Genomic DNA, 72,089 nt, shown 5'->3' with positions numbered 1-72,089 from the left:
CATGTGTTTTTGCGCTCTGCAAGTCCCTCCATCGACATTTCATGCTGGCCTAATATACAATCCACAATTGTATTTATAAAGCTTCTTTCGGGTTTTCAGTTTGCCCAGGTAGCGCACCCGTTTGCGCCGGTGTGCGCTTCTGTTAAACTTTATAAATCCGTGAAAAAAAAAAAAAGTTATATAACTTTGCGGTAACATTTCATGCCAATGGCCACTATGTTGGCCATTGGCATGCTTCTTTTCTTTAACAATGCACCCCTTGCCTTGGAGCTGACAGTTCCAGTTTTTTTAATTTGCAGAAATGTCGTGCTCAGTTGTCAGCTGAGTACATTTCTGCAGTTAACACGTCCGTTGGTTACTGCGGACTGGTTTGAAACCGTTGTGATCGCTCACGCTCATTTCCAGCAGTTTTGCTTCAGTAATATTACTGGCATTTTTTTACTTGGTTTTTGGTGTATCTATATATATATATATATATATATATATATATATATATATATATATATATATATATATAGGTCTACTTTATTTAATTGAAAGCTCATTTCACTGAATTTGAATTCACCCTGACCAAATCCCTGAAAGCTCAAATTACTGAAAACTCATTTCACTGAATCACATTTCACTGAAGTGAAGTACTGGCACTGTGTAAAGTACTGTAAGGCAAGTAAAAGGTATATGCCCTTTTCCCCAGTGTAGTGTGATCCTGGAGTTAGTATATATAGTTGGAGGGTGGGGGGAACACCCACCCACATACAGGGGGTGTGGATGGCATGCCCCCCCCCAACTAGTTTGGTTTTATATTATATTTTACCGAAAGCTTCAAAACAATACATTTTAAACAAATGACATGCATACTTACAACACCAATGACTAGCTTTCTCCAGAAGACATTATATACCTAAACTATGTGGGGGGGCTATGCCCCCACACCCCCTAATGCTCCTCACACACCCCATAACTATATATATTAACTTCAGGATTGCACTTTAGTGGGGAAAATGGCATATACCTTTTACAGTTCCCCTGTACTCTTCACTTATCAGACCAATGATCGAGTACAATGCCCCATTCGGGATGTATCTCACCCAACATCTGCAGCAATTGGAGAGACCCCAAAAGTTCCTCACCAAAAGGATAAAGGGACTCCAAAATCTGTCATATGCTGCCAGATTGAAGAAACTCCAGCTCTATTCAGTCGCATACCGTCTGCTCAGAGGTGACATGTGCCTGACATACAAGGCCATGTCCAACCCGAATTAATGGACATGCTCCACCTCAAAAATCCAAATCCACCAAAACCACTAGAGCAAGCGACTTAAACCTTAGCACGGATATAAATAGGACGTGCTGGAGGGATAGATTTATCACTCAGAGACTCCCTATGCTGTGGAATAAAATCCCGGTCCATGTGAGGCAGAGCACCACGCTGACTCTGTTCAAGAGAAATCTAGACCTGTGGATGGGAGATCGGAGGTTTACCCCGGGAATCATCTCTGTGTCACTGCTGGACAGAGGCACAACAAACTAATGGGCACAGTATTTTTTCATATAAGGGGTGGCGTAAGCCACAAAAATTTGGGCTAGGCTTATAAATGCCTTAGGGCAGATAGCCTAGTATAAACCTATGAACCTATGAACCTATGAACTTGCTTTACAGTACTCTACACAGTGCCAGTACTTCATTTCAGTGAAATGAGTTTTCAGTAATTTGAGCTTTCAGTGATTTGGTTGGGGCGAATTGAAATTCAGTAAAATGAGCTTTCAGTGAAACAACGTAGACCCATATATAGATATAGGTTCACTTCTAAATCCTAAAAGCCCAAAATCCCGAAACCCAAAATCCTAAGACCAAAATCTTGAAAGGCCAAAATACTGAAAACTCAAAATACTGAATCTCATAATACTGAAAACACACAGGATAGCAACACTTACTATATTCCAGCACATGTACATACAGAAACACATTATCCTTCAAATATAAGTAGGGAGGCAAGCCCCCCTGCACCCCACCATGTGGGGCTGCACCCCTCACACCCCCTGATACTTAAATATATCAACTCCGAGATTACACTTCACTACACTAAGTGCAATCTCTGAGCTGATATATTTAAGAAGCAGAGGGTGTGGGAGGTGCAGCCCCCAAAGAGGGGGTGCAAGGGGGGTTGCACGGGGGCTTGCCCCCCAGCTTATACTTGGAGAAGAGTAATATGGTTTGCCTTTTATTTGTTTCTGTATGTACTTGTACTGGAATATAGTAAGGGTTGGTATCCTGTGTGTTTTCAGTATTACAAGATTCAGTATTTTGAGTTTTCAGCATTTTGAACTTTTAGGATTTTGGGTTTCAGGATTTTGTGCTTTCTGGATTTAGAAGTGAACCTGTATATATATATATATATATATATATATATATATATATATATATATATATATATATATATATACATATATAGATAGATACATATATATATATATATATATAGAGAGAGAGAGAGATATGAAATATGAATGCATGTTGTAAATATAATAATTACACGTAATATGAAAAAATATCACATTATGCACACTACATTTTTCTATGTTCACAATTTAGCTGCTTTCTGTTTTAAGACAGACAACAAGGATACATAATCATTCAAAACTGGTAGAAATTTTGTTCATAATCTTTATTGCCAGAGGAGTTCCTTGTACTCAATTTTATTTTCCCAGGAGCCTCACATAGGGTTAGGTTTGACTTTTTCGAAGACAAGAAAGACACATTGACTGTCTAAAAATGCATTGTTCACATTGTTAGTCAAACTGTCAAAGCTGTGTTCATAAATGCGCTTCCTACACTCTGTTTTGGCCACATAAAATGCAGAACAGGTGGAACATCTGGCCAAATATATAACACTTCTGGTACCATAATTACCCAAAAAATGTTTAATAATTGACCTAAACTGATTGTTAACCTCCACTAGCCCTTCAATTCCTAGCTATTTTGTACATAAAGAGTGGTTCCTCCACAAGGATTTCAATAAACTCAAGGTTTGTTTAAACATAAACCAATTTTTCTTAATAGTTTTCTTGACCCATTTTGAACCCAAGTCATACTTCACTACAAGCTCCATCTGATGAAAATTTTCATTTTGCAATGTAAAACCAGTAGTCGCATTGGTGTCCTGTTCCCCAGCATATTCTCCTAAACCAATACCTAGGAGGGGTAAATATGTTTTACCCCAACCACATCATATTTCCCCACTAATTTTAACAATGAGTGAAGGCAGGTATACCCAGTGAATAAACATATCCTCCAAAACCTTCTTTTCAACACAGAAAGTCTCAAATTTTGAGCGCATCCCTGCCAATCTCATGAACTGACCTTTCAGTACACTACACTTTTGGGTATAGGGGCATTAGCTCATAAAGTGCAGATACAAGTTGGAAAAGTAGGTTTTCAATAAATATTTAAAATGAATTCACAACTGTCCTTGGTAATAGTAGTTAATGCTCTTATGGTCCATAAAATATGTAAATCGTAAAAACAGTGTAGTTATTTCTAAGTGATGTACAAATTGGGCCACATCACCCCCCTTGCCATCCTAGAAGTTAAATATATCATCCAAAAATGGTGGTATAATATACCAGATTTGTAAATGCCAGAGGAAAATACAAATTTTCTTTCCTTGATTTCTCCAAGTCTTTATGGTTTCTAATACCATGACAGGAATATACCCCATTCCTAAGTCAAAGTATGATTAAAGTTCATGAAATTAGTATTGCTTCAATCTTTGATGTTAACCAAAAGTACTCTTCGCTGCACCCACAATTCACCTAGTACTGACTCCTTCTGCAATTCATACTGAGTTACATGTATCAGTAACATATCTAAATAAGGCTGTAAATTCTGTTTTATGAGGCCCGTTGCTCTTACTTATTTTGTAACTGTTTGGGAATCCTTCTTCCACATTGCATTCATTTCTGCCTGCAAATCCTGGTATTTTATGACTTTGTCTGTCTGTACATAAAACACTAATCACTGGGCAAAACAATTTCAATGATCAATGCTACTTTTGTCTTCTTTTCATGTACTACTATATCTGGTTTCCTTGATCCCATGTAATATGATCTTTATCATTCTCGTTAATTGATGGCGCAGTGGTGCAGCGGTTTGCAGTGTCACTTCACAGTAAGAGGTTCACTAGTTCAATTCTCATTTGGGGTGCCTTTTGTGTGGAATCTGCATGTCCTCCCTGCATCCATGTGGGTTTTCTTCTGGTGCTCGGGTTCCCCCCCACATTACAAAAACATGTGACTGGAAAGTTTCACCCAGTGCATCTATTGAAAATTAGCTTGTTCCAAGTCAGACTATCCAGGTAAACAAATGTAAAATAAATAATGGTTTGAGGCTAATGTTTCTCAGCTACTTTAATATTTTAATGTTTGCACTATCCCCAGTGTAACAGTCTTGCTACATTATTATGCCTTTCTGCATACAGGCCTTCTACCATTAGTGCATCACACACAACAACAAGATGTGTAACTGTTTCCAATTCTGTTTTACAAAATCTGCCTTTGACTGCTTCTCTGACATGCTCAATGGACTTTGCAGAACAGTGTGTACATAGTTACCTATCCTGGATTGCCAGGATACTTTTTTTTATTTAAATGCATCTCCCCTTAACCATTCCTCCTTTAGATCCTGATTGACATGAGGTTGTTCCAGGAATTTTCTGTACTTGCAGCTATATTTATGCATTTTCCACATTTGTTACCTTCTCATCTGATCCTTCATTTTATATTCTGTCTTTTGTTTTTTGGCACATACTGTTGCTATCTGATTTTTATCTACTTCTAGTTTGATTTCTATTCCTGCATGACCCCAATATGCTTTTGCTAAACTAAGCAGGGAAGTCATCTTAGACTTGTTCTACTCATGTTTTAAAACTTTCACTATGTTTGCATATTGTGATGTCAACTGATATGTATGCAGTTCTACGATTGCAGATCTGTGCATGCAATCATTTCCGAGGAGGCCAATATCTCGTACAGAATGGGGAATATGTAATCTTGGTATATACTGATTTTCTAAATCCTTTAATAAGCATGAAGTGTTTTTCTTGTTTTCCTATACAACTGATACATTACCTTTTGGGGTCATTCAATCACCACAAAATTGTAAGTTAGAACAGGAAGAACAAATTGGTTTATACTTTGAACTTTGTTCCTAGATGTCAGGGCTGCTTTTTGTATTAATTTTAGTGTTCTAAAATATTCCTTACTAAGTTTTATTTTCAATTGTTCATTTTTATTGTTGATCCTTCATCAGCTCCGAAATATGTATACATTTCCTCCTGTTCAAGTTGTTTTATATCACATTCCTGTCCAAGACAGACATTTTCATGGTGCTACAGCTTTCCTGCTTTAAAGGTTGCTTTTGCACATTTATCAAGACCAAGACTTGCATCATCTGAAAAATGTTTGACCCTTGCAGTTGTGCTTTCAGTTTCTCATCTAAATAATTATATAGTTTTAAATAATTCATAAAAAGAAGATGAGAAGTCTTTATGCTTTGTTGTTTCCTGGGAGCCAAATTGTAGCCATGACTTAATCTGTTAATTAGACAGCTTAATGGGTTAAGGGCAAGACAAAAGAGCAGTAGTGACAAACAGTCACCCTGGAGTATCCCCCTTTAAAATGTTATCCCTGGGATCAAAATTTGCCCTTTATCATGGCTTAGCTGCAAAGCATTTTGCCACTGTTTCATGATCACTATAATGTAATTGATCAATGTATGGTATAATATATATTTGTAAGCATTCTTTTACCTATGAATGTGGGATGCTGTCGAATGCTTTGTTGTAGACTATCCATGCCATACTTAGATTATTCCTCTTTTTACAATTCTCCTTTATGACTATTTAACAATAAATTATCCTTTGCTCCATATGGCTTTCTTTTGTCACCCTTTTGTTTTATTGCCATGATTGAGTTTTATTCTAAATGACTATAAACTCTGTAGGAATCAATTCCACTGTATAGTTTATACGTCACTGGAAGGCATGTTACTGGTCTATAGTTTTTTAGGATATCTTGCAGGTTCACTCTTAAGAAGGAGTATTGTTTTTCCTATTATTAACCAGGTCAGTGTCTCTTTGTGGTGTGCATATAGATAGTTCCTTCTCATGGCTAAATCTTCATGTAAAGACATTAATACTTTTAGCCAGAAGTTAGGTGCTGCATCTTGACCTTGGGTTTTCCAATTAGGAGCTTTTCTAATTTTGTATCAATTTCTCTGGCTGTTGCATCATCTCATTTCATATCATGTATATTTGAACTTCTTATTCTTTGTTTTACTTCTTCTATCCATTCAGCATCTTTGTTATATTCCAGATAATCTTCATAGATATTTCTCCAAAATGTGTTTATTTCTTCTTTTTTTGTGTTGGTTCTATTCCTTTTGCATTGTTTCCTAGTTCTCTATAAAAGTGGTTTTGGGTCATCAATAAATGGTTTATTTTGTATTTTTCCTTTATATGTATCTGCATATCTTCTAAATTTTTTCTGCCTGTGCTGATATCTTTGTTTATTTTATGCATTAGTGCATGATATATCCTGGTCTGTTCTGATACTGTGCATTAGTTTTATCACATCTATCTTCCTGGGTTTTTTTGTTGATCTGTTCCCCCTTCTGTATTCTTCTAACAGTAATTATTGTCTTAATTGCTTTTTACTTTTCTCTATTCAATACTTCCACAATCACATTTGATTGCTCCCTATCCTTTCCCTTACCGCCCTGTGTTTTTGTGGTAATAAATATTGTTGCAATGAAAAATTCATGCAATGTTATATTGCATGATTTTTTATGAACAGTCTTGATTACTGTGTTCATTTGTATTATCAGACTTCTAACATTTTGGGTCTTTTTGACTTTCTGTATCTATTTCTTTCATTGATCTTAATATATCTATCCACCCTTTTAAAGGGGTGTCCAATTATGAAAATTAAATATTAAAATAAATTATAACAAATGACCTACAGCAGCCGGGCTTTCAGAGTGGTCCAGGAAGTTATCAAAGCAGGTATAAGCACTCTCAAATCACAAACGAAAATACTGATTCACCAGCCACAATAAGTTAATAAAATATTTAATAATGAGCAAAATTATTAAAAATATAAAACAGTAATTTCCAATAAACAAATAGAACTCAATCACCAGGAAAATGAAATCAATACTGAAGGATAGAAATCAAACATATAGAAAAAATGCCAAATAATTAGTTATAATTTTCATCACTGACTAAAGAGCACAGTCTCTGATCTAAAGTGAATTATTACAAAAGAGAAAAGTCAGGCTTACAGTGCTTAATAAGTCATTTTGGGTATTCACTGCACAGTACAACTGTGAACAGCTGACAACTGCAATGGGCAACTATAAATGACAACAACTGACTATTAACTGACAACAGCTGTGTTCAGCAGGCTCTTTTATATACTAGCTTAACAGTCACAACTATTCCAGTTCTAATTTTCATTTAATTTTTTGAAAATCAACCAACAGCTGTTTACTAAAGTTTCTTAATGTCTTTCTGTGTATGACTGTAACACAGAGCAACTGTCAACATTCCAATGACATCATCTGCAGATCATCTGATTCTGAGACAGTTTGTATTTAGAATCTTCTTCACAAATATGAGCAGTTAGAAATATAAAGGAACACTGTTCAAGTCTTTAAAGCATTCTCTACAAACAGATTCTAAATCAACATGTACAGACGTATTTACAGTTTCACAGCTTGGCTTGCTGGCATATAATACACAGGTTAATCTGAAATTATGTACAGAAACTCAGCCAGACATGCTAGCACAATCTGAGACCACCACTTAAACAGGAGTAATAGTTTACAATTTCCCCAAGAGCAGAATAGAAACACACTCTACAACCTGGGAATGGAGTGTATACTTCTGTCCACTCCAAATATAACTCCTTATTACACAGTTCAGAGCAATGTGCCCCAGTTTAAGACCTCTGATACACTCACACTTTTAAATCCCACAGATCCACACAATTCTGGGAAAGCCATATTCCCTTCAAATTTGTCCTGTGTCATCTGTTGTTCTTTCATATGGGAAATCAACACTGACTGTGTCAGAGTTGCCACAGTTTCCTGTTCCTTCCTTAGCTGTGCAACTCCAACTGAACTTTTGTACTGGTTTCCTACTGAAGGTTCCACATTATCATGCTGCAACTGATCAGATGCTAACGGCTCCACTGGCTTCTCCTTAATCTGGGGACTCATTGTTTTATCATGCTGTGGTGTTATCAGTGTTACATGTTCTACACTAAATCCTTAACTTGGCAGGTAATCCATAACTTCAGTATCTATTTCTTTAACTTCTCCTTTACTAATCCTCATTTATACTTTCCCCCTTTGCTTTCATATTTTGTGTATTGTAAAATTTTCCATATCAGGATGCCTTTGGCTGTCCTTCTGTACAAATATTTTTGGTGCTGCTTTTTTGTATCGATTAGTTTTGCTTTCTTCTTTGCATAAACATTGCACCATATCAGATCGCTCTTTCATTTCCATGTCCATAAATCTTCAGATGTCTCCTGCTCATCCTGTTTCCCTTTACTTTGGGGACTGATTGTACCATCATGCTATGACATAACCTGTGTCAGACTTTCTACACTAAATCCTTCACTTTGCAGGTATTCCATAACTTCAGCTTTTTTTAACTTCTGCTTCACTAATTGTCTTTCTGCATCCCCCCTTTGTGATCTTATTTTTTTGCATTGTGAAATTTTCCATATCTATGTGCCTTTGCCTGTATTTCTCTTTGAAAATGTTTGGAGCTACTTTTTGTATTGATTGAGTTGCCTTTCTCCTTTGCATACATATCATACCATATCAGGTATCTCTTTCTTTTCCATGCCCCTATTTCTTTTTCATACCTTTCAAAAATCCCTAGATGTTGTTCCTTGCATTTTTACACTTCCCTCAGTCACTTATTTTTCCAAACAGCCCAAGGTTTCTTGGTCTATATAATATTTTTCATGAATCTGTTGTATTAATGAACACAAATTTGCATTTGAAGTTTTTGACAGTTTTTCTTGTGCAAATATTTCTCTTTCCTCTAATTTCTCTCTTAAACCTTTTGTATATCTTCCATCCAGAAATTCTTGGATTGTTGCATAATAGTAGCAATACATAATTTTGTTCTTATTCTCAATAGTCCACTCTATAATCTTCAGTGCTCTTTTTTGGCCTATCAGTTTTTGTGATTTTTGTGGACTACTACTTCATTGCACAATGGGGTGCATCCTCACCTGAGCCTGACCTAACCCCATTGTAGGAATGTTTCCCTGTTTTGAAGATTCTATACTGTCATTTTTCCAGTCCAGGCAACAGTGCACCTACCATGACTTGGCACTTTTTTATCATGAGGCTTGTACACCCAGCTGCCTTTTTTGCTTTTTAACCTAATTCTGTCCATGAAATACGCTGTATAAAATAAATACTATATAAAATACAGTTTAGATATATCAATGTTGTCTTGGTGAGATTTAGTAAAAACAGGGTCCATCTCTTGAAGGTATTTACCAGTACTTGAGAATGAATTCAGTTCCAACAATATTACTCTCCTTTACTTGATGATTTTATCATCTCTACTTTCTTTCCCATGTAATTATCACTATGTTAGAAAAACTGGAGCACACTCAGCCTACACTTCAAGCCCTTTAACTTTAATACAAAGAACAACCTAGCTTGTATCCATACAGCTGAAGTACTAGGAACACTTATAAAACCAAAAAGAACCGTTTCATGTAGTGTTTGCTATAGCAATGGGAATTCCAAAAATTGGAAAGCTTCAAAGCTATAAAATCATCAGCAAATAACTTCAAGTACATAAACTCATAAAAAAAACAGCATTAATAAAATCTATTTAATAAATTGCTAAGAATAAAACACAGTAAACATTTGGGATTCTCGTTGCTGTAGCATACACTAAGTGAGATGGTTCTTTTCGTTTTACAACCTCTTTAACTTGCTTGAATATCTCTCCCTTGAAAAACAGAAAGTTGTTGTTTAAACCAACATCCATAAATTCCAGTACTAACCTCACATCAATAGGTGACAAAAAAAAATGTGAGCAGTGCTTCATAGTAAAACTGCAGGCCTACATGTTGGAGGAACCAAGAGTAAACCAATATCACGCAAGGTGGAACAAGTGCGCTTCTCCAACCATAGATAATCCAAATCCCACAAAACGAGCCAGCACAAAGGAAAGGCAAGCCAAAATATTTTATTGTGGCATCGTAAAACAAAAAAGTAACAACTGCAAACCAGTTTTGGCTATAAGTCAAGCCTTCATCAGTGCAAACAAAAAGTTTGAATGGTACATCCTGGTACTCCTTATATACTTGAGAGCTTAAAGGTGTATGCACCTAAATACCATATTTAAGTGCATATTCACCAAATAATGATGTTGAGAAAATATATAAAACATTTTTTAAAAATAATTTTGTGTATAAAAAGGAAGAGATAAGGACCATCTTGTTTTTTATCACTATAAAGCATAAAGCATAAATTCAATGACAAAAAACTAGTGAAGTCCAAAAATTCAGAAGACATAAAATAGAAAATTAGCAATGATGAACTAATTGTTTTCATTTAATCCAGGTTTGAATAAAGCACCTAACCAGGTGATCCATGAGGATTCCATATTATTTAATCTATCATGCCAGCCTGCTTTAGATATTCTTTGCATCTGGATTTTGTCAATGATGGTAAATTTAAATTGTGCTGTTTTATGAGTCATGGCATGTTTATATAAAGCATTAGTGATTTTCTGAGTTCTGATCGCACTAAGGTGTTCACTTATTCTATGTCTCAGTGGTCTGGAGGTTTGACCAACATAAAAAGAAAAACTTGTGCAGGTGGCTAAATATGCCACCCAATCAGTACTGCAGTTACCAAAAATTCATATCTGAAATAACCGAGATGTGTTGGAGCTGGTGAATTCCTTCGTCTTAGACATATATCTGCATGCACTGCAGTGACCACAAGGAAAACAGCCTATCAAAGGGTCACCAAATAGAGTGGTCTGTCTAGGTGTAGGTGGATTAAATCTCTTATAGTGTGTGAAGTAGGAGTTTATTGTTCGACCCCTTCGGTAAGAAAAATTATATTGTATGTTCATCTGCCCTTTCTCAAGTCAGGTGTGTATACCACATAAATCACCAAAGTTTCAAAAACCACTAGTCAGTAAGATAAGTAAGGCATTATTTATAGATGAAAAAATATTTATGCAATTATATAACAAAAACCATGGATCCATCAAATCTGTTGATCTAATGTCATAATCAAAGAATGCATGTTAGTCCCCGACCCATAGACTTTATATAAAAAGTAAATGAACATTTGACTAATGTCCATAGGAAAAAAATCCACATCCGTAGAAAGACAAAATACTGTATCCCACTCTGAATATGAAAAAGACCTTAGTGACAGATTGATCAATAGAGGATATAACAGATTTTGGATCAATCAAACCATTAATGAGGTCCAACATATGCCCCGATCACAATTTTTACAATACAAACATTCACAAGGGGTCTCCAATACTTCTATAACTCAACCCATTAGATTTGTGACTACATTTGGTAGTAATTCATCATCATTTAGAGATATTATAAATAACCACTGGGGAATTTTGCGGGCACATGAACATTTGAATGACATATTGCCAGAAAGATGTGCCTTTTCTTACCGAAGGGGTCGAACTATAAACTCCTACTTCACACACTATAAGAGATTTAATCCGCCTACACCTAGACAGACCACTCTATTTGGTGACCCTTTGATAGGCTGTTTCCCTGTGGTCATTACAGTGCATGCAGATATATGTCTAAGACAAAGGAATTCACCAGCTCCAACACATCTCGGTTATTTCAGATAAGAATTTTTGGTAACTGCAGTACCGATTGAGTGGTATATTTAGCCACCTGCACATGTTTTTCTTTTTATGTTGGTCAAACCTCCAGACCACTGAGACATAGAATAAGTGAACACCTTAGTGTGATCAGAACTCAGAAAATCGCTAATGCTTTATATAAACATACCATGACTCATAAAACAGCACAATTTAAATTTACCATCATTGACAAAATCCAGATGCAAAGATGAAAACAATTAGTTCATCATTGTTAGCTGCTAATTTTGTATTTTATGTCTTCTGAATTATTGGACTTCACTAGTTTTTTGTCATTGAATTTATGCTTTATGCTTTATATTTATAAAAACAAGATGGTCCTTATCTCTTCCTTTTTATACACAAAATTATTTTTAAAAAAAAATTTTTATATATTTTTTCAAAACCATTATTTGGCGAATATGCACTTAAATATGGTATTTAGGTGCATACACCTTTAAGCTCTCAAGTACATAAGGAGTACTAGGATGTACCATTCAAACTTTTTGTTTGCACTGATGAAGGCTTGACTTATAGCCAAAACTGGTTTGCAGTTATTACTTTTTTGTTTTATGATGCCACAATAAAATATTTTGGCTTGCCTTTCCTTTGTGCTGGCTCATTTTGTGGGATTTGGATTATCTATGGTTGGAGCCGCGCACTTGTTCCACCTTGCGTGATATTGGTTTACTCTTGGTTGCTCTCTCACATGCTGGGGTCGCCTGGGAGAGATGGCAGCATTTTCTGTGGCTTGAAGATCATCCTAGGTATTCAGACTGGAAATTTACTTCCATTTGGACCATTTTGTTCATCCTATGTTTTATTCATCTGAACTGGGACATTTTTGCGAGTTTCTTGGTCTGTGATTCACTCTAATCATGAGGAGCTAAACTGGGAACATATCGAAGTGCGTCATCCTTTTGTATTAAGCGATTTGCAGTTTGATGACTGAACTCTTTATATGCACGGTCTCTCATCATTTTTTCCATCAGGTATATTTATGGATGGTTTACATTTAGATGCAAACTTCTATTTAGCTGTTGACTGTGATCGTGAATATAACTGGATACATGAGCCGTGACGTTGTGAAGATTTCCTTCATTTCGCTTGTTCATACATCTAGCCTACGTTTTACCCTAGTGACATTTTTTGCCATTTGGATGATTGCTACCAACAGATATATTTCAATTTGTAAGGATATCACATCAATATTTGGTGGGACTTCTTGGTGTTGTTTGTGGCTTATGTGCTTTACGTATTGGATGTACGGACCTTGCAAAACAACATCTGATGTGCTTTTCTTATTGACTTACAATTAACAAATTCTGTTTGGCGGTGCTTTGTTTGAACATTTTTTTGAAACATTGCAGTCTATTTGCACTATAGCATTTACCATTTAATTGGAGATAACAGATACTGGCTCACCCTGGAATAATATTCTTTGGAACACCACTATTTTCTGATACAGTATTTTGTCTTTCTATGGATGTGGATTCTTTCCTATGGACATTAGTCGAATGTTACTTTACTTTTTATATAAAGTCTATGGGTCGGGGACTAACATGCATTCTTTGATTATGGCATTAGATTAACAGATCTGATGCATCCATGGTTTTTGTTATATAATTGCATAAATATTTTTCATCTATAGATAATGCCTTACTTATCTTACTGACTAGTGATTTTTGAAACTTTGGTGATTTATGTGGTATACACACCTGACTTGAGAAAGGGCAGATGAACATACAATATATTTTTTTATTATAATTCTTTATATTATGTTGGATGTTCTATTTTTGATGCATGTTTATACATTTTTTTGAATGAATCTTTACCCACATATATGTGGGAGAGTGTCATAGTAAAAAAAAATTTCTGGGTATAACCGGGCCCTGAAACTCCTTGGTATCGGTTGATATATAGTGAATACATCTCTAACACAACTGGTATCTTTTATGGTTTTCTTGTTTGGTGGAAGCAATAACTTATCGCTTCAACATATTGATTGAATAGCAGCTCCAAGCCAAATTTATATGTACAAATACAATATTGGTTGAGACGTAGGTCAGCCATAGTTAACTCAAGGAAAGCTAACAACAGATAACATTGGTTGAGACGTCAATCGGCCAATAAACTTGTCTATCTATGACATATTGACACTTTGGATATTGTGGGTCCAACAGATGGTTACAGCATAGTCAACAGCAGTTGAGATGAAGGTCGGCTGCCCCATAAATGATATAATTGAGATACAGTTATGCTTTTTCTTTTTTTGTACATAAACAACTTTTGAGACTGCTTTTGGGGTTTGGGTCTGTTTTTTGATGCATTTAAATCTAACAATATAATCATGGTTCAAACATAGACATCTAGTCCCCCTTTTTTGGGGCCTTTATTTGAATGTTTCGTGTTCATTTGCCCTCATCTCAAGTTTATTGATATATAGTTTACAGCAAGTTTTTGATTTTGTAACTCTTCATTGATTCATTATTGTTTATACATATAATTCTTTATATTGTTCTTTAAGTTTTATAGAAATTGCCATTATGACAGACAAAATGGATCTGAAAGGGATTTTACAAGGCTTATCGGCAGATAAGGATAATTTGGAAGCCTTTGGTTTAAATTTATCAGGTTCTGGGGACCCGAACACCACTAAAGGGGATACCAAACATGCTTGTGGCATATTGTTCCAGAAAATTACTAGAAATATGAGAACTTTAAGAGCTAATATATGGCACTTGAAGCTGTTTAAAGCATATAAGATAAAAAATATCACCCCTCGGGGACTAAGAATTCGTATTCAGCCTCTAGTATGCTTGATTGATGAACAACTGTCCAAAGATTGGGCACAAACCCAACATGATGCCTCCATGTTATTTGTGGGTATCCTTATTCTATACTATGAATGCATGATAGAATCACAGACCACAGAAGTTTACAATTTCTGCTTAGAGGCTCAGGCCTTTGAGCTGGAGGATTTCTATCATAATTATGTAACAGAATTGGTCAAAGATCTAGCCACTTTAGAAACACAATTAAAAAGAAAACACAAAAATGTCAATGTGATCTGACTGATTACGACAAAGGGAAACCCTTTGTCACTCAGAAAAATGTCAGATTTTTTGATCCAAATAGCTAAGTAAATAGGAAAAAGGGGCCTAGGTCAATATTGAAGAAAAACATTCAGTCCACTAGTAGCCTCACAGATGATGACACATCCTCTACCACAGAATATGACTGCCCTTCCAACCAGGGGTCTCCAGTGGTGGAACGGAAACCATCTACAGACCCTTTAGACCCAGAATATGCAGGGGGGGGGCAGGAAACACAGGAGGAGGCACATACAGTCTGCAACAGCTATTACAAAAGATAGTGAGTCAGTAACAAATGTACACAACATATCCTCTTTTGAATTGTCACCTGTGCACAATAAAATTTTAAATAAGAGTCTAAATTTTGTGCCGACATCTTTTATTCCCGAACACATACTTGTCAATTAACTTAATGATTTTTGCCGATTGATTAACCTGAAAATATTTTTTTGCAGATTCTGATAACTCTCAAAGATCCACTGGGTTCCAGTTTGGGAGATCAAATTTCCAACCACCAATGGATAAGCATGTGGCCATATTTAAAGAATGTGAGACTAAAGATTTGCATTTTTCCCTGGAATATCAACCTACTAGACATAACCTAACCCTACAAGAACAACAAGCGTTAAGGAAACTTAGTTTCAATCATAATATTGCTATTATACCAGCTGATAAGGGGGGAGGTATTGTAATTATGGATCGAGCAATGTATATATCTGAAGCTAATAAACAACTATCAGATGCTAGGTTTTACATACACATGGTGGTGGATCCGACTCCTAATTTCAAAACACACATTGATTCTTTCTTAGATATGGCCACAGAGGAAGGCATTATTGATCAACAAACATGCAAACAACTCAAAGTGTCTGATCCCATTCCACAATATCTATATTTGCTTCCCAAAATTCATAAACATCCGACTTGTCCACCAGGCAGACCAATTGTTTCAGGAAGAGGTTCTCTTACTGAACCTTTATCTGCATTTCTTACTTACTATCTTAAACCAGATCCAGGTTAAAAGATACTACGGAATTTCTAAATATCATTGAAGATACACAGCTGGAATCGGATTGGTGGTTATGCACTTTGGATGTTACCTCCTTATATATCAGCATACCCCATGATGCTGGTATCTCAGCTATTGCATTTTGGTTGGATCGATCCCAACTTTACACCACTGGATTCAACACTTTTCTAATAAAATTGACTCAATATGTGTTGACTAAGAACATCTTTTATTTTGAGGGGCAGGCATATTGGCAAGTGAGGGGCACAGCAATGGGAGCATCCTTTGCTCCAATATATGCGGACATTTTATGGGTTTTTTTGAACAACAATTCATATACAATTCTCATAACAACAATTTCATGGCAAAATTAGACATTTGGAGAAGATATCTAGATGATTGTTGGATGGTGTGGCGGGGTGACTCGGGTTTGGCCCATGAGTTTGTCAAATATCTAAATAATAACACATGGGGTATCCAGTTTACATTAACTATGCAATATCAAGAAATTATCTTTTTGGATGTACTGGTATCCCGACAAATGGATCATACTTTGGCCACCCGTGTCCACAGAAAATTTCCACAATACAACACACTTTTGCATGCATCCAGTCATCACCCCTGCCACATCATCAACAACATTCCCAAATCCCAGTTTATACGTATGAAACGTATTTGTTCTTCTCAAAAATCCCACTCTGAATGAGAACAAGACCTTAGTGACAGATTGATCAATAGAGGATATAACAGATTTCGGATCAATCAAACCATTAATGAGGTCCAACATATGCCCCGATCACAACTTTTACAATACAAACATTCACAAGGGGTCCCCAATACTTCTATAACTCAACCCATTAGATTTGTGACTACATTTGGTAGTAATTCATCATCATTTAGATATATAATAAATAAACATTGGGGAATTTTGCGGGCACATGAATATTTGAATGACATACTACCAGAAAGATGTGCCTTTTCTTACCGAAGGGGTCGAACAATAAACTCCTACTTCACACACTATAAGAGATTTAATCCACCTACACCTAGACAGACCACTCTAATTCGTGACCCTTTGATAGGCTGTTTTCCTTGTGGTCACTGCAGTGCATGCAGATATATGTCTAAGACGAAGGAATTCACCAGCTCCAACACATCTCGGTTATTTCAGATATGAATTTTTGGTAACTGCAGTACTGATTGGGTGGTATATTTAGCCACCTGCACATGTTTTTCTTTTTATGTTGGTCAAACCTCCAGACCACTGAGACATAGAATAAGTGAACACCTTAGTGTGATCAGAACTCAGAAAATCACTAATGCTTTATATAAACATACCATGACTCATAAAACAGCACACTTTAAATTTACCATCATTGACAAAATCCAGATGCAAAGAATATCTAAAGCAGGCTGGCATGATAGATTAAATAATATGGAATCCTCATGGATCACCAGGTTAGGTGCTTTATTCAAACCTGGATTAAATGAAAACAATTGGTTCATCATTGCTAGCTGCTGATTTTCTATTTTATGTCTTCTGAATTATTGGACTTCACTAGTTTTTTGTCATTGAATTTATGCTTTATGCTTTATATTTATAAAAACAAGATGGTCCTTATCTCTTCCTTTTTATACACAAAGTTATTTAAAAAAAAATTATATTTTCTCAACACCGTTATTTGGCGAATATGCACTTAAATATGGTATTTAGGTGCATACACCTTTAAGCTCTCAAGTATATAAGGAGTACCAGGATGTACCATTCAAACTTTTTGTTTGCACTGATGAAGGCTTGACTTATAGCCGAAACCGGTTTGCAGTTGTTACTTTTTTGTTTTATGATGCCACAATAAAATATTTTGGCTTGCCTTTCCTTTGGGCTGGCTCGTTTTGTGGGATTTGGACTACATGTTGGAGGATACATGAGAACAGGGTCACGTCATCAATAGTTAAAAAAAAAACACATCCCACATCCCCATAGAGTTCTTGATGTATCCTCCCAAAAAATCCCAGGAATCATATAGCATATTTGTGGCCTGGAAATTTAGGGGTTTTAAAATCTGTCAACGGCCACTACAACTGGATATGTTTTGAATCCCTGAGCTGCAACAATTGGCTGAAAAGAAGGATTTTTGATACTTTTGTGTATCGTAGGGATACCAAACACAGATGGGATAATATGTGTTGAATTCTTCAGAAAATTGAATGTTGCTGGTATAACTTGTCCTTGAGATAATGTATCAACTATTGTGGTATTAGAGTCATTACACTTACCAGTTTTTGACACAACCTGAGGATCCCATCCTAACCAGTGCATTTGTTGTTGGTTCTAAGTTGTTTTGCTATTTGATACTTCAGCAGTTCCTGGATGTTCTCTTGGCATTTATACATCTATTTCCCATTAGCACTTCAGGACCAAGCCAAGACTATGACTGCCTTTTAATGGGAGACATTTCCTTGAGATGCTTTTTACAATAAATTGCACCCATTTTGTAATTAGGGTCCCATCAGGTACATGGTGGGAGCAGTACAGCAATACAAAGAGTTTCCATTCCACTACCTGCCAGGTGCTGTAAGATGCACAGAGGTACATCACCTATTTACTTGTCCAGCATCATAGCAGTGCACGCAGTTCACATATCTGGCACACTAGCTGACTGTACCACCTTTTGTATTGTATTATGCCCAACTACCACCTTGTTGGCAAATTGATATATATATATATATATATATATATACACACACACACACATACACACACACATATGTGTGTGTGTGTGTGTGTGTGTGTGTGTGTGTGTGTGTGTGTGTATAGATATATATATATATATACATATTATCATTTAATCAGTTATTCAAAGTAAAATGTATTAAATAATATTAAACCACTTTTCCTTTATTTTGTCTAGTTCCTTTCTCTTTTTTGTTTTGTTTTGCAAGTGATGCAGAATATCAGCTGGAGCCATGGTTCATGACCAGTGAGAAAATCTAATAGAGCTGCAGAAAATAATTCTAATACATCCCTATCCCAAACTTATCACAGAGAGAGTATTTTGTATGCAAAAGCCCATTCCAGATGCCTGAATGAGTCTAGGGTTTCCCTTCAGAATGTCCAAGCTTCTGCATGCAGAATGTTTACTGCATGTTGCATTCTGCATAACATGATCATGCACCAGTCTGTTGGTGAAGTGACTTACAGTGTCAGTGCAGCTCCCAGTTCCAGTCACGGTATTGTTAATGATGGCCAGTCAGCAGCAATAGTAAGGGACCCCATGGGACAGTCCTGTGCATGGCATACTGCTGCACAGTAAAGAGGCGCAATGTAGTCTAGAAATGTGAATAAAAAAATCACATAGAGTATAACTGATGCATGCAGAGCTATGTGTGGGCTGTGCTGTGTGGTAGATGATCTAATGTTACTGTTCACCAGACATTTCCTCTTATCTTATTTATTTTTTTTTATTTCAGAACAGTTACTCATATTATTGTTTCTAAATGCTATTTCAGATTGCTCATTGACACAGGTTCAGTGATGTCATAATAATCACATGAGAAATATTTACATGTTTAACTGTTTGGAAGAAGAAATTTGACATACTGATTTTAGATAAGTACAGACATTGTCAATCTACCAAGATAGTAAATTTATTAAAAAGGGTTAATTCAGTAGCTGTTTGGATTTTGCCAAAATGTGTGTATTACAGTCTCTAAATCAACCTTTAACTCAAGTTCGTACCTTGCACTGGAATGGAAAATGCACCACATGATTTTTTTATTATGCAATGTTCCTTCAGTTTTAACTGTGTTATAGTAAAGCAATAACTGATGACGTGGTGTGGTATATTGAAGATGTAACCACGGTTGGTGTGGTTTAATCGCCCGAGTGATTAAACAAAGGCAACCGTGGGTAAATCTTCAATATGCCACAACTATGGAGTTGGTTATTGCTATTATACAATGACATTATTTAAGAAAAAAAACATTTACTTTTCTTAAATAATGTCTTTGTATAATGGCGGATTACTGTTCTTCTGCCAGTTGTGGTATACTGCTTCTTCATTTTGATGAACTGCGCATGCATATGGGACTTGCGTTCCCACACATACCCAGTACATCAATGCTTTGAAACAGAAGCAATGGAGAAAAGAAAGTCTCCATTGCTCCGTTTTCTCTTTTTTTTTAATTGTAAAAAAAAAGGTTTTGGGGCACTTTATACCAACAGAAAAAAGTCCGGGCGACCGGATCTTTTTCCATTGGTATATTGTGGGATTTACAACAGGCATGCTGGTTGGGCTGGGCCAATCAGCATGCACGTTTTTGAATAGTAATAGGGAGTCATTGTGTAACAGACATTATATGCTTTTCTGTCTTAAGGTACAGCACATCAGATTTATTCATTATGTCATACACACCAAGCTGTTTCCTCAGAAATGGAAATCATTATTTTTACAGTGTTAATGTGAAGTGGCAACAGTGCTAGTGCAGATGACAGGATACTCATGTATTTTTTCTGCTGTTTTTATTCCCTTAATAGTGGGTATTATTTGATTTCTGCTCTGTGTATTCGTCAGCTTTAACATAGCTCAATTAAAACACTTGATAATGGATGGGTACTTAATGGTGTTAAACATTGCAATTTGCATGTCTTGTCCTCTGACAATACTTCCAGACTATTTTCATTAGCTGTAAGCATTACCATTATTAAAATGAAATACATGCATATGCAAAGCCTGTTTATACTGAGTTACATTGTGCACACATGTATTCTACAGTTAAAGATTTTTACACATTACCTTTGAAGTTAAACATTGATATCAGTGTACTGAAAGACATGGTAGTCAAATGCAACATTTCTTATTTTCAGTACCTGAAATGTCTAGCCTGAGCCACAGAAGGTCAAGGTCTCCTAAAGATAGGGTAGGTGATGGGGCATGTGATGCCAAGGAGGGTCTGTGATGCCAGCAGGAGGATGACTTGCTGTCAGGACATGACCTAGTTACAGCAGGTGAAACTACAGACAATAATGTCATGGTGCTATAAGACTGAGACCTCGAATGATAGGTTCTGCTACATGCAGATGAACACTGACATGGTCTGTACGAGTTCTGTTGTCTTTGCTCCCCTCTGCTGTTTCTACTATCATCTTTAGAAGTACTTGTAGTGCAGTTTGATACACCCCCATGTGTCTGTGCACCCTGTCCTCTTCTCTTTCCAATACTGACTACTATTTGACTCTGGTAAGTCCTAGTACACAAATGGAGGCAGACATGAATGCACGGTGTGCCTCCATACTACAAAACAATGTGATCATGGCATTATCCCTACTCGCTACCATTTCCATGCAATGCTGAAAATCCACATGTACACCCCACAAGACACTGACCATTTCTGGCTGACTAACTCTGGCAATGCACTGAGCCTTAACAATGTCACAACATGTTTGCTGCTGAGCAGTAAGATGCTTTATGTGTTTCTTGAGGCAGCTTTGACACATGCGTGCACCTTGCACCCCTTCATAAAGCTGTCACAGTGGAAATTGTTACCTCTTAATTTCTGCCATCATCCAGAAGATGTTAATGTTGGTTTGGAGATACCGGTGTTTAGGTTCATGGAGTTTCTTCTTCTGCTACTGTGGTGTAATTTCACCATTTAATTTACTTTGTGATTCAGTGTCAGTTCCTGTAGAGTTATTAAAATATCTCTCAAACATCCAGATTTTTGCCTCATATTTTGGTCTGTCTGTCATGACATTTGTGTTTTTGTGGCAAATCACTGAGGACTGAAGTCACTAAATAATAGCATACATTTGAGTTTCAGATGTCATACCCTTCAGAAAATGCACACTATAGCAAAACCTATTATTCTAACAACTTCCTACATTTATAAAAGTAATATTTAAAACTTGTTCCTATTTTGGGGTTTTGTTCCCCCCCCCCCATTATTTTAGGCTTTGTCTATATTTCTTGCTCTAATAGTCTCAGAGGTATGGTTATTAACATATTGTGGGGTGTGTAAACTTGCCAATAAATTTGGGGATTGTGTGCCACTTTCTTCTGGATGTCTCATACGTAACTATATTATCATTACCATCAGCCATTCTGCTGCTGTCTTCTAAATTTACTGGTATAGTGGAGCTGCTCATTTCTGCTGCTGACCCTGTTTGATTGCTTTACTACTCAGATACTAGAATACACTACTGTATGGTTTGTTAATGAGAAGTGGAGGACACTTACCATGGACACGATGTTCATTGCTGTTATGTGCAGAAGTGGAGGGCTCATTTGTTAATAGTGAATTGTATGTGTTAGATGTAATCATTTCACTTGAACAGTCATTTCTATATGTAAATCTGTTATATAGTCATTGTAACCTTCCTGAACAGATACGTGTTAATGCTTCAGACACTGGTAACAGCCAATGTGAACACCACCATTGATTATGTCCATGTTACCCTCATCTGTTTGTTAGTCCCCCCCCCACATGGAGAGGAGATATTCCTTATTGGTGTTAAAGGAGTAGGAGTTTGATACCTCCCAAGTAGTGTTATAGGCAACTGCATTCCACCTTGCCTTTTCTCTGGTCATCTTATTGCACTCTTTTGATGTGTGGTACATTCTGCCAACAGCATTACTATCCATAACCACTTGGTTCCATACCTTTTTCCTCTCAGCATGTCTGGGTTACTGTTTTATAAAAAGTGTTTTATATATGCCCTAATGAATGCCATGAGGATGTGGTTCTCCTTGTGGTTAAAATTATCTTTTTTCTGTCTGGATCCATGCTTTTGTATCATTCATTTACCTAAACCAATGAGCAAGAATACTGAAACTTGATCCACTTATCAGTCAAATGTCACAGCAACGAAAGCATGTCTGCTGTCATCACATATGAATCAAAGATCTGAGTACAAAAACATTTATGGTGACAGAAAACCCATATTCATACACACACATACTGCAAGTCCAACTTCAAACAGTTACAATTGTGTTGTATTTACCTATACAACATCATCCACAAATGCGTATTGCAATAATTATCATTATCATTACACTGCCATCTTATGCCATTACAAACAAAGTTGAAATCCTTCCTACTGGTAACTTGTACAGCATAGTCTATAAATGAAAAAATATATTTCAAACGTTTACCTTACACATAGCCATCAGTAGTATTTATCCATACATTTCCAGTACTACTGTTATTAGTTCCAGTTTATACATGGCATTTATGTCATCACTGTTAACATGATTCAACTGCATCTGATATTCACATCTATGAAAAACACAATTCTCCTATATGTGCTATAAATTCAATATGCATTGCTTCCCAATAATTTTTAACTTTATTGGTATTTTTATCTTACAGTGTAAACTTCCTGCTTTCCAAAAAAAACACCTGACACCTAACTTGAGTAATCATAATCAAAAATGGTGGGATTAAATAGTGTAGTAAAAAACAAGAAGGTAGCAAACCCACTAAGTATTCCAGAAGTAAAATAATCCAGGTGCTCTAAGGGACCAAAATTCATATCCACAAAGTGTTTATTGTCTTACAGCTTAAAATAGTTTAAAAACAAACTGCTGTTGTAAAATATCAAACAGGTTTAGCGCTTTCATCTTTCAAGTAAATGACATCATGAGAAGCATTGCATTTAGAGCAGCTAGGCTTTTATATCCAAAACCACACCTTTAATTGGAAACAAGTCATGAAGCCAAGTCCTGCATTTAAAGCTACATACTCAGTTAGCATTCACCTTAATAAATATATGTAATACATGGTTACAAAATAATACATCATAAATAAAATAAGTAAAAATAATATACATATATACAAACTGTGCTTGCAGAACCCATACTACTAAAGCAACTTGCCAGAAATAGCAGTTCTGTTTCTAATGACCCTACATGATAGCTGGATTTGGTTCTGGAAATATCAAACCCCAGAAGGTGTGATCTTAACCCATTAAACCACAGCCCTGTGCTTGCGTTCTTCTCTTAGTTACTTGCTCTTTGAAGGGGATCTATATTATAACATCTAAGTTCTCTTAACATCGAATGTTATAATATCAAACCCGTAATGTCGAATGCTGAAAACAGCGAAGGTGCAGGACATCGAATTCTTTCCCAGGGAAAGAATTCGGTGGGCCGTTGCTGCGGCTTCATTGTTTTCATCGTTCGATATGTTGGAGTGTTATGGGTCGGGTTCAGATAAGTGTGAGATTGTGTGTAGGTTAGGGTTAGGGGCGGGTTAGGTGAGTTAGGGTTAGGGAGTGGGTCAGGTAAGTGTGCAGTTGTGTGAACATTAGTGTTAGGGCGCGGGTTCAGGTAAGTGTGTGATTGTGTGTAGGTTAGGGTTAGGGGTGGGTTAGATGAGTTAGGGTTAGGGCGCGGGTCTGGTAAGTGTACGATTGTGTGTAGGTTAGGATGCGGGTTAGGTGAGTCAGGGTTAGGGTGCAGGTGAGGTGAGTGTGCGATAGTGACGGACCTTAGGGTTAGGGTTGGGTTAAGGTAAGTGGATAGCTAGTACTGTTTGTAAAGTTTAATTTATGTGTAGGATTTTAAGTGTATGTGTGTGGATGGCTATTTTTTGTGTGTGTTTGTGCTGTGTGTTTGTTTCTCGGAATAGCGATTTTTTTCCCTGGGAAAAAAAATCGCTATTCTGACTGTTCGATGTTGTCACACTTCAGTGTTTAGGGTTCAATATAATAACATTTGATGTTAGAGAACTTCGATGTTATGATATAGACCCCTTTGAAGGATGGTATCACATGTGGAAGCACAAGGCTGAGCTCTAAGCTGCTTTGATAATGAGACTAAGAGCTACCTCTTGCAGGAGTCATAACTGGAAAAGATGAAAAGAGCAGTAATCAACATAGAGTGGAAAAAGATTGACATCTGGCAAGAGTTGGGTGAGTACCTGTCATCCCTCACAATCAGCCCTGTTTTTGCATAGGTGTGATGACATACAGCGGCTAAGGCCTGATAAGTTGGCTGAGTGGGTAAATCAGGTGATGTTGAAAAGGCAAGCTTTTTATAAGTAGTTTAACATTTTATTTTTAAATCCTACCAAAAATAGGTTTTAAAACATGTTAGATAAATACTGCATTAGTGCTGCTAAATGCAAGAAGAAATGTATAAGTAAGTGTAAATGTTTATCTATATGTAATCCAAAGGTATGACCAGGGATAAACATATAGGTACACAGAAATGCATCTCTTCACAAATATGGCATGTTTGTGTGCTGACATTTGATTTTTTTTATATACAAATGTGTTATGTATAAGTAATAAAATATGTGTAAGTGTGCATATATTAAAGTGAAAATGTGCACAATTAAGAACATATTTGCATTGATACATAATTTTTTATACTGCAAGTATTAGCTTTTTAATTATTTGTGGAATAGGCCAACAGCTTTAAAAATGCTGTGGTTTGTGTATGCCACAAATTATTTAATAATAGGATAATTGAAAAGATAGTGGTGCAGACTCAGTAAAGTCTACACAATACCATGCCAGTCTGTATTCAGTAAGCTGCTCTACATGCTGTGTAGAGTGGAGCAAACACAGTAAACACAGTGGCATACTAATTACAACATAAGCAGCTGAATTGTATACCAATCAACCAATCCAAAATGGAGGAGCTATTCAACAAGCTATAAAGCAATAGTATGCACTCAGTGCATGTTTTTGCCTTGAATTCCAAAACCTACTGGGATACAGCCTTGGAAACTACTCTACAAAGAAAGACTGTTAGGGGCTGCTGTTGCCTTTCTGCATGTGGATGTTGCAACAGGATCAAGTCAATGCTGCTGCTGCAAATAGACCTTGGTCAAGATGGAGAAGAGTGTTTAGACCCTATTTAACTTTTCATGGTCTGCATAAGGTGGAAATTGTAGAGCACTACAGGGTGGAGAGAGACACACTACAGGAACTCTGCAACCTCTGTCATCCTCAACTGAGGGCAAGGGCAAACCAAGAGGAACCAATACCTGCGGAACCTTCCAAAGACCAACAGGGGATATGATGGAGGTGTCACAGGTACCAGCATCCAGGATTCTCTAACAATTCCTGAATACTATGCTACAACATACCAGTGTCTACATGCATTTTCCTTGTACATTTGAGGACAGAGCAACAAACACGCAGGATTTCTACCCTGTAGCACACTTCCCTGAAGTCCTGAGTACCATAGATTTCATACACATTGAAATCAAAGCACCAATTGGGCAACAGGGAAAGAAGTACATAAACAGACAAGGCTACCACTCCTTATACAGCCAGATCATGTAGAATGCTAAGGAAATCATCCTGAATGTGTGTGCTGGCAACCCTAGCAGTTCTCAAAACTGCCATATCTGGCACAACTCTCAACTCTATCAGAGGTTTTCTCAGCTGGATATCGCACAAGGTCATTTACTGGGTGATTCGGGGGTATGCACTTGAACCGTGGCTGATGATGACCATCAGAAATGCACACCCACCCACCCACTGAAGAATGCTATAATGAGGCACATGGTCAGACAAGAAATATCACAGAGCATGTGTTTGGGTTGCTGAAGTTATGGTAATGGTGCATAGATTAATCAGGAGGAGCCCTGCAGTACAATCTATGTACTTGTGCTTAAATTTTCACTGTCCGTGCTATCCTTCACAATATTATCCTGATAAAACAGTTTCAGCAGTCACACCAAGGAGAAGGGGCACACATCCAAGCCACCATTGGCAAGGTCATCACAGCCACATACAGGTGAGGAGTCAGAGAGGGAACCAGCAGCAGCCGTGGGTGTAGGTAGTTGTAGGCGTGCAAAAGATGCAGTTGCCCTGGCCAAGAGGCAATGCATCACCCATGTGCTCAGCACCTAAAGGGGTACATCCATCATCTTATGCACATAAGTTCATAGGTTCATAGGTGTGTACAAGACTAATGGCCCTGGAGACTTTACAAGCCTAGCCCATAGAAATGCCCTGGCATCTTGCCAGATGATGTTAGCTCTCAGAGCCTCTATCAAGTAGAGCCACTGGAGTGATCCTGGGGTGAACTTTCTATTTCCCATCCAGTCATCAAGATTTCTCTTGAAGAGGGCCAGTGAGGTGCTCTGCTTGACATGTATGAGAAGTCTATTTCATAGCATAGGCAGTCTCTGGGTAATAAACCTGTCCCCCCAGCATGTTCTGTTGATTGTGGTAATGAGGTTGAGGTCTCTGGAGCATGTGGTGTGGAGGGATTGCAATTTCTTTAGATTTAGCATTTATAACAGAGCAGGGTCAGACATGGCCCTGTAAGTCAAGCAGAGATTGCCTCTTAGTAGACGATATGAGACAGAAAATAGCTGGATTTTTTTGAGTCTGTCCATGTAGGGCATGTGTTTAAGGCCCAGGATCCCCTTTGTGAGGTACTTTTGTGGCCTTTCCAGCTGTTGCAGGGCAATAGACTTGATGATTGGTCTAATGGGTGAGAAGTGAGATGATGACCTCTCTCTTCCTGGATGCAAAACCCCTGGTAATGAGATGTGCCACATAAAAGGACTTTCTGACCACTGTGGCAATGTGGTGGTTGAAGGAGAGGTTGCTTCAACCTGTATCCCCAGATCTCTTATAACACTTTCAGTGTTCAGTGGGCTCCCATCGATGTGGTTCATAGGTTCAGAGGTAGATACTAGGCTATTAGCCCTAGGGCCTACATAAGCCTAGCCAAAAAGGTACCCTGGCTTTCTCCACCCAAGAAAATGATTTTCCTGTGCCCCTATTGAGCAGAGCCACAAAAGTGATCCCTGGGGTGAATTTCCTATTTCCCATCCAATCATCAAGATTTTTCTTGAAGAGTGCTAATGAGCTCTGTTTGACATAGATAGGTAGTCTGTTCCACAGTATGGGAAGTCTCTGGGACAGGAATCTATCCCTCCAGCATGTTCTGTTTATTATGGTGACAAGGTTTAGGTCACTAAAGTGTGTAGCTCGGAGGGATTGGGATTTCTTTAAGTGGAGCATGTCCAACAGCTCTGGGTTTGACATAGCTTTGTATGTTAGGCAGAGATCGCCTCTGAGTAGGCAATATGCGACGGAGTAAAGCTGGAGTTTTTTGAGATGGTCTGTGTAGGGCATCTGTTTGAGGCCAGTAATCCTTTTTGTGAGGTATTTCTGTGGCCTTTCCAGTTTTTGTAGATGTCTTGTGAGGTACATACCAAAAGGGGCGTTGTACTCTATAATGGTTCTAATGAGTGATGAGTAGATGGGAAACAATGACCTCTTTTTTTCTGGATAAGAAACCTTTTGTGATGAGGTGAGCCACGTAGAAGGATTTCCTGACCACTGTGGTGATGTGATTATCAAAGGAGAGATTACTGTCCACCTGTGTCCCAAGGTCTCTTATCATACTTTCAGCATTAAGTAGACTTCGACTTATGTAGTAGTTCATGGGTACAGAGTTTTTACCAAAGGTGATGACAATACACTTTTTGGCATTGAGCTTCAGGCCATGGCTTTGACAACAGGCATCTGTCTCAGTGAGGCCCTTTTGTAGTATGTTCACATTGTTAGGAGTTTTGATTATGGCTCCTAGTTTGCAGTCATCTGCAAACTTTGTTAGCCAAAGACCTTCTTTGTTAGCCTGTACTTCAGAGAAGTAGATACCAAACAGGAGAGGACTCAAGACTGAATCCTGTGGTATTCCACTTGTCAATGGTCTGAAGTTGGGTTTGGAGTCTGCTACTTTCACAGTGTGGGTTCTGTCCGTGAGCCAGTTGGTAACACATCTTGTGACATAGGGACTTATACCTAGTTTAGTGAGCTTATCTATAATTCCAGAGTGGGGGATACTGTAGAAAGCCTTGGCGAGATCTAGATAAGCTGTGTGAACCACCTTACCCTCATCTATGGCTTTGGTGACTGCTTCAAAGAAGTCAATCAGGTTTAGGAGACATAATCTGCCTTTTACAAACCCAAACTGGGTAGGGTGTAGAGTTTGGAGATTACCAATGTCTTTGTTTATGAGTTCCATGATGATACAATTCATGGCCTTGCAGATCAGGCTCATCAGGCTAATGGGGCTGTAGTTCCCAGGGTTCATCATGGCTCCCCTTTTGTGGAGTGGGATAACTGTTACAGTGAGCCTTTCAGTGGGCACAAAGCCTGAGGTGAGGGTATGATTCAACATGGTACTTAGGTAGGGTGCCAGTTCATTCTGTAGTTCATGTAGAATGTAGCCTGGGATATTGTCAGGTCCCATGGATGCTGTGTTTTTGGCTTTGGAGAGTGTGTTTTTTACCTGTGCAGCCATGATTACAGGAACTTTGCATTCTTCCGGTATAGAGATGGGCCCTCTAGGGGATGAGAGGGGAGTAAAGTTAGCACTGAACCTATCTGCCAGGATGTTGGCAATATCAATTGGTTCTGTATATTTAGTGCCATTGTGCTGTAACTCAGAGCACTTCCCTAACCACACCCCCAATGCTAGACAACCAATCAACCACCTACATTGCTCTTATCAGTTTACAATTTTTGGAGCCTTTTTGTTAACCCAATCTGTTCAACAGCTAACTGTACCTCTCTCACCCCACCATGCAACTGGTTTTCAATTCTGCCAACTATCTTAATCTCCTCTTCCCTACACCCCTCACTATGTATAGCCACTGCTGGTCAACAAACCTTAACATTCTTCTCTTATCCACTGGGCTAACCTTTCTATTGATATCACATGACGTAACTTGTTATGAATCCCTAACCTTTGCTAAATGTCAACACCCCCTAAGACAAACACGCCCCCTCACTCCTATAACCTCTCTAACACACAGTAACATAACATCTTCTTCATCCTACCTTCTTCCACAGTTTCTTAAGTATCACAAATTGAGTAAAGCAGACCCTTCACTCTGTAAACTTAACAAACTATCATTTAACCCCCATAATTTTTTACTGCTACATGGTGACATCCATCCAAACCCTGGACCTAACTATACCACCCTTAATACTTCATCAGCAAATATTTCTACTCCCCTCTCACTCCCAAAAAGCCCAGACACTCTACTTATAGGTCACCTCAATATACGCAGTGTAAATAAAAAATAAACCAGCTACATGCCCTATTAGACACCTATTCCTTTGACATCTTATGCCTTAATGAAACTTGGCTTAAACCCACAACTAAAGACAATGACATTGTCCCACCAGGCTATAACATTCTCAGGCATGACCATCTAAATGAAAAGTGTAGTGGGGTAGCAATTCTGTTCAAATCTGAATTGAAGGTCACAGCACTAGATACCCATCCACCACCACCTAATAATACTGAAATTCTAACCTCTAAGCTCCAAATTAATACAAAAAGCTATATATATTGTTTGCTCATATATTCCCCCAGGTAATAACATCAGTACTCTTGAAAATACCCTTAGCTGGCTTTCCATGTCCCTACCACAAGAAACCATACTCCTTGGTGATTTCAATATTGATTGGAATGGATGTACCATTGCCAACCCAACTACTCATATAAACCTCTTTGGCTTCCAGCAAACCATTACCTTCCCTACCAGAACCCACAAACCTAACAAGAAACAAATCATATTAGATTGGATACTAGTTAAAAGTAACCCCCATGCCTATAAAACAGATATACTCCCAGATGACTGGATCTAGGATCCGCCACATAACACAAGCACTCAGGTCACTCCAAGGCAAGTACAAATATGACTCAGTCATTGTCCATGCTGGTGTGAATGACCTGAGACGTACCTCCCTGGACTACATGAAAAGAGACATAGAGGAGCTCTCTGAGCATGTAGCCAGGCTGGTATGACCCTGACCTTGAGTAGCATCTTACGCTCACCAAGAATGATGCCACAATATGAAGACAAGATGATCAATTTCAACAATTGGCTTAAGTATTGGTGTCATTCAAAGGGGATCTAATGCCTGTCAGCCTGGGATGACATGCTCGACAAGCCACAATGCTTCACTAGGGACGGCTTGCACCTATCACCCCTGGGCTTTCGGATATTGGCAAAGGCTCTTGCCACCCCCATAGTGCCTTTTTTAGGCAAGGCTCAAAAGACAAACCCACCTCCATAGGTATCACAAGGGATAAGAAACTAAGAGTAATGCTACTCAACGCCAGAAGTCTAAACCTCAAGATGCACGCACTCAAAACTCTCCTTAGCATGGTGAACATCAATATCTGTGCAGTAACAGGAACCTGGTTCAAGGCTCCCGAGAGCACCCCAGCACTACCAGGTTATACCTCATGCCATGCTTTTCAGCCCCAAAACTTGGACCGAACCACGAAAGGAGGGGGAGTATCAATATTTGTCAAAGATCCCCACACCTCCAGGTTGGTGGCACAGCACGAAGCATCAGAGACTATCCATGTGCAATTAACTGTGGGTAAAACTGCCTTCCCGTTTATAGCCTGCTACAGACCACCCTCCCAAACCCAGGAATCCCACTCGGCCTTCCTGAGAACACTGGAAAATATGAAGATCTCTCCAAACACCATTATATTGGGCAACTTCAACTACCCAAACATAGACTGGGAGCATTACTCTAGCTCCAACACCCTAGCCCAAAGGTTCCTAGAATGTATAAACTCAAATGCTATGGAACAACTTGTTACCACTCCCACAAGAGGGGAAAACATACTGGACCTGATCATCACCAACATGGGGACTCTATGCTCCAGACCAGAAGTGTATCCCTCACTGGTAAGATCAGACCATAAACTAATCTCACTGGATATTCACATCCTGACCCCACCCCCTGCCCAGAAAACCACAGTGAAAAACTTCTCTAAAGCAAATTTCACACTCCTCAAAACCAAGGTGGAATCCTTCAAAGCCCCCGGGCCTGTGGAAAATATGGCCCAGACTCCAGAATCCTTTATAAACGCATTCTATGAACACCTTCAGGAATGTATGGATCATGCAATCCCAAATAAAACCAAGACCCAATCCTCCAAAGGCAGGCATCCTGTCTGGTGGACCCCAGCCATAAACAAACTATACAATAGAAGGAGGAAGCTACTACATGATAGAGCAAAATCCCAAAAAGGGAAGGCATCTCTGATCAGTATTAGCAAAAAACTACGGGCACTCATGAAATCATCTAAGGCCAGCTTTGAGAGAAAAAATGCACAGGACACTAAGGATAATCACAAGGCTTTCTTTAGTTATATTAGGAACCTGGGTGGGAATTCCCAGATATGCTCAGAATTAGTCCAAAATGACAAAAAATACACTGAACCCACAGACATTGCCAACATCCTAGCTGACAGGTTCAGCGCAAACTTCTTCTCCCCCTCCCCACCAAATGGGCAAATATCTATCCCAGCAGAGTGCTGCCCCCCATGACATCTCAGATGGTCAGATAAGAGCCACCCTCTCCAAAGCAAAAAACACAGCATCAATGAGACCAGAGGTGTCCCTGGCTGCATCCTACATGAACTCCAAGAAGAGCTAAACCCAAATATAAAACTACTGTTCAATCTCAGCCTTACTACAGGATATGTACCCAAAGAGTGGCGTACAGCAACAGTGGTCCCACTCCACAAAGATGGTGCCTCAACGGATCCTGGAAACTATCGCCCCATAAGCCTGACTAGATTGGTCTGCAAAGCTATGGAAAGAATCATCATGGACCTTATAAATAAAGATATTGGGGACCTACAGACACTGAATCCTACCCAGTTTGGCTTTGTTAAGGGCAGATCCTGCCTCTTAAACCTGGTCGATTTCTTTGAAACAGTCACCAAGGCCATTGACAAGGGAAAGGTGGTCCACACAGCCAACCTGGACCTTGCAAAAGCCTTCAATACAATACCCCACTTGGGCATTATAGATAAGCTCACCAGCTTAAATATAAACTCCTATGTCACTAGATGGGTTGCAAACTGGCTCAAGGACAGCACCCACATGGTTAGAATTGCTGGAGCCATGTCAGACTCCAAACCAGTTACAAGTGGTATACCACAAGGCTCAGTCCTGGGACCTCTCTTGTTCGGTATATATTTCTCGGAGGTACAGGCCAACACGGAAGGACTGTGGCTGACCAAGTTCACAGATGACTGCAATCTGGGCACCATAATCGACTCTCCATCCAACAAGCATCCTACAAAAGGGCCTCATAGAAACAGACAACCGGTGCCAGAGCCATGGCCTCAAGCTAAATGCCAAAAAGTGTATAGTCATCCCCTTTGGCAAAAACAAAGTGCCCACAAATTACCACATAGGTGGTAATCCATTAAGTACAGAAGAAGTAATTAGGGACCTGGGGACCCAAGTTGATAGCAATCTCTCTTTTGACAACCACATGGCCAAAGTGGTTAGAAAAACATTTTATATAGCCCACCTAATCATGAAGGGATTCACATCTAGATCAGGGGAGGTCATTGTGCCTCTTTACTCATCCCTCATCAGGCCCATAATTGAGTACAATGCCTCTTTTGGGATGTACCTTTACCAGACACCTGCAGCAACTGGAAAGACCCCAAACGTACCTCACCAAGCAGATCAAAGGGCTCAAACAGATGCCATATGCTGCCCGGTTAAAGAAACTCCAGCTCTACTCAGTGGCATACCGCCTGCTCAGAGGCGATCTGTGCCTGACGTATAAAGCCATGTCCAACCTGGAATTAATGGACATGCTGCACCTCAGAAAATCCAAATCTCATCGAGCTATGCGCGCGAGAGACTTGAACCTCAGCACTGAAATAAATAGGACATGCTGGAGGGACAGATTCATAACCCAGAGGCTCCCTTCACTCTGGAATAAAATCCCAGTCCAGGTTAGGCACAGTCCCTCACTGACTCTCTTCAAGAGGAATCTTGATGAGTGGATGGGAGATCGTAGGTTTACCCCGGGTATCACTTCTGTGTCACTGTTAGACAGAGGCACAGTATACTAACCTCAAAAAGGGGCATAGCAAAATTCATTTAAAATGGGTGGCGAAAGCCAAACACACTCTGGCTAGGCTTATTAATGCCCTAGGGCAGATAGCCTAGTGTAAACCTATGAACCTATGACATAAGTGACCACTCTCCTACTATCATTACTAGGCAAAAGACCCACTTTCACAATCAAATAGCATTTACAACTACCAGAAACAAGGTAGACTTCAACCCATATAACTTCCAAGCTGAGGTCGAAGCCTGCAATTGGTCACCCCTAAAATACCTACCTCTTGACGATGCAGTTTCTTTCTTTAACAAAAAATATTTGCAAATCCTAGAGCACCATGCTCCCAGCTGCACTGTTAGAATTAAAAACAAACCAGTTCCCTGGCTCTCTAAAGACACCAGGCTTAACATTCGACTAAGAAATCTGGTCCAAATGGAGAAAAACTAAAAACCGAATTGACCACCTTAACTTTAGAAAACTTCGTAACACTACAAAAAAAAATCTATATTCCCTGAGAAAAAGAAGTACTACCTCAAATTCCAGCAGATCCAACAGCAAAACCCACAAAAGTTCTGGTCAGGAATTAATAAACTACTCCACCCAGGACAGTCCAAAACACCCACCCCTTCAAACTTAACTGAAATGTCTCTCAACCAAATTTTTCTCTGAAACAGTTCATTCACTAACAAATACCTTACCACCTGTTCCCACCACCAAACTATCCTCACTACGCAACTTGCCCCATACATTTAACCTCCAGCCTTTTCCAACATCTCTCATACACTCCCTATTTCTCAAACTTAAACCATGTACAACATCAGCTGACCTCCTCCCTGTTGAATACCTGCAAATTGCAGCTGGTGTACTCACCTACTCTATTTCTATCTTAATAAACAGAACCATTTTGGAATCCTATGTCCCATCCATCTGGAAATTCTCACGTATTATCCCTTTGCATAAGGGAGGTACCTCTAATGACTTATCAAACTTCCACCCAATAGCCCTTCTCTCTCCTCTAGCTAAAATTATGGAGAGATGTATCCACCATCAGTTACTGCATCATCTCCTCCAAAATGACCTACTAGTGGACTGCCAACATGGTTTTAGACCTTACCATAGTACTGCAACTGCTCTTCAATCCTTTACAGACTACATGAATAAAAATAGGAATACTAACCGGCTATCTTCTGCCCTTTTCATAGACCTCTCAAAGGCTTTTGATATGGTTACCCACCAACTATTTACAGGGATACTTAAATAATTTTCTCTTGATTCTAAATTAGTACAATGGTTCCAATCCTATCTGGAAAACAGAAAACAAGCAGTCCTGTGGGACAATAATCTATATTTAATTCCAGTCACCCTTGGAGTACCACAAGGATCAATTCTTGAACCACTCTTTTTTACTTTTTTCATTAATGATCCAAAAACTTCCCTTCCCCAAGCTACGTGCATACAATATGCTGATGATTCAACTCTATGTGCCGCATCTTCTCCAGCAGAACTACAACCCAATACACAAACAGTCTTTATCCAAGTAGAAAACTGGTTCCATCAAAGATGTCTCCTCCTTAACCCAAAAACATAAATAAATTATTACTTTTTACTCCTACACAGAAATCCTCCCATAAATCTCATAGTTACATCAAATAATGGCATAGGAATTGCTCCCGACACCACCACCAAACTCCTGGGTGTAACTATTGACAACAATCTCAACTTTAACACACACATAAATGCAACTATTAAATCAGTTAATAGAAAACTTGGATTCCTTTATAGAATCAAGCCCTTTCTCACAGCCTCAGCTAAGATTTCCATTGCTCAGACTCACCACATTTCCACCCTTCTTTACACCCCCTATCTATACTAACTTATCCAAAAGCAACCTGAATAAACTAGCAACCTCCTACAACAACATAGCCAAATTTACCACTGGTTCCCCCTTTCATACCCACCATTGCCATAATCATAAACATCTAGGATAGCTGGAAGTTCACAACCAAATACTTTTCCAGCAACTCATTTTTATCTACAAGATCGTACATCATCCTACTAATACTCCCATACTCTGTAACCTCTTTAACTCCTATAAAAATTTACCAACCCTAAGACCTGCAAAAAAGCTACAAATAGCCACCATAAAATCCAACAACAAATTAGGGGACTGCCTGTTCTCAAATGCTGTTGGCAATATTTGGAACAAACTTCCAAGAGAAATAACATCCCTGACTTCCACCAACCTTTTCAAGAAACAATTGAAAATCTTCATTAAAAACCAATGGCTCTGCCCTTGCTCTAATCCTGACTGATACTAATTCTCCTATTTGTCTAAATATTACTCAACTAAAAAAACTTTTTTTCTGATATTTTCTCTATGCTCAACACTGTCCTTAAATCAATTTTTTTTGTCTGACTGCTTATTGACTGCCCTGCTGTCTTGAGGAAACTCATGTACAGTAAATGTTTTTTTTTTTTTGTTATTTTCTTTCTTAATACAACTGTAATATAACAATCTGTCTTCTATGTGTAACCTATAACAGATTTTTTAAAATTTCTGCTAAGCTGTTGCTATACTTATATAAATTGTTTGTGTTTTCCCACTGTTTTTGTGGAGTCTATGTACGTATAAAATTTTTGCCTCGGAGCTTTTCTCCTCGGGCCTCTACTGAAAATGGACATATATCCAGTTAGACTAGCCCGGTCAACAAATGTAAAATAAAATAAATAAATAAATAAACCTGTGCTGCATTAATGCTGGGTGCCTGGCATTCTTCCGATATTGAGATCGGTCCTTTAATGGGGAGAGAGGGGTAAAATTGGCCCAGAATCTGTCGGCCAGTTTATTGGCAATGTCTGTTTGCTCAGTAAAGGAGGTACTATTGCACAGTAGCTCAGAGCAAATCTTGGTATTGCTCTGCAGATTCTTGATATAACTATAGAAGGCTTTGTGGTTGTTTTTAGTGTCTGCTGCAATTCTGCCTTCATAGCTGGCTTTAGATGTTTTGATAAGGGATCTCAACTTTTGGTTGTGGCTACTAAGGGAGGTTTTCCAGTCTTGGGACTTCATCTTTCCATGCAACAGTTTCTTCCTTCTGTTGTAGAGTTTATTAATGGCAGGGAGCCACCAGATTGGCTTTCTTTTTTTGGAGGAGAGCGTCTTGGTTCTGTTGGGTATGGCTAATTCCATGCATTGATGTACGTATTCGTACAGTGCATAGGTGTATGATTCAGCAGTCCTGCACTTATTTCCCATTGGCATGAGTGCCATGAAGTTAGTCACCTCTGTTTTTAGGAGCCCAGAGTCTGCTTTGGGGAAGTTTTTCATGGTAGTTAATTTTACGGGAGGTGTGGGCAAGATGTGGATTTCCATGGTGATTAGTTTGTGGTCAGATCTAACCAGGGAGAAACTGACTATTGGTGTAGAGCAATGGACGCCCATGTTAGTAATAACCAGGTCAAGAACATTGCTTCCTCTGGTGGGGGTAAGAATGACCTGGTCCAGGGCATTGGACTTAATGAATTCCAGGAAATGTTGGGAAAATGTATTGGTGCATGAGTAGTTTTCCCAGTTAATGGAGGGGTAGTTGAAGTCACCTAATATAAGGGTGTTGGGTTGGACCCTGATATTTTCTAGGGTGATTAGGAACATGGAGTGAGAGTCTTGGGACATGGTTGGGGACCTCAGGCTACAACCTGAATCACTGTTTTACCCAATTTTAGTTGTACCTAAAGTATCTCAGATCCGTTATGTTGGGCTACTAGTATGGAGGTTTGCATATCCTTTATGAATATGGAGACACCACCACCTTTGAAACTTCAGTAAAATGTCTGGGGCCTAAAGGTGTGGAAAGAGATATAGCCTGGTAATGCAGGGGTGATTTCTGCAGATTTAAACCAGGTCTCCATTACAGCACAAATGTCGATGTTCTCCATTTTGAGGAGTTTTGTGGGGAAGTGCATCATGAGATTTAGACTTCTAATATTCAGCAGCATGACCCTCAGATTGCATTTATTTATAGCTGTTATGGTGGTAATTTTGGTCTTTGGAACACCACTTAAAAAAGGCACTATAGGGGTGGTGCAAGCCTTAGCCAGTATCTGGAAACCCAAGGGTGACAGATGCAGGGCATCTCTAGCAAAGCATCGAGGTCTGTTCATCATGTCATCCCAAGCAAACAGATACTGGATCCCCTTAGAATGACAGCAGAAACTCAGCTAATTATTAAAGTCAATCATTTTCTGTTCGTACTGCGGTATCATCCTGGGTGATATTAGGATGCTGCTCAGGGCTAGGGTCATACCTGCCTGGGCTACATAATCCGAGAGCTCCTCCATAGCAATGTTCATAACCTTTACCTATCAATGTAATGGCTGTGTCCTGCTAGCATCACACAGAGTCAGTCCTAACTTAAAACACTTGCAACTGCTGGACTATCAAGCTAAGTTAAACCTGGAATAGGAAAATAAATAGCTAAGAACACAAACGAGTGGTGTGTATTTGCATATTATTACTTGCTAAAGTATCTAAGTAGAAGGTGGGTGAGTTTTACAGCAATTACATCAATATGTGATGGCTCTGACTTATGTCAATAAATGTGTTGTCTATCAACTGATAGGTCTCATGCACCAAAGATACACACAATACTGAAACCTGTAATTAAGCAGTACAAGTTTTAAAAGTGTCACAAACACATATATATTAAGCACTCAGTCAGCTATGCACCTTGCACTTCCAATGAAATACTTCTGCATCCCTGAATCCAAAAGATAGAATTAAGGATATGGCATAGTTATTGTCATTTGAACAGGGTGTTGTTTGGGTGTACAGGAGGCCAAGGCTGGCACAAAAGGTAATAAGTGCATTGTGAGTAAGAATGACAGGGAGACAGAAATTTAGATAAATTATCAAATGGCCAGTGAGTCAGAATGAGCTGTAAGCCTCACAAATTACCCATGTAACTCTCATGTGTGTGTGTGTTTGTATGGGCTCTCAAGATGAATCATTTGTGTAAGTGTCTGAAAGAACACAGCAAAGCTCTGTGCTAGCTCTGTATCCTAGTATATTGGACAGGTGCAGGTGTGAGCGGTGCATGGTAGAGGTAAGAGTTCGCTTTTGTGGCTGCTAACCATGAGAACTGGCTCTGTCAAGAGTTGCACTGGCACATTTATGTCCATTGTCAGATGAACTGCTGCTACCTGAACACAAGTGATGTCTGCTGGATGAGCTGTCCTCATGAGTATGCCCAGGACTATGACTCCATGGACTACCACATCTTAGTGTGGACACTTCAATCACTGATAGAGCAGTGGAAGTAGTGCCACTACTGGAGTGTGATTGGGCATGGCCATGTTGGTTAACATAAGATGATGATGCTGACATATGTCCACATGGAGACTGTCCTTCTCCCAGCAAATGTTCTGTCACAGACACTGCCCTTTCCATTATGTCATTCACCCAGTCCTTTGAATCGGACACTAGGCAGAGACAGTCACGTATGTCAACCTATGCCACATATACAAACCCAAACATGTCCTCAGGGGCCCTAGTGGATTGTGCCTCTACATCCAGAATAGCCCTAAACATATGTAAAGACACCTCAGGATCAGGTGGGTGGTGGACAGCAGGCCTCCCCAAGCACCCCTAAAAAGCCTCCTGTGCAGCGCCTTGCCCACACTTTGGCTATGGCCAGAGGCAACTAGCACTGAAGCTGCACTAAACACACTACCCCGATCAAGTGAGTCATCCTCCACCTGTCCAGTATCTGAGGGCTCAGTGGAATAGGTATGCATAGGCATACTGACTGTGTCTGAGGGGAAATACAGGGGATGGCTGAATGTCAACCTCAGTGTCAGATTAACCTCTGTACCCCCTGACTGTGACTCTGTTTGGCCACCATTATCATCAGAGTCTACCAGTTCTCTGACATCAGGTGGCAAGAGTCCTACACTTCCACTGTCAGGATCACCTGTGATAAGGAGGAGGGCACACTAGAAATGGTGTGGGGATTATGATAAGGGTGAGGTTTCAGAAGGCAGTGAGGGATGTCTTCAGCATTAGTGGTGGACTCATTGCAATTATATTCCATTGTAAGTGTAGAACACTATTCATAAATTCAGATTATGCCCAACAGCAGGATTGTGAAGAAAAGAGTACATTCAGACAGCAGTTGCAGGACCTACTAGATAAATCAAGACAGCAGGAAGTTGGTGTTTATAATGGGGGACTTGAATGCATATATTGGGACAGACAAAACAGGATATGAGGACTGCTTAGGTCCACATGGGTGAGGTAACAGGAATAAAGATGGAGAGGCCACTCTGGACATTTGTCTGGCAAACAGCTTGATGCCGGCAAACAGATGATTCAGAAAGAGACATACTCACAAGGTCACATACAAGAGTGGTCAACATGCAAACCAGGTATACTTCCTCTTAGTAGGGAAAGGGCACTGGGGAAGAATCAGTGATTGCAAAGTCATCCCAAGTAAAACAGTCATTCCATAGCATAAACCACGCATGCAGGTAGTGATCAGATAAGGCTCTGTAGTCAACTGGGACTACGCTGAAGATCTGAAGTTGACTGGAGAAACAACACAGCAGTTCAAGGAATTACTCAGGAATCATGCACCTCAGGAAGAAAAGGAAATAGGTGGAGTTGAGGAAGAATAGCAGCACCTCAAAAGAAAATGTGTGAGGACTATAGAACAGATATGCTTCCAAGCCAGGTATGGAAATAAGGTACGTAAGAAAACCTGGTGGCAGAATGCAGATGTCAAGGAAGTCATCAAAAGAAAGAAGGGGTGCAAGAAAAAAAGAAAGATAAAAGAAGAGGGACCAGTCTACAAAGGAATACTGGTGGCTAACAGAGTCTAAGATGAAGTTGAAATAGCAGAGAACAAAGCATCAGAGACACTCTACCAGTTTCCATAAAGGGACTCAATAGAATGTCTCAAAGAAACTATATCAGCTGGCAAGGTTAGACAGAAAGATGAAGATGATAGTCAGACAGCCTTCATAGCGGATGCCAGAAACAACCTGCTGTCCAGCCCACAGGACATCAAAGGTAGATGGAAGGAGTACTTCCAACAGCTTTTGAATGCAAAAACAACCCAACAAAAGCTGTACTGCACCAGACATGGCCTACAATGAAAAAAGAGGAGGAACCTACACTAAGAATTAAGAATAGCACTGAGGAAAATTTAATTCAAAGAAAACAGCAGGCTCAAATGAGGTCACAGTAAATATGATCAAGTTGTTGGGTGTGAAGGGGAGAAATGGCTACTGAGGTTACTCATAGAAATGTGGATATAAAGGAATATCCCAGATGATTGCAAAATTAGCATACTAGTGGCTGTGTATAAGAATATATAGGACATTTACAACTGTGGGCAGTACAGAGGTATCAAACTATTGTCACACTGCATAAAAGTTCTGGAGAGAGTGATTGATAAGTGAATATATAGAGTGGTAGGAAGTGAGATAGGAGATGAGCAGTTTGGATTTAGATAAGGATACCGTAGTCTTGACCCAATGTTTGCAGTGAGACAGATAGTTGAAAAGATGCTAGAGATGAAAAAAGAGTTCTGCTGGGCATTCCTAGACTTGGAGAAAGTACATGACAAAGTCCCAAGAAAATTGATGTGAGCTGTCCTCCTGCAGTCGCAGAAACATTGTTAGAATTGGTGCAGGCTATGGACAATGACCCAAGGACTCAAGTATGAAAAGTGTTCGGTCTCACAGAGGCATCCCTGGTGGGAGTCAGCATGCATCAGGGTTCTGCTCTGAGCCATCTGCTGCTCATACTGATGATGGACTACATTAGCAAATAGGTAGGAGGAAACAGATTAACAAAGTTACTGTATGCAGATTATGTGGAATTACAGGCAGACTTTTAGAAAGAACTTCAGCAAAGGATAGAATGGAATGAAAAATTGAAGGCACATGTAGACTTAATATATTTCATTTAACTAAACTTATAAATGTATTTCTAAATTCCTGCAAGAAAATGTCGTTAAATTATAAGCAATAGAACTGGTAACTTTACGACTATATAAGTTGTTGTTGTGTCTTTCGGCTTTTCCCGGTTAGGGGTCGCCACAGCGGAACTCCGGTGCGCTAATGATTGGCAGTAGATTTTTACATGCTGAGTTGCCAGCCCTGGCGCACAACCTACAACGAAGGTACGCCCATTCACGCATGTCTCCACCCAGAAGATGGTCTAGCTGAGAATCGAACAGGACAACGTCTTACTGTGAGGCGACAATGCTACCGCATCACCACCACCGCAAGAAGTTTATTTTGTTTAACTTTGCTTAGTATGTGCATTGTTAGGTTATCTTGATTCATGCTTGTCTTGCTTCCTACCTGCTCCGTGAAGTCAAGGCCAATGTCAATGGCTTCTGGCTGACTAGATTTGTAAATTACTGCAAATTGAGAGCTGTTATTGAATCACCCACTGACATAAATGTTGTCCAGGAAGGGTTGACACAGATAAACAACAGCTGCTAGAGCCATGGATTAAAACTAAATTCCAAGAAATGCATAGTAGTAACCTTTGGGAAGTTACTCACCCCTGGTAACTATCATATTGACAACACACCCCTGAAAGTTGACCCAGCAGTGAGGAAATCATTCTATGCTGTGAAATTTATAAATAAAGGTATGGCATCTGGGTCCAAAGAGGTCATTGTTCCACTATATTCAGCATTCAGAGACCTATCAATGAGTACAATGCCCCCTTTGGTATGTACCGAACTAGGCACATCCAACAAGTAGAAAGTCCACACAGGTTCCTCACTAAAAGAATACAGGGTATAAGCAACATGTCATATGCAGACCACGTCAAGGCCCTAATCCTGTATTCTGTTTTCTACAGGCTGTTGAGGGGAGATCTATACCTTGCATACAAATCATTGTCAGACCCCACTCTGATGGACCTCCTGCATATTGACAAAACAAACAGCACCAGAATTATCTATTCTAAACACTTAATCTTTGCCTGTGAAATGAATAGGACTTGTTGGAGAGATACTATGTATCCCACAGACTACCCCTTCTCTGGAACAGGCTCCCTATCCATGTGAAGTAGAATTCCTCCCTAACCCAATTAAAATTTAACTTGGATAATTGGATGGGAACAGGAAATTCATCCCTGGTTTGGCACCTATGTCTCTAATAGACACAGGCAGGCTGTAAATGGTTCATCTCCCAGGCCCCTGCTTATAAATGTTTCACCTTCCTAGCCCCTGCTTACACTTGTCAAGGGTACCTGAACTTGTCAGAGATTTAGGATGCATAGCTAGGCTTAAAATACCTTTGCGGTGATTAGTCTAGTAAACATCTATGAACCTATGAATCTATGAAGAAAATCTAGGTTAAAGTTCATTGCTGATGCCTGTGAAAACAGGAAGGAACTTTCTTTTCTTCCTTTTTTCAAGTATGAAAAATTTATTCAAATAACATATTTTTTAAATATTTATTTAAAAGTGAAGGATTTGTTAAAAAAGCTATAGTAATGCTTTATATTGAGCTATTGCTGGCATAATTTGTTTACATTTTGCAGAATGTTAATAGCTTATGTTGCAGTATTATTAAATACAACTTTACATATTAATGGAAAGAAGTAAAGTTAGATATCTGTAAGTGATTAGAAGATTTTAAAAGAATTAAGAAGAATGAGAAACTTACAGAGGAAATTAGTCGCTGTGTACTATTACATTCTATAATCAATTTCTAATGTTAGGATATGAAGCTTAGATCAGAACAGCAGTTTGCAATGGTTGAAAACACAATTCAAATTAAACAAGTAGGATTTTGTATATATAGTAAAATTGCTTGTAATACTAGAAGTATTAACAATTATGAATAATATGCAAATGCACAAGTAATGAAATATCTACTATGTAAAATTAATAAAACAGCACTATCAGTAACCTAAGAAATATATGCACATACTATAATCTGTAGTAGAGAGCTGATGACTGAATAGCTCCTTGAAGGGAGATTTTTGGAATACAAGTTACATAAAATAAGGTACAATATTAGATGTTAAATTAGACAGAAAAATATATTTAAATAACCCTGCTTATAAAATACATGCATTGCATAAACCTGCATATGGCAGAAATATGAATGTACAAGATCTCGTATGATTTACACAGAAAACCATATTAAAATATTTGAAAATACCCTGAAAGCTGAAATTCAAAGTTTGGTCATGTGACCTTTGAAGCTTCTTGTGTACTGTATGTTATTAGATTCACTGAGACTACTTGAAATTATTAATTTCATAGGTAAGCGATGAAATTTGGATGTTATATTGCTGAATCAGTACATAACATTTTTATAGAAAATAAAGTAGATTTTTCAATATGTTTGAACCCATGAAGGGAGGGGTCTATATTAGAATATCAAAATGTCATTATTTCGAATGTTCTAACATCAAACCCTATTCAGCAAATGCTGAAACATCGAACATTCAGAACAGCGAATTTTTTCCTAGGAAAAAAATTTGCTGTTCCAAAACACGTACACACAACACAAGCACACCAAACAAACAACAATCCACAAACATACACCCAAATTCTTGCAACTAACCCTACGCTAAACTGTACAAACCACTAACTATCCACTTACCTTAACCCAAACCCTACCCCTATGATCCGTCACTATTGCACACTCACCTCACCAGCGCCCTAACCCTAATTCAAATAACCCACCCTAACCCTCATGTCCACACAGTCGCACACATACTTCCCGCGGGCCCTAACCCTTACTCACCTAACCCATGCCCAATCGTACACTTGCCTGAACCTGACCTGTAACTTTCCACCACAGCACTGAAAATAGCGAAACCACAGTAACGGACAACCAAATTATTTCCCTAAGAAAAAATTTGGTTATCTGTCATTTCGCTATTTTCAGCATTTGCAGAATAGGGTTCAATGTTAGAACATTCAAAATAATGACATTTCGACATTCTAATAGAGACCAGAGGGGAGCATGAGATTTGAATTAAGTACTTTGTCACTTTTGAATATAATATAGACTGCAAATGTTTTTTTTTTACTTCATAGAAATAGCATGCCACTTCCTTTGATCTCAGTAATGCATATATTTTCATGAATTTGTTTAAAAAGTAAAGGATTTTTAGGTATTTTGATGCTTAACATATTAAGAGTATTACACAATTTTAAAATATAGGCACTTGTAGTTTTAAAACTAAGTCAGAGTTTTTGTTAGATCTATAATATATATATATATATATATATATATATATATATATATATATATATATATATATATATATATATTAACATGATAAATATATATCTGCATTGATTTTCCTTTTATATAATAGTAAAATATGATAAGATCTGTAAGTTTACAGATTTCTTTATCTCTTCAGATCCCACTCTGTTCTACTTATTTAGTTAGAGATTTAGTTACAATAAAGTTGACTGAGTGAATCATTTAGGAATGTTTAATGAATAATTTATACTACTATTGCATGAATAGGTATATTATGAACTTTTTGTTGGATTATTTAATGTTTGTGATTAATAGAAGAGTATTATTAAACTTTTATGTTGTAGTTGGTGCAATAGTTTTAAATGGCAAAATATAAACTAAATGTATAGTCCCTTGTTGTTTTCAACTTATATATAATATTATATTATTTGTAAGTCACTGTAGTTTTTGGCTAGTTTTTGATGGGGTTTTAGGTAATGGAAATGGAAAAAAAAATGTTAATTTTGTTCTTATGGGATCCAAGAAAGCTGAGGTTTGCTTATAGAAATCATATAAGATTGTAGGAGAATGGCGGTATTAGCTTCCCAGATGTAGAATTTTCTCCTATTGCTGCAAAGTTTTACTCTATTATACTCTGGGTAGAATCAGCTTACACTAGCCAATGGAAAACCATCCAGGAGCAGATTATACTAAATTCTTATGTTTATCAAGCATGATAAATTGGAAATACGTAACAATCCTTTCATCTGGTTAATAAAATTTATCTTAGAAGGAAATTAATTTCAATCTTTAGACTCTGCATATATGAAATCAATTCTTAAAACAATTAAGAAATATTTTTTTAAAATACCGTTAATATCAAAATGGAAATTTTTTTTCCTATTGCATACGCCTCTAAATTTAAGAAAATTCAAAACAATGAACGTATGTTTTTGTGGGACTATGGTGTGATAATTGTCCTTTAAAGATAAATAATACAAATGAATGTTCCCCTTCCTGTGTGTGAAAAAGTCAAACAAAAAAAAAAATATTTTAGAATCTTTTGGCAGTTGCTAGAAAATGTATTACTAAAAATTGGAAATCAAACTCAAGTCCTATGTTCAAAAATCTATACATTTAACAGCAATACTATGTAAAACTGAAAAAGAAGTGATCAGAATCAGATCTGTAAATCATATTAAGACTGTTAGTGGTTGGGATAGTTTTGAAATGTTGCTATTAAACTATCAAGACTCTGAATGTGGTACTTGTATAAGATTACCTTGATGATTCAACATATTGCTAACATTGTATAACAGCACGTAATGTTGAATTTCTTCTTTTCTGTGTATATATTATAAATATGTTAAATTAATACAAATGTTCTTAAAAAAAGAGTGCAATGTGTTGTAACACACTTGCAGCTGCTGTATGGAGAGTGGCTGCCACAAAAGCTTGGTGTGAAGCTAGTAGATGCATCATACTTCTTTTGGACATTTTTTTTCTTTTTGAAAAATATGAAATATACATAAATTGTAGCTAACCATCACTCTTCTGAGGTGACTCCTGACCTCTGTTAATACTCTAATGCAGTATTATAGCTTAATAGCACTACAGAATACTTAGCAATGTCAGAAATGTGTTTAGCAAGTCTATCTTTCCCCAGTTTCAAAGCATAATTGCATTGCTCCATGCAGTACAAAGCAATAATAATTACTTTATTTATTGTATGTTTTAGATGTGTGGTTGTGAGCAATTCAGATAATAATAATAATAATAATAATAATAATAATAATAATAATAATAATAATGGCCAAAACCAAGAGCTGTAAAATATTAGCTGAGACTGGGAGTGAGAAAAAGAAATTTATGAAATCCAGCAACAGAAAAATGAGCACTGAGACACAAGTCTCTTATCTGGTTAGTAATATGTCCATGTGAACTGCCTAATTTTCTCTCAGTCAAAAACAAATATCCCAAACGTCTAAAGATCATAAAGTGCTGCATGCCACTAAGCACTATACTCTACAGGAATTATAACCATAGTTGTCATCCTCCTAGCTCAAGATTCAGGGAAAAAGCCAACATTAATGTAGACGAAGGCCCAATGATATCCACAGGTAGTTGATAAAATAACAGGTTTTGAATTAGCATACATTTTCTGAAGAATATGATGTCTGAAACTCAAGAGTGTGATATCACTTAGTGTCCATAATACTCATTAATTTACAAGAAAAAAACCCACACATTTTATTAGGAACTGTCCAGACCAAAATATAGTGCAAAATCAGGGACATTCTGTGAAAAAAGAGACAGTTGAAAAGTAAGACTGTCATCTCTTCTAGGTTTACTTGTACTGCATCACCACCAACTTGCCCACCCTATACAAGGCACACAATTATACCACCAAAAACACCCCCCCTCAAAAAAAAACTATGCTTAAAAAAGGAAAGGGAAAGTCCCAGCAGTAACACCAAAACAAAACACCAGGATTTAGTTCAAATAATAAATAATGTTTTGTCTTATAACATTACTTCATGCCTCTGTTTACTTTCTTTTCCTAGATCTTCTGCTCTGTGCCCAAAATGCAAATAAGAAAACTAGCTGAAGTCAACATCGAGGAAGATTATCACTACACCTCATCCAATGGTTGGTTTTGTCTGCGCAGAGGGGTATATTGTCTTAACTGAGCTTCGATATTCAGTTTCTAAGTAAATGTAGTATATAGTAAATGATATTAAAGATTGTCTTGTGGCAGTAGTTACTACTTTCCTCTTGACTTGTGAGCTACTTTACTTGCTTTTTATCACTTACTGTGTTGTGCAATTCCAGAAAAAAAAAAAAAAAAAGAATGAAACTCCATGTCCTGATGCTTTGTGTTGTTTAGAGTGTTTTCTGCACCAAGAAGAGTCAGTTTGTTGGAGGGTTGCTTAAACAGAAAGGAGACAGGTGTGTGTATGCATTGTCTGGGTAGTGTCTGTATTGAAGTCAGGAAATGCCAAGTCTGTGTGTGTGTGTGTGTGTGTGTGTGTGTGTGTGTGTGTGTGTGTGTGTGTGTGTGTGTGTGTGTGTGTGTAGGTACTGTGCCTTTGTTAATGCAATGCATTAATTGCTAGGGTGAATACTGGTGCAATCAAGTCAGCCAGTACAGTTTTTGATTCAGTGCAATGGTGATTAAGTCACTAATGACGTTTCTTATTGTGGTTTTACCATATCTATGAGTCACAATTTTGCTCCATCCTGTCTTCATTGGGAAACCAGCAGAGCCAGAGAGAAATTTTCTGAATACTAGGGAATACCATTTTACATGCCCTCGAGATCATCAATGATTTACCCTTGTAATGTAAGTTTAACTGGTAATTTGTCCTTGATGAACATGGAGACTAAACTTGTCAACTGTGTTGTCTTTTCTTTAAGATTCTAAAAACATGTCTTAGGGCAGTTTTTAGCATGTAAAGTAATGTTATCATTATTTAATTTGTATAGTGGTAGACAAACTAGCATAACTTGGATAGACTTAAATATCCAAGTAACTGATATTTTGTCAACAAAATGCATAAATAAATGTAATATTTTCATATAAAAAATTAATATAGTCTATGAAAACAGATATCCTAAAGGAACAACAAAGCATATATATAATACTATATTACCCAATAAAGAGTTATCTAAAGAAATAAGATTTTTATTTATAAAGCACTGCAAAATTACTTGCATAGCTAGGTGTACTATAGATAGATGATATTAATTCTAACTTAACAATGCAAGACATTATTAATAAATAATTTTAGTTAAAATACTATCTATAAGCTCAACACACATAAATATAAAACTAACATGATAATGGGAATGTTTATTTTTGTAAGATATTGAGATGCATTATTAGTGCATATCCAGAACCAATGGCACATCTTCTAGTTCTGCTGTGACTGGTTTCAACACTGTTTGCAATGTGGGCAATTGTGTGGCCTCATGTAACCTTCTGGGTAAAGAAATTACTGAACCCTATAATTCTAGGGACCCACAACACCTTTTCTTGTGAGTTTCTACTCCTGTATACTCACTAATGAGCCAACGTCCAATCACCAAGACATGTATCATTATGCTACTCCCATTTTAAGGGTTTGTTGCCATATGTATCTTAGTTTGCCCCATACTACCCTCAGGATGGGCATGGTCATCCTCCCCTGCCAGCCTCATCAGGCTTCCAAGCCTCTAATCAATCTTTGATCATCTGAGTTATATTAGTATTTTAGCCCACTTTGCCTTCAGAGCTGACTGTTTCACATCAGATTCATTTGAAATGCTACTAGTTAAAGAATCACTGTCAGGTGTGAACAGTTTAGAATACTGTTTCCATTTCAATGCAGTTTCTTACATGATGTCCTGTGTAAAACTATAAATTGTAAATGTTTGCAAAGTTTTATTTTGACATACAAAAAAATTAGATGTTTTTGCCTAGCTCTCCTTTACCTGTGATATTCTTATACAACATTGTTGTTGTCTTTCGGCTTTTCCCGGTTAGGGGTCGCCACAGCGGAACTCCGGTCCACTAATGATTGGCAGTAGATTTTCACGAATTCTGAGGTTCCAGCTCGACGTTCAACCTTCAACGAAGGCTCGCCCATTTATGCATGCCTTTTGAATGCCCACCCAATCGTGGGGAGGACATGCAGACTCCACACAGAAGGCACTCCCGTACTCCAGCCGAGAATCAAATGTGAGAACCTCTTGCTGTGAGGCAACAACGCCTTCACTGCACCACCATGGATCTGATATTCTTATACAATGATTGAGTAAATTCGTCTTCTGCAAAGCAACTTACTAGTATTCTGTGTTACCAATACATTATATTCCACCTGCGGACATTCACTGAATCCTGGTCTGCTTTGATATTATTATCTTTAACATCTTGGTGTTGATTTAGTTATCCATATGACCTGGGTCCCAGTTATATGACAGAGATTATCATGACATACTGCCCTGGATGGTTTTAAGGCCTGCTACATATTAGTTGTTTGTGGGTTCTACACATATGTTTGGAAAACGTTTGCTATTGCTGCTTTGCATGTTGGATTCCACACTTGTGGAACATGCTTCAGCAATAGCTGAGGGAGTATCACACAGTGCTTTGCTTCCACAGGTATTTGAATATTTTTCTGTTTGTCTTGCTTTTCATGACATGGGCTTTAATCATTTCTGAATGTTCTTTTCTTTTGTTGGTTCTAGTTGACTCACTTTATCTCATTTTATTTTGCAAATTTCTTTGATACTCATGTTCTATTTATATTCATAGGTTGCTACCAGACTAACGACCACTAGGACCCTTACAGGCCTAGCCACTAACCCTAAACTATTTATGTCCTGAATATCATGGGTGTCTATATGGGGAGGGGGGGGCATGTTAATAATGAAGTAACTAAGGACTTATTGGGTGGTGTTAGTTAGGATAATAATTTTCTTATTGATGGCCTCTGTCCATAAGGGACATGGGGGCTAGACTGGTGGTAAAGTTATGATTTCCCATCCAGTTGTTAAGATTTTGTTTAGATAGGGTCAGAGAAAATCTGCCATTTACATGGATGGGGGCCTACTCAATAGTGGGGGGACCCTTTGGGACACATATCTGCCTCTCCAGCATGCTCTATGTCACAAGCAAAGATCAGATCCTTGGGATTTAGTGTTTCTGATGGTGTTTCATTTACACATGTGCAACAGATCCATTAGGTCTGGGTCTGATGAAGCCCTGTAAGCAAGGCAAGCATACCCTCTCAGCAGTCTGTAGTCTCAGTAGCCTACGGGAGACTGAATACAGAAACAGAGCCTTTATACAATCAGTGTTAAACAAGGTATTAATTCCATGAATTCTCTTGGTGAGAAACCGTTGTAGGCATCCCATCTGTTACAAGAACATGGTTAAATGCATGCCAAAAGAGTGTGGTACTATATCTTGATTGGACCTAAATGCCATACCCTTACCTATAAGCTGGGTGAAATTAAATTATTTTCTTATTATCTTAGCTACATGTTTATCAAGGCCAGATTGCTGTCTAGATATGTTCTCAGATGTCTTACTACTGGGTCGAGTCTTAGGTTTTTTTATCGATGGGAGTAATTAACTTGAGGTTAATATTTTCTCAAAGGACATTATAATGCATTTTTTGGCATTGAGTTTTAGGCCATGGAATTACGGCACCAGTTATTTGTCTATGTTAAACCTACTTGCAAGATGTTGGTATCTTGTGGGGTGGAGCTATACTACCTCATAGGTCATGTTTTAGACTGTTCATGAGGTAACCAGAGATGCAATGAAAAAAAAATACATAATTTAAAAGGGGAATAAAATAGGTTTGAATGCTGTGCTCTTTTCATTAGAAACTCTCAACAAAAAGAACTTCAATGCCCAGACATTTATCTGACTCTTATAACTCTGTGATTGGTCACCACTCAAAACTCTTCCTCTTGACACTGACGTACAATACAAAAAAATCTTCTCAAGCAAAGATACAAAGCCTGGGCAATTTGTCATTCCACTAAAAATCAAAGTAACCTACACCTTGTAACAAAGCCAAGATCCAAGTCAAACTTGACAAAAAACACTATTACTCTGTATTAAAGCAAAAGCAACACAATAATCACCAAACATTCTGTACTGCTATAAACAAACTCCTTCACCCTGGACACTCATCAACCCCTACCCCATCCTACTCTAACAACAGTGAGGGTATTGCAACACAGTTCAACACTTCCTTTAAAAGTTCTATTCAATCACTTTCCAGGTCTAACCTTAATACACCTCCATGCATCACAAATATTTACAACGATACCAGCAACTAGTTCTCCTTTAATCCTATTTAAACTCACACCATAACAAAAAAACAAAAAAAAAATAAATAAAACTACTCTACAAACTTAAACCTACCACCCTGGCTGCAGACAACCTCCCTACTGAATTCCTAAAATTAGCAGCCAGTGCTACTGACTATCCTGTCAGTATTCTGATAAACTGCTCTATCTCACGACATTAAACTCCATCAAGCTGGAAAATATCTTACCATCTGCACAAAGGTAACAACTCTACTGAGTTCTGTAATGACAGACCCATTGCTATCTTACCACCCCTTTCCAAAATATTAGAAAAATGTATCCACACACAACATTTAAACCACCTATTATCCAAAAGCCTCCTGTCTAACACTCACCACAGTACTACAACTGCCCTTCTATGTTTTACTAACACCATAATATTATGCACATGTTGTTACTCAATTCTATTTATATGTAAAGTGTGTCTGGTCATTATGTTATTATTTTATTCTATTTTTGCTTTTATTTTTATTATGTTATTTTATTATTATTGTTCTCTGCATGTAGGTTTTTGCACTATGAATGAAGCATCACAATTTCATTCAGCTACACTGTGGTGTAGTTCTGAATGACAATAAAGTTTTCTTTGACTATAAACCAACACAAAAATAATGGGAAGCTGGTATCTCCATCTTTTTGGATGTATCCATATCTTTTGATACTGTTTCTCATCAGAAACTTCTTGATGAACTTCCCTCCCTAAACCTCAGCCACTCTTCTCTAACATTGTTCCACAGTTACTTATATGGTTTTTGCCAACCAACTCCCTGCATCTACTTCCTCTAGCCTCCGTCATTCAATATGCAGATAACTTCACTCTCATCTGTGCTGCTCCTCCTCTAAAACAACTTGTCACCATTACACAACAGTCTTTCCTATCAGTTGAAGCATGGCTATCTGATTCACAGCTGATTTTGAAGCCTTCCAAAACTAAGCTGATGAACTTTCACCGCAGCGAACCCTTTCCAAATCCATTCCTGAAACAACACCATAATATCAGCCGGAACTCAAACTAAACTATTAGGTGCACTAATACACAATAATTTGAAATTCCGCATACACTTATCTCAGTCCATCAAGAAGACACATATGAAACTTGGCTCATTATATAGAAACAAACTTTACCTGACTAATAACTCAAGACAAGCAATAGCCAGAACTCATCTTCTCTCCACCCTACTGTGCGCCTCTCCTATTTTCACTAATATTAATAAAACTAATCTAACCAAGCTTGAAACCTGCTATAATAAAATAGAGAAATTTGCTATTAACTATCCATACAGGTCTCACCACTGCTCCACAATACATTGCCTAAACTGGCTAGACCTACCTCATTACTTAACTTATATTCAACTCACCCTCATACATAGACTGGTAAATCAACCTGAAAAAAAAAACATGCTCTACAACCAATGTTACTAACACTCATCTGCTTCTATTCTCCAATAAATCTTTATTGCGAGTATCCAAATCCAGAAACAAAGCTGTGGTCTCTCTTTTCTCTAACTACATCTCCAAAATATGGAATACTATCCCTCAGAGCATAATAACCACTGCTGACCCATTCCACTTCAAAAATCAACTAAGGGTCTTCCTCAGCTCTCTGCATGTTCTGGACCTGGATAATTCCTTTCCCATCTGGATTACTTCATTCAGCTTACTCTTCTACCATTCCATGTCTGCCATATGGAAGCCACTTACTTACCTCTTTCCTTTACTTCCTCTTTTGCAACAATACATCCCTCTAACTTCTCATATTTTTACCTCACATTTCACCCGTGCACTACTTCTCTCCTGTTTTACATCCTTATTCCCCTGCTCTCCTGTCTATTCACTACTCTCCTCCCTTTTACTCCCTACTATCCTCTCTTCTGCTCTACTCTCCAGTCCTAGTTCCCCTCTATGCTACTTACTGTAATTTACGTACTATTCACTTAGGTGACCTGCCTCTCCTCTGCTTGATATAATTGTACATAACCCGCACACTGCTTAATTATTGTAGCATACTTATTTGACAATCAAAGCTACTTTATTTTCTAAATATTGTAATCTATTTAAATCAATGTATCTTACTTTTACTTCAAATATTTTATTCCATGCTACTTGACGTACTTTGTGGACTGCATAATTCTTATAATGTATATAACTTGTGTTTTTTTTTTTTTTCACAAAACATTTTTAATTTTCTCTGGAGCTTTTCTCCCTCAGCCTCTGCTGAAAATGATTTTTCACCTAGTTGGACTATCCAGTAAACAAATGTTAAATAATAATAATAATAGAATAATAATAATAATAATTTGCATTAGTCTATTCTGCTAACTGTTAAGATAAGCAACAAGGATTTTAAAACATGTATTGAGCAGAAAACAAACCTCTTATTACCATGGCATGGAAAACCGAATTATTAAGGATATTATGACAGCACATGGACAAATATGTTGTGTGTGTATGCATGTGTGTGTGTGTGTGTGTGTGTGTGTGTGTGTGTGTGTGTGTGTGTGTGTGTGTGTGTGTGTGTGTGTGTGTGTGTGTGTGTGTGTGTGTGTGTGTGTGTGTGTGCATATTTGAGTGAGTGTGTGTGGTTCCATGCATGTCAATGAAAGGGGGAGGGAGATGCCTGTGCTAGCATGTGTGTGTGTTAGTGCGTGTGTGTGTGTGTGTGTGTGTGTGTGTGTGTGTGTGTGTGTGTGTGTGTGTATGTGTGCGTGCGTATGTGTATGTGTCAGTGAAAGGGGGGAGGAGAATGTCTGTAATAGCATGATGCATTGGCCATGACTGTTAACCACTAGTAATTGGTATTGATCTGTAAATGAGGTTTGGCAACAAACCAAGTTGTCCTGGGACATCTTCAAGAGGGGTAGATTGATATTAGTGGGAGTTAAGTGAGTTGGGGAGATGAAAGGGCTATAAGGAGGGAGGAATGATTGGGAAGAAATGAGGTAAGGGTGGGGAAGGGCTTAGGGGGTTTAGACAAGTATAGTTGGGTAAGTAATCACATTTTGGTGTAAACTTGTTAATGCAAGTGGAATGTCCGTGACGACCTGGGGTAGTCTGGTATAAAAAGGCATTTGGTGCAGGGTAAATAATTTATTTGGTTATTTATGTATTTATTTATTTATTTTGGCTAGCTGTGGTTGTGGACGTGTGGTTATTTTATGTCATTGCTTTCTGTTAATATAAGGGTGAGGTTTTCTAGGGATTAATTAAAAAAAAAAATCTGGAAAATCTGTGAAACACCCTTACCATAATGACCCTTTTGTTCTGCTGTTCGTGTCAGGTTTGGGGAATTTGCGAGCCCATGGATCATTTTCTTTCTTGAGGCCATGTGTTGGCTCAGCCCTGAGCATTTTGCTAGTTTCTTGATGGCGGGCTGGATAGTGAAACATACTGTGCATTTGGAATGGGTTTCTTGGGACTGGGGTGGTGGACTCCTGTTGGGGGTTGCATCGGGGCTGTGCCTTTTTGTCGGTGATCGCTTCCAGGGTGGTTGTTATGGTGGGGTGAAATGGCTTGCATCCGGGCTTGTTCTCTTGCTTGATCCATGTCCCATCCTTGGGGCGATTGAGTTGCTCGGATGAAAGTTTGACTTAAAATAAAAAAAAAAAAATTAAATAAAACAACAAAGGATCCTAATAAATGACTTGAGTTGTTTTTGTGGGCTAGGTTAGAGATGAAGTAGCAGTATGAGTTAGGCTTTGGGAGCTGCACATGAATATTAGCAGTTTAAGAGCATATTCTCATCCACAGAGGAAGAGAGAGCTAGAAGGTCCTAGGCACAAGAATGCAGACAGTCAGGATGTAATGGGAGATGAGATGTTTGACAAACTACACTCTGTTAAGTTTGTCAGTGCAGTATTGGTTTGAACTTCACATAATAGTCAGAATTTCTTAACTTGAGGTTGAGAGGTAGGTGCTGCTGTGGTGGGCTCTCATCTCTTTAAGTGGGAGCGGCTCCTCAAACATTTTGTGGTTTCCTGACAAATCACTGGCATTGCTCTGAGTATTAAAGTCACTAAGTAACGGCTTCTTGTGGAAACCGTTTAGCTGGGCTGAACATGGTTATTAGCGTGCTTTTCCCTGGCATGTTTTCCCTTGAGACTCTGGCAGGGGATAATGAAATTTACCATTGTCCATAGGTTCTGCATGGCATTAATGTTCATGTAGGGGATATGGGGTGTTGGCACGTATCTCCCTGGGGACGAGTGTTTTGGTATGCGTGGAGTTGGGGAAAGCAAGCCTGGCATTTGTCAGATGTGGTGAGTCTGTGTTAGGTTTGACATGTTCACAACATGTTATGTGGGGTTTTCAGGCTGGTAGAGGAATGTAAATAAAAAAAAAAAATAGGCAGCATGGCTGTGGCCATGTAGATGCCGCAATGGGGGTTATAGCATGACTGTTCAGCCTAGTATGGGCTTTTGATCCAGCGGTTTCAGAGCATACAGATTTGCTGGTATATTCAGTAGTGTTGCTGTTTTCTGGCATTGTCGGCATGACCAAAGGATACAGCAATTGTCACATAGTGCAATACAGTAGAGTCTCTGATTTAGGCTTAAAAAAACACTTTGGGTAGGTTTACGTGAACCAGTTTAGTTATGCTAGCACCTGGATAAACCATAGTCGGTTATGTTTTTGACCATATGACCTGCATAGGTGGGGGCAGGGGCTGTCTGGTTAGATTAATTACCTACTTGTAAAGCCGGCATAGTAGACCCCTTTTTTGAGCACAGTGGCTTATGGGGGGAGGGATTGCAGTTTTGAAGGCTGTTCTGTTGGTGTGGGGGGATCGATTGCCTAGTAAACCAAGCCTTTTCTTGTGTCTTTGATTGTGGGGAAGTGTGATATTTTGAGGGATTTTCTTCCTATTCGGCTCTTTTGTGGTGGTGTTATTTCTTCTCCCTTAGCAAGTTTAGTGGGCTCTGAGGCATGGTTGCTTTCCATGCACACGTTGTGGTGCTTGGACCTGTTCAAGCATACCTCACAGCTGTATAAATTTCTTAGAATGTTCAGATTTTCCCTCAAAGTTCAGGCATTGAAGTTTTGGACTTCATGACTTTCAGATAATTCAAGCTGGTAAGAAACATATGTTATCGGTTTTTGAGTTTGTGAGTGTAATATTTATATATGTTCCTAGTTTTGAGCCTCCTTTATTGATAGATTTGTTTAGATTTCTTGGTGGTGTTTGTGGACTGTTGGAGGCCAGTGGATATCGGTTGCTTGCTACATAGGCAGGTGGTACGTGGGGTATCTTGGCAAATGGTATTGGTGCAACATGAATAATTTACACTGATTTACAGTAAGGTACACTGCACCATGCATAGTTTGACTCATACTTGTTCGTAGGTTCATAGGTAGGTACTAGGCTATTGGCCCGAGGGCCTATATAAGACTAGCCAAAAAGATACCCTGGCTTTTGCCACCCAAGAAAATTATTTTCCTGTGCCCCTGTTGAGCAGAGCCCCAGAGGTGATCCCTGGGGTGAATTTCTTATTTCCCATCCAATCATTAAGATTTTTCTTGAAGAGTGCTAATGAGGAGCTTTGTTTGATATAGATAGGTAGTTTGTTCCAGAGTATGGGAATTCTCTGGGACAGGAATCTATCCCTCCAGCATGTTCTGTTTATTGTGGTGACAAGGTTTAGGTCCTTAGAGCATGTAGCTCAGAGGGATTGGTATTTCTTTAAGTGGAGCATGTCCAGCAGCTCTGGATTTGGCATAGATTTGTATGTTAGGCAGAGATCGCCTCTGAGTAGATGGTATGCGATGTAGTAAAGCTGGAGTTTTTTGAGACGGTCTGCATAGGGCATCTGTTTGAGGCTGGTAATCCTCTTTGTGAGGTATTTCTGTGGCCTTTCCAGTTGTTGTAGATGTCTTGTGAGGTACATACCAAAAGGGGCATTGTACTCTATAATGGGTCTAATGAGTGATGAGTAGAGGGGAACAATAACCTCTTTTTTCCTGGATGAGAAACCTTTTGTGATGAGGTGTGCCACATAGAAGGATTTCCTGACTACTGTGGCAATATGATTATCAAAGGAGAGACTACTGTCCACCTGTGTCACAAGGTCACTTATCACACTTTTGGTGTTAAGTAGACTACCACCTATGTGGTAGCTCATGGGTACAGAGTTTTTACCAAAGGGGATGACAATGCACTTTTTGGCATTATGGCTTTGACACCAGGCATCTGTCTCAGTGAAGCCCTTTTGTAGGATGTCCACATCATTAGGAGTTTTGATTATGGCTCCTAGTTTGCAGTCATCTGCAAACTTTGTTAGCCAAAGACCTTCTGTGTTAGCTTGTACTTCAGTAAAGTAGATATCAAACAGGAGAGGACCCAGGACTGATCCCTGTGGTACTCTACTTGTCACTGCTCTGAAATCAGATTTGGAGTCTGCTACTTTCACAGTGTGGGTTCTGTCAGCTGGCAACCCATCTTGTGACATAGGGATTTATACCTAGTTTAGTGAGTTTATCTATAATTCCAGAGTTGGGGAGGGTGTCAAAAGCCTTGGCGAGATCTAGATAGGCTGTGTGAACCACCTTACTCTCGTCTATGGCTTTGGTGACTGCTTCAAAGAAGTCTATCAGGTTTAGGAGACATGATCTGCCTTTTACAAACCCAAACTGGGTGAGGTCCAGAATTTGGAAATTACTACTGTCTTTATTTACAAGTTCCATGACAATATGTTCCATGGCCTTGCAGACCAGGCTCGTTAGGTTAATGGGGCGGTGGTTCCTGGGGTCCGGGGTGGCTCCCCCTTTGTGGAGTAGGATAACCATCACTGTGCACCATTCAGTGGGCACATAGCCTGAAGTGAAGCTATGACTGAACATGGTGCTTAGGTGAGGTGCCAGTTCATTCTGTAGTTCGTATAGAACACAGTCTGGGATGTTGTCAGGTCCCATGGATGCTGTGTTCTTGGCTTTGGATAGTATGGTTATTACTGTGCAGCCATGATTACAGGACCTTTACATTCTTCTGGTATAGAGATGGGCCCTTTAGTGGGTGAAAGAGGGGTAAAGTTTGCACTGAACCTATCTGCCAGGATGTTGGCAATATCAGTTGGTTCTGTATATTTAGTGCCATTGTGCTGTAACTCAGAGCAGATCTGAGTGTTGCCATTGAGATTCTTGCCATAGCTATAGAATGCTTTGTGGCTGTCTTTAGAATCAGTGGAGATTTTGTTTTTGTAGCTAGGTTTGGAGGATTTTATGAGGGATCTCAGCTTCTTACTGAGGCTGACCAGGGAGTTCCTCCAATCATGGGATTTTACTCTTTTTTGCAACTGTTTCTTTCTTCTGTTGTAGAGTTTGTTTATGGCAGGGGACCACCAGATTGGCTTCCTATTTTTGGAGGATAGCATCTTGGTTCTGTTAGGGATAGCACGATCCATGCACTTGCGTAAGTGCTTATAAAGTGAATTTGTGTAGGATTCAGCAGTTGTACCTCTGTTGTCCGTCTGCATGGGTGTTGTGAAGTTTGACAATTCTGTCTTAAGAAGCTTGAAGTTGGCTTTGGAGAATTTTTTTTACGGTGTTTTCCCTAATGGGGGGTGTGGGCGGGATGTGGATGTCTAGGGTGATTAGCTTGTGGTCGGATCTGACCAATGAGGAATTGACCTCTGGTGTGGAACATCGGTCACCCATGTTGGTAATGACCAGGTCTAGGATATTGCTGCCCCTGGTGGGGGGTGTGGATAAGTTGATACAAGGCATTGGAATTTATGAATTCCAGAAAATGTTGAGCAAAAGAGTTGGTACATGAGTAGTTTTACCAGTTAATGGTGGGGTAGTTAAAATCACCCATTATGTGGGTGTTGGGTTGTAACCTAATATTTTCCAGTGTATCAAGAAATGCAGAGTGGGAATCCTGGGGCATGGTGGGGGATCTGTAGCAAGTTACAATTTGGATTGCGGTCTTACCCAGAGTTAGTTGCACTTGGATAATCTTGGATGCATTGTGCTGAGCAACTAGCCTGGAGGTGTGGATATCCTTAATGACTATGGACATGCCTCTGCCTTTAGTGTTTTGGTCCAGGTTAGGTGGCCGAAAGATGTGGTATGAATTATAACCTGGTAATGCAGAGGTGCTCCCTGGAGCCTTGAACCAGGTCTTTGCCACTGCACAGATGTCGAAGTTCTGCATTTTAAGAAGTGCGTTGAGTGAATGCATTCTGAGGTTTAGACTTCTAGCATTGAGTAGCATTACCCTCAGATTTTGCTTGCCTGTACCTGTTACAGTGGTGAATTTGTCATTTGAACCTTGCCTAAAAAAGGCACTATAGGGGTGGCAAGATCCTTAGCCAATATCCAAAATCCCACAGATGACAGTTGAAGGCCATCTCTGGCAAAGCATCATGGTCTGCTGATCATGTCATCCCAGGCAGACAGGTACTGTATCCACTTAGAATGACACCAGAAGCTTAGCCAATTGTTAAAGTTAATCATTTTGTCGTTGTACTGTGGTATAATTAAGAGTGATGGCAGAATGCTACTCAGGGTTAGGGTCATACCTGCCTGGGCTACAAGATCGGACAGCTTCTCTATGTCTCTTTTCATGTAGTCCAGGGACGTAATTCTTACGTCATTCACACCAACATGGACAATGACAGAGTCATATTTGTACTTGTTGTGGAGTGACCGGAGTGCGTGTATTATGTGGCAGATCCTGGCACCCAACAGGCAGCTGACAGTAACTTTCTCATTGTTTAGCCTGATGAGTGGAACATCAGTGTACCTGACTATAGAGTCACCTATGACTAGAGTGTTGGGTATGTTGTTATGCCTTATGGGCTGTGGTTGAGTGGCATTTGTGGGCTATGTGTCATTTGGGTTGTTTGGGAGTTGGAGGTTGCTTGTGTTTCTGCTTTGGAGGTCTCTGTTGCTTGAGAAGATTTTTATTATGAGCCTCCATGAATGTAGGTGTGTATTTTATGTTTCTATGTGTAGGTTTTGAGGGACTATGTGATGAGTGTGGCATTGTGCAAGTGTTTACCTTCTCCTCTTGACTGTCTAGTCCAGTCTTGGGTGAATAGATCTTTACTTCCAGTTTAGCTATATAAGTGCATCTCTCACAGGTTGTAGTGTTGGTTGGTAGGAGGAGAGGGTTGTCTGTGTACATGAGGCAATTGCTGCATTGCCCCAAGATGCCCAGATTCATCAGGTAGACAGGAGAAAACACCGGGAGCTGACCCTTAGACATGCCTGGATAGTTGCTTATTTATTAAGTACTAAAAACTGTTTTCCTCTAGACAAGTGAGGAAAGTTGAGTGCTGTAGTAATTTTTAGCTTATTTAGTATTTACAATGAGTTCTGAACAAGTGCTGAGCTCAAAGAAATAGATTTGAGTGCTAAAACTAAAAAACAGGCTAGTTTTTAGGGAAAATTTAAAGAGCGGACTTTATGGCACCGAGAATAGTTTGACCCTAGCTAAGCAGCGATGCATAAAGTGTATTTTTTTATATATATATATATATATATATATATATATATATATATATATATATATGTATATATATATATATATATCACAGTAGCAAATGAGCAAACTGATTTAAACAAATTAACCAATTACCAATAAAAAGCTAAAAAGTGAGCTCCATTCCAGCAGTCTTCAATCAGACAAGTTCTAACTGCACACTCCTGCCATTAGGGTGAAGGGGAACCATCTCCAAAAAAAGATGGTCTGGATTAGTGCTCAAGTTATGCAACCAAAGCTAGATTCAGCAGGTCTGAATTTAGTCTATGCTACAGCAAACAAGGCATACCAATTTCACAAAGAAGCAGTTCAAAGAAGCATGCACAATAAGCCTTTAACCAGAAACTCCCAGCTCAGAAGGGCAGAATCTACCCTCTCCTCGCACAAGAGTGCAGACCACACCTTCTTAATGTAAGATAACTGTCCCGAAGACCCAGTGCTTAAACCAGAACCAATACACTTTTAGAATAACAGACACTAAGCCTTCAATCAGCAAATCCCAACTTAGAAGGATGTAAGCTATCTGTCCTGCCACAACAGTGCAGACCACCAACCTTCGTAATGTAAAACAACTGGTCTGAAGCTCAAGTGCTTCAACCAAAGGCTTAGAATAACAGTTACAATTTAATCAGGCTACTAACAAGCAGTAATAAATGCAGCAGAATAAATGCAATTAAGTACTTTTAAGAACAAGCAGCAAAAGCAAAATAAAGTAATAAAGTAGGTGGAAACACAAATACAGTAAAAGCAGATGAATAAAATGCATTTTTTTATATAACAATAGAAAACAAGCAAACTGATTTTAACAATTTACCAAATTAACCAGTAAAAAAGCTCAAAATTGAGCCCTGTTCCAACAGTCTTCAATCAGACAAGTTCTAGCTGCACACTCCTGCCACTAGGGTGCAGGGGAACATTCTCCAAAAATGATGGCCTGGACTAGCGCTCAGGTTATACAAACAAAGCTAGATTCAGGATGTCTGAATCTAGTCTATGCTACAGCAAACAAGCTGCACCAATTTCAGAAAGAAATAGTTCAAATAAGCAGGCACAATAAGCCTTTAACCAGAAATTCCCAGATCAGAAGAGCAGAATCTAGCCTCTCCTCCCACAAGAGTGCAGACCACAAACTTTCTTAATGAAAAATGACTTGTTAGGAAAGGACAAGCATTTGAGTGTCAGACTTCATACCCTTCAGAAATGTTTGTTAAATCTGTAATTTATTACCATGAGCTGGTAAGACTTATAATTACAATGTTTCTATTTGGTACTTATGGCTTTGGATTTTGCTTAAGGAGTTGAGGGGTATGTATGTGATGCACTATAGCTGAAGGATCAATGATATTGCTGCTATTACAGTAGGCATCTGTACCTTTCAGCTGTCTGGATTTACACCAAAGGTCAAGTTTTTGTGTGGACTATTGGTCCTGTGTATTTCTTGGTTCGCCGGACAGGTTTGCTATGACTTTGTGGGGTAGTGTGTGGGTTTTACAGGTTAGGAGTCCCTGTGAAGACTGTCGGTTAAGTGTGTATGCTTTGGGCATTTAGCAGCGGTAAGTAAAGGTTTTGGCAGGCTTAGTTCTTCATCGGGGACTTGGTGGGGGGCACTAGATGGTGGATTTATTTAGGATAGTCTGAGGGTGGGTAGGCTGTTGTCAAAAGTGTTATGTATTACAGGTGATTTACACTAGTTTGTCTTTACAGTTGGTACTTCCATGGAGGTTTATTCAAATTTTAGTTCTGACCTTCTTAATCCTGCCTAACATTGATGATTGTTGGCCCTTCTAATATTGGGTTGTCTGGAACATGGGTGTCTAATACATAAGTACCAAGAAATTAATGAGAGGGTGGGTGTAGGAATGAGATGGTGGAATGAGGATTGGATTGACCACCACAGTAACTGCAGACAAAATTAAAATGAAGGGGCAACGTCGTTTTTACATTGGGTTGTCGGGTATTTGTACAAAAGGATCACTGTGCCTTTGGCTAAAACATAGAATTTTGTGGTAGGATGTGTACTGTCTATGTTAGCTTCTTGTGTGCATATGGTATCTGATATACAGGGTTTTAAGGAGTCATTTTCTTTACTCGGTCTTGCATTGCTCTTGTAAGTGAATGCAGGGTTATGGGGAAGCTGAAGGCAGCCTTGGCACTTTCTCCCTAATTTATTGTTTGATCTTCTATGGCAGGGTGATTCAGGGTGGGGGTGTTATCCATAGGGTTTGGAAGGTGTGTGGTTGGTCAAAATTAGCTATCCCCACTGGGATTTGTCACAATTAAGTTAAGATGCCCTGGGACAAAGTTGTGGTTACCCATCCACTTATCAAGGTTGCATTTGAAGTGGGCAACAGCAGACTAGGTGTGATGTGTACGGGGAGTCTATTTCAGAGATGTGGCAGTCTCTGGGAGATAAACCTGTCTCCTCCACAGTTGGTGTTAATGTCATATATGGGATTTAAGCTTTTTGGTACTATGAGAGGAGTTAGACTTATGGATATGGAGCATCTCTATTAGAGCAGGGTCTGAGATTTCCTTGTAGGAGAGTCACAGATCACCTAAGAGCAATCTGTAGGATACTGAGTAGAGTGATAGTGATTGGAGCAGACCCACGGCAGGGTCCACTTTTGAGATCCTTATTATAGCCAAGTTGATTTATTTACCACAGACAGTCAGGATGTGATTGGATATGAAATCCTTGGTAAGCTTGACTGGGTCATCATCGTAGGCTACTGTAACAGGAGACATATTATTTATAATGGGGTTTGTTTTGTATAAATAAGAAAGCTAAGAGTATGTGATATCTACAAGCTTTGCAATTTTCATGACAGCAAGGTGCTTAATTTGTTTTCTATTGCAGATGGAGGTACAGGATTTCTGGCAGGGATGGCAAAGGACACAGTTTGTATCAACTGGTGGGCCTAAAGGAAGTGGATTGGACAGAGGATGCTGCTTTTAGAGGTTCTGGACATTGGCTTGGAAAGCGGTGAGGTTGCATGTAATGACATGATTCCAGCTGCTCATTCAGGTGAGTAAATTTGTATGGTTTAAGATTACTGCGGCTTCAGGGACTGTCAAGGCAAATTAGGGGCATGGTACAGCAGGTGTTTAGTTAGCAGTAAAGGGAATTTTGGGGTAGAACCTAAGGGGATGGATTTAGCAGCTAAGGTTCGGTTGGTTTTGGGATTGTCAGGTAATGAGATTCCGGTAATGAGATTCCGGTAATGCTAACATGGGAGTATGCAGTTACACATGTCAAATTTAGGTGGAGTTTTGGGGTGCATTTACAGTTAGCTATGCAGGTCACTGTGTTGGTAGAGGGCCCATGATCTGATATGTTGATGTAAAATTGTAATGGTTCATAGGGCATGGTAGCTATTTGTGACGTTACATGCTAGGTTAGGGGTTAGAAGGAGTACCACAAGAACCATTTCTTTATGCTTGAGGAAATTTGGTATGTAGGGTTGCAAGAAGCATTGCAGGTATGAGGGTGCTTTGGGTATAGTGTGGGAGCAGGTTGCTTGGTTACGTCGGTGATAGAAAGTTTAGGCAAGGCATGTTTTGAAGTTGTGCAAAAGTCGGCCTGGTCTTATTTCTTTTAGTGGTGACTAGGATTAGCCAGGAGGGGCTTTAGCAGGTATTGATTTGGGGGGTGTTTAAGGTTATGCAGATGTTAATTGTTTCTAGCTATCAGCACCTTAATCAGGAGCATAGTATTGTGCTATCATGATTTTGGTATATTTTCATGGTTTGGGTCGGGTTGGGTTGAGTGGATAGAGGGACAGATGTTGAATACTGTAAGATGGGTGTTTTTTTTTTTTTTTTTTCCTTTAACTGGGTGTAGACTTGAGTTCAAGGGGTTATAAAATGTTGTGGCATATGTTATGGATGTAGGTTGGCATTCCGGAATAGTTGAGCCATGGTTAGTGACTTGAAGGAAGAGGACTAAAAGGGAATGTATTCTCTTGGAGTGGATGTTCTGGTGTGGTACAGTGGGGTCACTGGTAATTCTACTTTATTTAGTTTCATTATGGTGTGCTTCAGTGCTGGTACGTCAAGGCATGGGGTTGTTAATGTATTTTACAGATAATGGGTATACCAAATGATGTTTGGCTTAACCCTTCCCTTTATGGGAGGTAGTTGGTTGAACAATTTGTGCAGAATGGAGGGGGAACAGCCTGGTCAGGCTGGTTGGCAGAAAAGAGGGACGGGCTTACCCTCTTCTGTTCCCCTTCTGGTGTCTGGATGTTCATTCCAAGTATTTGGGGAAAGGAAAATGAGTAGCTGGAGAAAGTTTGCTGAATAGATAAGCAAGCGGACGTAAGGATGCTGCTTATTTGGTGGAAGGTAATTCAATGAATGGTGTATGAAATGAGATGGGGACACTGCTTCATAAGTACAGTAAGCAAGTAGAGGTATGCACGCTGCTTACTGGGTCAGGAGGAATAAAGTCATGTCATCCTGAATTATTTGGTGGGATGGGTAATTCAATAAATGGGAGATGAAGGGAGTCTTGGATGCTGCTTCATAAGTAAAGTAAGCGAGCAGAGTTAGGGATGCTGCTTACTGGGGCAGGATGAGTAGGTACACTGTCCTGATTAACATTACAAGGATATTTATGCTGTGTTTAGAATCAGCTAGACTATGTCCAATTGTAATTAGTAAATTTTGGTGATCAGAGCTATGTTATGGAAGTTTTAATAAAGGTCGTCAAATGTCATTTGGTGTGATATGTTTATTGAAGGGGACCGGGACAAATGAGGTTTTGCAACAAATCAAGCTGTCCTGGGACATCTTCAAGAGTGGTAGATTGATATTAGTAGGAGTTAAGTGAGTTGGGGAGATGAAAGGGTTATAAGGAGGGAGGGATGATTGGGAGGAAATGAGGTAAGGGTGGGGATGGGCTTAAGGGGTTTAGACAAGTGTAGCTGGGTAAGTAATCACATTTTGGTGTGAACTTGCTACCCACATACCCTCCCCTTTTTGCTGGTGCGTTGGGAGGGGGATGTGGTTTTTTTATCAGTCAGGGTAGGCAGAGAAGAGGGACAGGCTTGCCCTCTCCTGTTCCCCCTCTGGTGTCTGGATGTTCATTCCAAGGATTTGGGGAAAGGAAAATGAGCAACTGGAGGAAGTTTGCTGAATAGATAAGGAAGCAGAGGTAAGGACGTTGCTTATTTGGTTGGGAGGTAATTCAATGAATGGTGTATGAAGTGAGATGGGGAGATCCTGCTTCATAAGTAAAGTAAGCAAGTAGAGGTATGGATGCTGCTTACTGGGTCAGGTGGAGTAAGGTCTTGTCATCCTGAATTATTTGGTGGGATGGGAAATTCAATAAATGGGAGATGAAGTGAGTCTCGAACGCTGCATCATAAGTAAAGTAAGCGAGCAGAGTTTGGGACACTGCTACTGGGGCAAGATGAGTAGGTACACTGTCCTGATTAACATTACAAGGATGTTTATGCTATGTTTAGAATCAGCTATACTATGTCCAATTGTAATTAATACATTTTGGTGATCAAAGCTATGTTATGGAAGTTTTAATAAAGGTCGTCAAATGTCATTAGGTGTGATGTGTTTATTGAAGGGGACTGGGACAATCACTGTTTGTTAACAATTTAGAGTCATGCAAATTAGCCAATAGTGAGTTCCTTCATCACTGCAGTTAACATGTCTCTGAAGATGAAAAAAACATATCATGTAAACAGAACTTTTTTATTGCCACCCTTAATGTGACCACTAGGGTTCTTTTTGAATTCCCGACTTTATTTTCTTTTCAAATGTTTTTCCACTACTGTTTTATTAGCAGTATTATTGAACATATGTGACTATGAATACATGAAATCATTTTCATAACTTCTCTCAAAGACTTTTTCATTGATTTTTCATGTTTACCTCTATCTTCCCAACTTTAAACCTATTCTGTGTAAATTTCAGAAATAGAACTTTTCTTATATTTGTGTTTTAACAAAATAGGCGACAGGTCTTATACCTTGAAATTATATTAATGTCAACTGATTTTCTAAAAAATATGGCCTGCAACTTAAATAGGACATGGTGGAGGGACAGATTTATCTCCCAATGACTGCCACTTCTTTGGAACAGGCTACCAATTCAAGTGAAACAGAACACCTCTATGACACTGTTCAAGAGGAACATGAATAAGTGGATGGGGCACCATAATTTCTCTATATTCGAAGTGTAAAATAAACACCTCTATTTTATAGTTGCTATCATTTGGAATGAAAAAAGTAATATTTTATCCCCTTTAGATCAAAAATGACCACAGAGGAAAATGTGAGCATTCTCAGAAAATAAAAGTCAAGGTATGATACTAAAAAGATTATTACACATAATCGGGATGTTATTTCAAGTAATTGTAATTTAAAATACTGGATATCAAGCCATTCTTTACTTATATATGAGGAAATAATTGAATTTTTAAATAGCAAGATTATAAAAAAATCTGAAGTACCCCACGTGGTATGTTTACTTGAAGGCTATGCAGTACAGGTAAATACATTAATATGACTGATGCTTCTGTCCTAGAACATTGAGATGTTATGTGTATTCAATGATAAGTTTGATTGGAAAAGTAAAGGCATTACATCTGTGGCCAGCAGTCAGAGTAAGATTCTATTTTGGTAATATGTTACAAAATTTCCAGAGCAGGATGTTCAAACATACAAACCAAATAATTAAGCAAAATAAAGTGTTGGGTATGACTTCAGATTGAGTTGTACATATTTGGTACTACAGAATACAGTGGGAATTTAATGGAGTAGTGACTATAAAATCATATTGCTAAAGACAGGAAAGAATGCAGCACTTTTATTTGGATGCCATGCCATAAAACAAATAAGTTTAAAGACAGGACTTGTATAAAGTAATTTTTTAGATTAAGACGAAAGCATACACATATGAAAAATGCTAACAGAGTAAAGTATGTATACAATATGCTTATTACATTGGATGGAGATTATGGAATTTTAATTATTTCTTATTCATAGTTTTTGCTTTTTATTATAGAAATCATTTTTTTAAATACCAAGTGACTTCAAACATTTATAGGACTACTAAACAGAGCTTGTTTATTTTTGTGTGTAGATGTCTTTAGAAGAACTCATTTGCTTTGAAATGATACTTCTTTTTTACTACAACTTTCAGCTTTACCTTGTATTTCTTACATTTTTGTGACTCATACTGCTGCTAATTATTTAGTATTATACAATGACTGGCCATTAATATTCAAAAAGTTGCACGCTGATTGGACAGCCCAACCAGCATTCCCGTTGTAAATCCAAGAATATACAAATGGAAAAAGGTCCTGTCACCCAGACTTTTTTCCATTAATATATGCCATAAAAATTTCACGTTGCCTTCACTTAAACAAACAAACAAACAAAAATTAATAAACTTGCAAAACTGGACACTTGAAACCAACAAAAGAGACAGGACAGACAATAATAAAAGAATAATCAGGAAATAATTTTGACTTTCCAAGATGGTGGTCGTCTAGTGCACACCCTCTGCACAGAGCTCCCTACTTCAGTTTTACTTTTTTAGGAAAATTCCCTCTTTCAGACGCTAGTACCTTTGTTCTAAAGAAGAGGGTAATCCACTATAACTTCAAATTTTTGGATCAGTTACTTAATTAATAATAACTGGACTAAAAGCATCTAATAAACTCTACATTTTGGGTAAGTGCTCCAGCCACGTGTATCCAAAGGCCTGAATCAATCCTTGGCTTACCCAGCATACAAAGACCGAGTCAAACATGGCAAAGGAACTTGATTTTATGGAAACACAAACTACCAAAGCTAAAATATCATCAGTTCTTTCTCCAGAAAAAGAAGGTGGCTCCAAGAGACAGAGAATAAATAAACAAACTTTGGATCCCGGCAAAATCAGCACTAAAACCAAAACTGATTCCAGCTTCCACATGGATGAACTCAAACAAGCCCTTCAACCCATACAACTCGCTATTCAAGGATTTTCTGATCAACTAGCCAAATTTGGGAATACTTTAAACCAAATCGCTGACAGAGTAGACACCTTTGAATATAAAACACAAGTAAATGAATCTCTAATCCAAACCTTAACTGATGAGCTTCGCACCAAATCCACATCTATAACGGAACTCCAATCAAAGTTAATGGATCTTGAGGCAAGAAGTCGGCGCAATAATGTTATAATCAGGGGTCTACCTGAATCTTATGAAAACTAGACCTTATTAAACATAACTAAACAAATTTTCAAACAACGTCTGTGTTCAGATGGGCATACCTCTGACATAATAATAGAAAGAGCACATCATGCCATGTACAAAAGACAAGATTCCACTGCACCGCGCCAAGTTTATACTAGGCTTTTAAACTTACAAGTTATTCAAAGAATCCTGCTGGCGGCCAAAAAACAAAAATCCTTTACATGGAACAAACACAAACTATCATTCTCGCAAGATTTACCTCTTTCTATTAAAACAGACAGGCAGAAATTGGCTCTGTTTTGCGCAGAACTTCTCAAAAAGGACATCAAATTCCAAATGAGGTACCCGAGCACACTTATCTTTACATATAATAGGACAAGATATACAGCTAACTCTCCAAAAGAAGCCAAAGAAGTATTTTTCAAAGTCTTTAACAGTATACCTGTGTTGTAGAATAGTGCACACTATCAATTAAAACCATACTGTGTTTTTTTTTTTTTTTTTTTTTACGCACCGGATAGTGCAGGATTGCCTCTGATTGCCTTTCCAGTGTTCGGATATACATTCGTGTTCTATGCGAATTATTTCTCTGCAATCTTTGATTTGCTCATTAAATATTCACATTTTGAATAGCTGGGAACCATTCTGGCGATATATTATTCCCCAGGGAGTCACTTCTGCATGACGGATTCCAGATGTTCTCACGAAGAATCTTCCTTCCCTCATGCTCACAGAGACACAGGCTGATCAAACTTGTTCTACGCTCTTAGTCTTGACATCACTAGTCCAGTGTAACCAGCTTTACTGTTTCTGAGCTTCCTGAGTAGTAACAAGCTCCTTAGTGATCATGTTGGTTTTATTGGGGCTAAATTCGCTAGGCAGGTAAGATTTCTTGTTGTTGTTAACCAGCAGATGCCCCTGTTACTAATGCCTAACGACTTCCAGATGCTATCACCGAGAACTTGCCCTCGTGCATACAGTGACACAGTCTGCTTGAACGAGAGTCACGTTTTATGTGTGGGTCTCATTAAACTGATCAAGCCACTATCTTTGCTTACTGAAACTCTTATGTTATGTCAAGTGTTTTGGAAAACTTATTGATATTATTAGTGCTCCAGTCACTCATTAGGCAGGACCTTGAGATGTTGTTAATTTGCAGTGTCCTCACCACTTTTGCCTTGTGGCTTTCAATTGTTTCATCGATCCTTACAGAGAAACTCACCGCATGCCTGCACTGTCACGGGAGGCTCAAAACAACTCTGAATTTCTAGTTTTGGTCTTGCTTGACCGGTTCAACAAACAATACTGTGTGCTGAGTCACTTGTGCGATGCTAAATGTCTCAGAGAATTTATCGGTATGAACGAGTCTCCAGCCACTTGTTAGATAGGAGTTTGAGCGGCTTCTACTCTTAATTACTCCCGTCAAATACTTTCACCTATTTAACGAATGTTTGTACCTATTAAGAGCTAGACTGTCTTTAACAATATTTGATCTGATTAAACAGATCCTAAGTCGAATATGTCTGGCTCCAGTTGGTTTATATGTCAAAAATATTCTGTTTCTTTATGATTAATTAGCGGTGATGGGCAGTTAATGCCTTATCTAATCTAGATATCCTGACATGTTGGTGTGAATGTTAGATCTAGAAGATCACTGTTTATTTGTGTTTGCTGCAATATCTATTACATTTTAAACTTGCCATAAATGATACTAGGCCATACTATGGTTATTTTCCTTAATTCGCCGGAGGTGACTATTTATTTACAAGTGTCTCAAACCACAACTTATCACTTACATATACTATGTCTATAATATACAAACACGCTATTACTTTCCTCTTGCCTTCTCTCTACTTCTCTCTCTTTCTTCTTCTCTATATTTCATTAAAATATAAGTTTATTTTAACCATGCTAATAGTCCCACTTCTATGTTATTATACACATAAATATACAAATAATAATATTTCTTTTTTGGCTCCCTTTTTAAAACCTTTAGTCATTCTCTTTCTTTTTATGCTAATTCTCAATACCCTAGTTGCATTATCTCAGGAATGGACATTTTGGTCCTCCTTATATTTCAACTTATATTTCAACTTTTGAGAGTCATCGTCCATGATCACCTGCCCTCATCATAATTAATACAACTTTCACAATGTTAATCTTACTTTCTTTATTCTACTTCTTCACTGGGTTGCTCTATGTGGCATTGTTATAGGGTTCTAGAATTAACAATGTTTGGATGAATATTTGTATGTACATATGGATAGTACTGTTGTTGGTATCGTTTGTTTATCTCAGGTTATTAATAGTGTTTTCTCCTTTTATTACGCTACTATGCCTGCTTAAAAAAATGTGTCACTCTCA

This window comes from Protopterus annectens, chromosome 5.part1 (assembly GCF_019279795.1).
Source record: "Protopterus annectens isolate FY-2018-M chromosome 5.part1, PAN1.0, whole genome shotgun sequence".
NCBI lineage: Eukaryota > Metazoa > Chordata > Ceratodontiformes > Protopteridae > Protopterus > Protopterus annectens.
Note: the sequence above shows the minus strand (reverse complement) of the source record.